At 39.8% G+C, this 72089-nt stretch overlaps 1 pseudogene; it reads right to left on the reverse strand.

The window, feature by feature from the left end:
• Nucleotides 1-27727: 27727 nt before the first annotated feature.
• Nucleotides 27728-28033, reverse strand: LOC124510737 (60S ribosomal protein L37a-like; annotated as a pseudogene).
• Nucleotides 28034-72089: the final 44056 nt, after the last annotated feature.

Consider the following 72089-nt stretch of genomic DNA (forward strand, 5'->3'; position numbering starts at 1 on the left):
TATTGTTGATGGCTGGTATAAACATTGGGGTTCATGTGCCCCTTCAAAACAGCATACCTGTATCCCTTGGATAAATACCTAGTAGTGCAATTGCTGGGTCATAAGATAGTTCTATTTTTAATTTTTTGAGGAACCTCCGTAGTGTTTTCCAGAGTGGCTGCACAAATTTGCATTCCCACCAGCAGTGCAAAAGAAATCCTCTTTCTCCACATCCTCACCAACATCTGTTGTTACCTGCGTTGTTAATGTTAGCCATTCTGACAGGTGTGAGGGGGTATCTCATTGTGGTTTTGATTTGTATTTCCCTGATGATGAGTGATGTTGAACATTTTTTCATGTGTCGATTGGCCATCTGGATGTTTTCTTTGGAGAAGTGTCTATTCATGTCTTTTGCCCATTTCTTCACTGGATTATTTATTTTTTGGGTGTTGAGTTTGATAAGTTCTTTATAGATTTTGGATGCTAACCCTTTATCTGATACGTCGTTTGCAAATATCTTCTCCCATTCCACTGGAGATGGAATGCCTTTTAGTTTTGCTGATTGTTTCCTTCACTGTGCAGAAGCTTTATATTTTGATGAGGTCCAATAGTTCATTTTTACTTTTGTTTCGCTTGCCTCTGAAGATGTGTTGAGTAAGAAGTTGCTGCGGCCGAGGCCAAAGAAGTTTTTGCCTGCTTTCTCCTCTAGGATTTTGATGGCTTCCTGTCTTATGTTTAGGTCTCTCATCCATTTTGAGTTTATTTTTGTGTATGGTGTGAGAAAGTGGTCCAGGTTCATTTTTCTGCATGTCGCTGTCCAGTTTTCCCAGCACCATTTGCTGAAGAGACGGTCTTTATTCCATTGGATATTTTTTCCTGCTTTGTCAGAGTTGAGTTGGCCATATGTTTGTGGGTCCATTTCTGGGTTCTCTATTCTGTTCCATTGATCTGAGTGTTCTTGTGCCAGTACCATACTGTCTTGATGATTACAGCTTTGTACTACAGCTTGAAGGCCAGGATTGTGATGCCTCCTGCTTTGGTTTTCTTTTTCAAGATTGCTTTGGCTATTTGGGGTTTTTTCTGGTTCCATACAAATTTTAGGATTGTTTATTCTAGCTCTGTGAAGAATGCTAGTGTTATTTTGATAGGGATTGCAAAAAAATTTTTTTTAATGTTTATTTATTTTTGAGGGGGAGAGAGAGAGAGAGAGAGAGAGAGAGAGAGAGAGAGAGAGAAGGCACAAGTGGGGGAGGGGCAGAGAGTGAGGGAGACACAGAATCTGAAGCAGGCTCCAGGCTCCAAGCTGTCAGCACAGAGCCCGATGCGGAGCTCGAACCCACTTGCCATGAGATTATGACTTGAGCAGAAGTTGGATGCTTAACCCACTAAGCCATGCAGGTGCCCCATCCCTCAATTTTTTTAATGTTTATTTATTTTTGAGACAGAGAAAGAGCATGGAAGAGGGGCAGAGAGAGAGGGAGCATAGCTCTGTCAGCACAGAGCCCAACATGGGGCTCCAATTCATGAGCTATGAGATCATGACCTGAGCTGAAATCAAGAGTCAAACACTTAAGTGACTGAGCCATCCAGGTGCCTCATTTCTCTCAATTTTTCAGAGATCTTTATATAATAGGGATACTGCTCTTTTATCTGTAGTATATTGCAAATGTTTTCCCCCAGTTTATTCTGTTGACTTTGTTTATGGTAAAACCATGCATGAATTAATATATGATATGTATATTATATAATATATAATATATTAGTATATATTATATGTTATAATTAATATATTAATTATATATAACATATATGATTAATATATAATATACATATAATATATACAAATTTATTAATTTTTTTCTGTTATAGAATTGGGATTTGGGCTGTAGTGAGAAAGCTTTTTTCCAAACTCAAGTTCAAGCAAGGGTCACCATGTACTTGTATGGTTTCATTTTTATATTTAGATGCCTGATACTTTTAGAATTTTTATATATTGTGTGGGGCATGGATCTAATTTAATTTTTTTCTAGGTGGTTAATCAGTTGTCCTAGTACCATTCATTAAAAACTCCATCTTGCCCACGGAGTGGTTTGAAATGCCACCTTCATTATATCTAAAGTTTTGTGTGTATTTGTGTCTATTTCCAGCTTTCTGTGCTACACCACTGGTCTATCTATTCATATGTACCATACTACCTTAAGTACAGAATCTTTATAGTATATTTTAATATCTGGTAGCACTAGTCCTTCTGGTAGCATTTGTCTGTCTGTTCCTTTCCTTTTCTTTTTGTTTCTTTCTTTTCCTTTTTCTTTCTCCCTTTCTTTCTCCCTTTCTTCCTCCCTTTCTTTCTCCCTCTTTCTTTCTTTCTTTCTTTCTTTCTTTCTTTCTTTCTTTCTTTCTTCTCTTCTCTTCTCTTCTCTTCTCTTCTCTTCTACTTATTTTCAAAGACTTTAGTGTTTTAGAGCAGTTTTAGATTCACAGCAAAATTGAGAGGAAGGTTCAGAGATTTCCCATATATCCCCTGACTCTGCACATGCACAGCATCCTCCATTACCCAACATTCCCCACAAGAATGGTACAATTTTTACATTGATGAAGCTACATTGACACATTATAATCAACCTAAATTCATAGTTTACATTAGGGTTCATTTTTGGTGTTGTACATTCTCTGGGTTTGGACAAATGTGTAATGACATGTATCCGTTATTATTGAATCATACAGAGTATTTTCACTGCCCTGAAAATTTTCTGTGCTTTACTTATAGCATTGAGTTTTTAGTATATTCCTAATTTTTTTTTTACTTTTTAAGTTTTTTTTGTATCAAGGTTAGTGTCATCTTGTCTACTTCCATAAGAAACAGCTCACTGGGGTTTTTGTTTTTGTTTTTTAATTTATTTTTTCCTGGGACTGCATTAAAGTTCTAAAATAATTTAGGTAGAAATGACATCTTTATGATATTTTCCCATCCTTTCTAACCACAAAGGATGTTCTTAGAAAGGGTGTCTTCCTATCTGTTCAAGGCTACTTTTATGTCTTTCAGGAGTGTTTTATAAATTTCCTTACATAGGCTTTACAAATTTCTTGTTAAACCTATTCCTAAGTATTTTATCTTTGTTGTTGCTGTAAGTAGAATTTTCTCTACTGTTCATCTGTATTCTTGAAGACTATTTTTTTTTCCTGGATGTAAACAGAGGCAACATATGAAGATGTAATGGCTTTATACCATTATGGTGGGTTGCTGGTTATTTCTTTCAGCACATTGATATCACTGTGCTGTCTCCTAGCATCCATATTTTCTCTTGAGATATTAGCAGTCAGGTTAGCTGTTGCTCCTTTGAAGATTATGTCTTCTTTTCTCTGGCTCCTTTTAAGATTTTTTTCTCTTTGATTTTTTTTTGTAGTTTCACTATGATGTACCTAGATGTGGATTTAAAAAATATGTATTCTGCTTGGGCTTTGTTAAACTTTGTGAGGTTATGGATTGGTCAATTTCATAAGTTCTAGGAAATTCTCAATCATTATATCTTCATATATTGCCTCTGTTTATTCTGTCTATACTCTTATCTGGAATTTTGATTAAATGCATATTAGACTTTCTCACTGTATTCTCTGGGTCTTGTTCCTTTTCATCTATATTTATATATGGGTGAAATTTATATATGTTATATGCTTTGTTTTGGAGAGTTTCTTTGGGACTTATCTTTTGGTTTGTCAACGATCTCTTCAGCTGTGTGTAATTTGCTGTTAAATCTGTCCATTGAACTTTTGATTTTGCTTATTGTTTTTCAGTTGTACAACTGCCATTCACTTTCTTTTCACTTCCGTGGTGCCACTTTTTAAAGGATGCAACTCCCTAATGACATTTTCAAGTTTTTCTATTATTTCTTTGATCATAGTAAAAATAGTGATTTTATGGTCTGGGTATGAAAACCCTAATATCTAAGACTCTAGTGTTGAAGTCTTTCTACTCTCTCCCTCTCTCTTTTCTGCTGGTTCTTTCTTATAAGGCCCCTTTCCTCCCTTGTATGCTTAGTTCTCTTTGTATTCTGGTCATTATATTTGAAAACGTAAGTGTAGGAAAGTTTTAAGATACAGGATAATTGAATCTTCTTCCAGAGAGAATTTTTGTTTGCTTCTATCAGTGGTCTGGGTACCTTACTAGTTTAGGACCACCTTATAGCAAGATCAAGGCCTGAGGTTCCTGGAATCATCCTGATGAAGCAAAGTCTTGAGGTCTTGTCTCAGCTTAAAGTGGAGGATTGCTTATATGACTTTCAGCTCTGCGTGGATCTTGTGATTTCATTTTCTCTCCTTTCTTTCATAACTATACTTAAGTGTTTGTATTCTTATCCTATGAATTGTTAAATGCCATCCAGATAAAAGGCGTATCGATGCTGGGTTACTTCTCTAGGTTCTAGCCTCTTAGATTTTGGTTCAATAATTCTTCATTCTCTTTTTAGCTGGCCTCTGCTTTCGAGAAGATTTTTAAAAATCATGTTTAATTCAGCTTTATTTGTTGTCCTTGAAAAATTGTTTTGAATTACCTAACCTGTTCATCTGTATTCTTGTGACTTCATGGGTCACTTTTGGGGACTATCTTTTGTTGAGAGCATCCAATTTTATGGCATTGTGGTTTAGAATACTTTATTTGACATAATTTTTTTCAGACTGTCTTTGTGATATGGTGTATTTTTTGTTGTTGTTATCTACTTCATGCTGGTAGAAAATAATGTGTTTTCTGTGATTGTCAGGTACAAGTTTCTATGTCTTTCGATTCTTTCAGACTTGTTATTTATGATGTTTGAATCTTCTGTCATTGCAAATTTTTTATCTTCTTGATCTGTTAATTTCTCAAAGTGGTGATTTAAATCTCATTATGATATTTGCTTTGTAGATTTTATATACTTCTATATGAATTGTTAGCTATAAGCAAGTTAAGACTTGTTATCCCTTCCTGGCTAATTTTTCTTTTTGTTATTATTTGATGCTTCTGTATTTTATTTTATTAAAAAAATTTTTTTTTTAAATTTTTTTTTCAATGTTTATTTATTTTTGGGACAGAGAGAGACAGAGCATGAACGGGGGAGGGGCAGAGAGAGAGGGAGACACAGAATTGGAAACAGGCTCCAGGCTCCGAGCCATCAGCCCAGAGCCTGACGCGGGGCTCAAACTCCCAGACCGCGAGATCGTGACCTGGCTGAAGTCGGACGCTTAACCGACTGCGCCACCCAGGCGCCCCTATTAAAAAATTTTTTAAATGTTTATTTATTTTTGAGAGACAGAGAGGCAGTATGAGTGGAGGGAGGGCAGTGGGAGAGGGAGACTCAGAATCAGAAGCAGGCTCCAGGCTCTGAGCTGTCAGCACAGAGCCCGACATGGGGCTCAGACCCGTGAACATGGAGATCATGACCTAAGCCGAAGTCAGATGCTTAACCAACTGAGCCCCAATTTGATGCTTCTTTCTAATGCTTCTCTTAATATCTGTTTTGTCTATTTATAATACTGTTGTTCTAGGTTTCCTTAAGTTTTCCTTTTTTTTCTGCTCTTTTCTTCCTTCCTTCCTTCCTTCCTTCCTTCCTTCCTTCCTTTCTTTCTTTCTTTCTTCCTTCCTTTCTTTTTTCTTTTCTTCTTTCTTTCTTTCTTCCTTCCTTTCTTTCTTTCTTTTCTTAGATATATCTCTGGGAAACACCATATAGCCGGATTTTAATTTTTATTATTGTGATAAGCCATACATAGGATAAAATTTATCATTCTAGCTATTTTACATGTGCAGATGAGTGGCATTAGGTACATTCACATTGGTGTCTAACCATCATCACCAAAATTTTTCCCTCTTTCCAGCTGAAACTCTGTGCCCATTAAACAAGAACTCCCAATTGGCTCCTTCCCCCGGCCCCTGGCCACCACTTTTCTAGTTTCCATCTCTGTGAATTTGAGTGCTCTGCATGTAAGTAGAATCCTACAATATTTGTCCTTGTGTATTTAGCTTATTTCACTTAACATATGTCTTTAAGGTTCATCCATGTTGTAGCATGTATTAGCATTTTGGATTAAAAAAAATATATATATTTTTCTGGCATTCCAATGAAACAGAAAATCTTACAGTCCTTTAAGAGACTGGGCTCCAGCATGGAGCAAATGCTGTAGGAGTGGTGCCTCTTCTGTGGGAGAGAGGAACAGGATGACTGGTCTCTCATTCTGGAAACAGTCTTCTGATCAGCCAGCATGACAGGGGCCTCAGTTCATGTCACGTCTGACCTGGGAACCACACGAAAGCTCCCACATTTCCCACTTCATCCTCTTGCTGGAATGCCAGGCCATGCACTGCTCTGCATTGGCGGGCTTTTTAAATTAATTAATCAATCATTTAATCAATAAATTAGATTTTAAAAAAAAGAAAACATTTTGGAGGATATAAAGTAAACCCTGTTTACTTTATATCCTCCAAAATGTTTTCTTTTTTTTAATATATGAAATTTATTGTCAAATTGGTTTCCTCCAAAATGTTTTCAAATTTTCAAAATTTTCAAATGCTTTAATGTTTCATTCAATTCATTTTTTGTGTGCTTTTTCTTCTGTTATATTCAGAAGAGTGTAACATTTCTAGGTAGAAGAATATATATTTCTTCTGGGATATTTATACGGAGTCTAATTCATTATCATGAACCAGAAGTTCTTGGGGGTATTTATATTACTTTTATTTCTCTTAAAAATAATGTGAGCTCAGACATTAATTTCTGTGACAAGATTTTAATATATTTTTGCAACTTACATAATGTGTCCTGAAATAGAATGTTTACTAGTATTATGAATATTATGTAAACATCGTTGATAGAAAATATCAATATTTCTGCTGTTTTTCATGAGTTTTTAAAACTTGTGGTAAAATATACGTAACATAAAATTGATGATTTTAACCATGTAGAAGTGTACATTTCTGTGGCATTAAGTACATCCTCATTGTTCTGCCATCATCACCACCAGCCTCCTTTTATATCTTTCCGAATTGAAACAGTGTACCTATTCTATACCAACTTCCCATCTTCATGGAGTTTTGGGTATACACTTTGAGTGCCTTCTTGAAAATAACTACAATTTTATATCCTGCCAAACTAAGCCTTGTAACAGTGGCTTTCAATTTTGTAATTCAAACCAAAGCTAGACAGTCATGGACATACACAACCGACAAATATAAATACATACAGAAAGACTTGAAACAGAATAATGATATTTATCTTTACCAAATATAATAAAATCTGATATGATCAATCTTAATCTGTTTTGTTTTGCTCAAAAATGCTATTTGAGACCCATTGCATTCATTTTATGATCTAGTCATAGGGTCACTTCTTGTAGTTTAAAAAACAGTGTGTCTCATGATGAAATGGGACACCAGCAGTGTAAATAAAGGTGAATTCTAAATGCTAGTTTTAGTGGTATGTTCTCAAAAAAGGAAGCCTTGAGCTGTAGTGTGTGCTTGTTTCTGCAGGGGTAAATACTCTCACCATGGCCAATTTTAAGCTACCAGTGGTTTAACTCACAAGAGTCCTGATATTTAACAATTTGTTGTTGTGAGTTGGTACAGACTGCTTCAGCTTGCCAATGGGCTAAAAGCTTTAGTTCTTTTTTTTTATTATTATTTTTTTTCAATATATGAAATTTATTGTCAAATTGGTTTCCATACAACACCCAGTGCTCATCCCAAAAGGTGCCCTCCTCAATACCCATCACCCACCCTCCCCTCCCTCCCACCCCCCATCAACCCTCAGTTTGTTCTCAGTTTTTAACAGTCTCCTATGCTTTGGCTCTCTCCCACTCTAACCTCTTTTTTTTTTTTTTTTCCTTCCCCTCCCTCATGGGTTTCTGTTAAGTTTCTCAGGATCCACATAAGAGTGAAACCATATGGTATCTGTCTTTCTCTGTATGGCTTATTTCACTTAGCATCACACTCTCCAGTTCCATCCACGTTGCTACAAAAGGCCATATTTCATTCTTTCTCATTGCCACGTAGTATTCCATTGTGTATATAAACCACAATTTCTTTATCCATTCATCAGTTGATGGACATTTAGGCTCTAAAAGCTTTAGTTCTAATGTTAGAAAGTTTTCTCTGAGAATGTGAGGAATGTCCATAGGATATATAATATCTGTACAATAAGAAATACAGTTTAAAAGCCCAATAAGACAGTGGGTATGAGATAGATTAGCATAAGTAAAACTCAGTTGTCAGGTTATCCTGAATCCTTCAGAATTCAGCATTCACTATGGTCACATCCAGCTGGCCATTAATGTGGCAGCTTCCTAAGAGAATCCTTTTTTTGTTTTATCTTGGAAACTGAGGCATGCTAATTTGTTAGCAATAACAAAGTAATCTTTGAGCAAAAGTAATTCTTAGATGCTTTTGTTTTCACCAAGAAAAACTGCATTAAGTCAAACATTTGTCATGGGCTGTTTTTGTTTTATTAAAATTAATTTCCCTTGTTTAAATTATTTTTTTAAATTTGGCTACTAGAACATTTAAAATTACACATGGGCCCACATTACATTTCAACTGAACAGCACTGGATATATTTTCTTTTTTTCTTTTTTTTTTTTTTAATTTTTTTTTTTCAACGTTTATTTATTTTTGGGACAGAGAGAGGCAGAGCATGAACGGCGGAGGGGCAGAGAGAGAGGGAGACACAGAATCGGAAACAGGCTCCAGGCTCTGAGCCATCAGCCCAGAGCCCGACGGGGGGCTCGAACTCACGGACCGCGAGATCGTGACCTGGCTGAAGTCGGACGCTTAACCGACTGCACCACCCAGGCGCCCCTTCACTGGATATATTTTCGACAAGAGTAAAGAGATCCTAGATAAAAGTCTGAGATACAATAAGAAATGAAGAACACAGACAGTAAATATGTGGTTAAATTTGGACAAAGATAATTGTGTAAATAATAATAATAAGGATTTGGGGACCAAAAAACAAGAGAGAATTAAAATATGTGGCAACAATAGCCTGTAAGCCTGGGCGAGGGACAATTAGGGTTAAAGTGATCTGTGGTCATGGATTATTCTAGAGGAGGGTAAAGATATGGACCAAATTAGCACTGGGTAAGTTAATTATACATCTTAAAATATCTAGGGATACTTATAAAAGAATGTAGAGTATATAATTATCTAACTAGTAGAGGAAAAGAATGGAAATCAGAAGATAGAAAAGTGTTCCTTAAAAAAAGAAAAAAGACAAGAAAAGAGAGTAAAAGCATAGGGCAGATAGCATAAACCAAGATTTTAGAAATAAATCTATCTGTATATAAAATTACAACAAATATAAATTGAGTAAATGTTACAGCTGAAAGACCAAGATTATTTGACTGGATTTTAAAATTATTTCAGATATTAGCCATTTGTAAGAGACACATTTAAAGCCTAATTATGTAGAAAGATTGAAAACAGAAGGATGATAAAAGATATATAAGGCAAATATAAAAAAAGATAAATAGTAGATAAAATAGACTTTAAAACAAATAAAAAAATCACTAGGACAGATCATTACACAAATTGTATTATGCAGTAGCCATCTGGCCACGTGTTTTCTCTCCCCGTTAACATTATGGTTTTGAGGCTTAGCTGGTTGATATGAGTTTTATATGCATACCAGCATTCCCTGTTGGATCCACCATTCCCCAGGAATTTATGAATATTGGGATTCCTATATTGACGTGTAGGTTCCAATGGGTATAGAATACAGTTTATTACATTATTACACCCCCCCCCCCACTGGAAAAGAAGGAAAGTAGGAAAGCCTGAGAAAGAAGGAAACCCTGCCATTTGTGACAACTTGGGTGAAACTTGAAGGCATTATGCTAGTGAACTAAGTCAGACAGAGAGAGGCAAATATTGTATGTATTCACTTATATGTGGAATCTAAAAAAGTCAAACTCAGAGAAACAGGTTGTTAACCAGGGGCTGGGAGGAGAGTTGGGGAAAATGGAAAGATATTGGTGAAAGGATACAAACTTCCAGTCATAAGTTAGGAAGCTCAGTTATCTAAGGTACTTTTGGTGATTATAATGAATAATACTGTATTATATACCTGATAGCTGTTAAGCAAGGAGATCTTAAATAGTCTCATCACAAAAAAGAAATGGTAGTTATGTGATGGGATGGAGGTGTTAGCTTATGTTATGGTGGCAATCATTTTGCAATATATAAATGTATCAAATAATCCCATTTTACACCTTAAACTTAACACAATGTTATTTGTCAGTTATATCTCAATAAAGCTGGAAAAAATAAAGAAAAGATTGAAATGATAAAAAAGGGATATTTCCAGAAGGAGAAGACCTTGGATTTGGTCTAGAGTGAGAAAGAATGACTGGGTGGGGGTGGCTCTGGTTTTTGTTGTGGATAGGAGGTGAGGTTGAGGGAAGATTCCAGAAGGAGGTGCTTATTTGAACTTCCTTGCCAGCACCAAGGGAGGGATTGCCCTGGCTTTCTTATAGCTTGGCCTAGATGTGGGGCAAAAGGGAAAGGAAGTATGTTGGGGCTGGAATACTGTCAGATTCTGGGGCACCTTCGTGGCTTAGTCGGTGCAATGTCCAACTCTTGATTTTGGCTCAGGTAATGATCCCAGGATTGTGGGATTGAGTCCTGTGTTGGGCTCCACGCTGAGCGTGGAGCTTGCTGAAGAATCTCCCTCCCTCCCCCTCTCTCTCTCCCTCTGTACTCTCCCTCACTCTCTATCTCTCCCTGAAATAAAAAATAAAAAAATTAGATTTTGTCACTGTACTTGTAGATCTAATTTATTTATTTTAACTGGTACATAGCATTCTATCATCTGATTGAAAAAAACAACTTATTTTTCAATTATTCTACTGATAGACAATTATGTATTTTATACTTTTTTACTATTAGAAACAGTTCTGCAGTGAACATCTCTGTACAGAATCTTTGCAAGATTTTTTTTGTGGGGGGAAATGCCAGGATTTGGAATTGCTGGCTCAGAAGGTGTCCTGATTTTCAGGTGTACTAGACATTGCCAGATTGTTCTTCAATGTAACTTACACTTCTTTGTCTGGAAGGAGGGAGTTTGCACTTTGTTCCAAAGGTGGGGGGAGGCCATTGGGCTGGGGGAATACTCTCATCTGAATAATGAAAAGGTAACCTGGGGGGTGGGTGGGTGTTGAGTAGGAGTGAAAAGGGGGACAGGTACAAGGCTATTATGATCATCAGGGTGAGAGTCCAGACTGCCTTGGATTGGGGGTGTCACCATCTCCTTGGGGAGATGGTGACAAATGGTGGAATTCAGGATATACTCAAGACAGACGTCACAAAACTTGCTGATAGATTGGATGTAGGCTGTGATAGAACGACTCCCTAGTTTGTCGTCTCATTGCTAAATTGGGGAAGATGGGACAGTAAGGGGACTAGGGGCATCTCGAGTTGTTTTGGCCATGTTAACTTTGAAATACCTGTTATCTACGCTGGCAGAAGTGTGGAATGGGCAGTGTGCTATGCATCCTGGGAGCTTGGGGGAGGAGTGGGGGCTGCAGAACTATGTTTAGGGTCCTATTTAAAGCCCCAGGCACAGAAGAGTCTCCCTAGGTGTATATATAGAGAGAAGAGGTTTTCAGACTGAGCTCTGTAGAAATGTAACAGAAGCTGGGAAGGGGAAGAAACTCTAGCAGGGAAAACAGGGGTGGAGGCCAGCAAAAACCAAAATAAAACCAGGAGAGTCTGGTGAGCCAGGACCCACATGAAGACAGTACTTTAAGCAGAAGGGAAACTCACTTGTGTCACATGCTGCTGATAGATAAAGATGAGCTTTGAGAACAGACCACAATCGTCTGGTTACTTTTTAATCTTTGATTTTACTATATTTTGGTACCTTAATTGTAGTACTCAGTCTTTGTTAATATTCAAAGGGAATATTTGGGGAGAGAGAATCCAACCCACCCTGCAACCCCCATTCCATTCTAGGGATAACATTAGACCAAGAATGGAAAAAAATTAAAGAATGAAAAAATGCTGGAGGGCTTGTATCTGTTGGTAGCCATTTAACCTACACCATAGTGGCATCCTGGTGTCAAGCAGCTGTGTATATTTTTAAAAAGCCTATCCGAATGCTCTAGAGGGCCTTTTATATCATGAGTTAGAACTGCCTGGGAGATCTGATTGGCTCAATTCCACAAAGAGGGTTCCAATAGGTTTTAAAGCCTTCTGTCTCATTTCTTTGTGCTTTTGTTATTAGCTCAATAAATAATAAATAGAGGAATTACCCAGTCACTACTTTGCTTATTTATCAAGCCAAGTTCATGTTTTAATAAATTACCATTTTTGGGGTAATATGCCTGTAATTAAAACATAGCATTATGTTTACTATAGTATTTGTTTCTTCACCCATACATATTTTCTTCAGCTATAGTTTTTGCCAGGATGTTTGTTCACTGATTGCTTCTCTGGTCCCATTCCTGTGATGTCTTCTAGTAAAATGTTTGCTTTCTCCCTGAATTATTGCATGAAGAAAATTAATATTTCTTTTTCTCTGGCCCTTAAAGTAAGAAATGATATACCTTTTACAAAGATGTCTAATTTTTCTTTTTTCTTTTCCTTTTTTTAAAGCATAATGTTCTTTGGCTACTATCGTGTTTTAGTTTTGCCTTTTTAATTTTTTTAAATGTTTATTTATTTTTGAGAGAGAGAGAGAGACAGAGCATGAGCGGGGGAAGGGCAGAGGGAGAGAGAGAGGGAGACACAGAATGTGAAGCAGGTTCCAGGTTCTGAGCTGTCAGCACAGAGCCCAATGTGGGGCTGAAACTCAGGAGCTGTGAGAACATGACCTGAGCCAAAGTCGGACGCTTAACCGACTGAGCCACCCAGGTGCCCCATAGTTTTGCCTTTTTAATGGCTACCCATATTTTTAGGGAAATGTTGGGTTGAACTGTGTGAAATTGGCTGATATTTGACCATTTTTTACTACAGAATGGGCAATTTCAGATGGTTCAACCTAACCTAATACTTTTGTTTGCTTTAGTAGTATTTCTTAACATTCACTCGACCTTTTAATTAAATGTCTGGCTTTTAGTTGTCAGAGGTGAATTTGACTAGAGCTTGGGTACTTTTTTGATCTGGGGTGCTCTCTTTTCTCAAGGGAATGCGTTCTTGGCTTCCTCACCCCACACTTTGACTTTTTAGGACCGCAGGCCGCATGTTACACTTGAGCCCTCTCGCACTATGCTCTGATATTGCTAAACCCCGCATAGACGTAGCAATGAGACTTCACTTTTTAAAAAAAATTTTTTTTTTCAATGTTTCTTTATTTTTTGGGACAGAGAGAGACAGAGCATGAACGGGGGAGGGGCAGAGAGAGAGGGAGACACAGGATCCGAAACAGGCTCCAGGCTCCGAGCCATCAGCCTGGAGCCCGACGCGGGGCTCGAACTCACGGACCGCGAGACCGTGACCTGGCTGAAGTCGGACGCTTAACCGACTGCGCCACCCAGGCGCCCCGAGACTTCACTTTTAAGTAAAGAGTTGGATCTGCATATGAGTGTGGAAGGTGTGTTTTAGTTTATAGCCTTGTGGGTATTTGCAAGTTGTTTTCCATTTTACTGCTGGTCTTGGCCTGGGTGAGGGTACCTTGCAGCTGGCCTTCCCGCCTCTCTCTCATGCACTACCTTCTCCACCCTCCGGAGACATGTCCGACACATTCCGCCCCTGCTTTCCTCCTCCTCTGCCTTCTCTGCTGGCTCCTTATTATAGGTCCCTCTTCTTCTTGGCAATGTAATAATAATGGTAATAAAATAACTTCCATTATATGGAGGATTTTGTGTCAGACACTTTTTTCTTTTCTTTTTTTCTGTGTACTGTATTATTTATTTATTTTGTTTTTTAAAATTTACATCCAAATAAGTTAGTATATAGTGCGACAATGATTTCAGGAATAGATTCCTTAGTGCCCCTTACCCATTTAGCCCATCCCCCCTCCCACAACCCCTCCAGCAACCCTCAGTTTGTTCTCCATATTTATGAGTCTCTTCTGTTTTGTCCCCCTCCCTGTTTTTATATATTATTTTTGTTTCCCTTCCCTTATGTTCATCTGTTTTGTCTCTTACAGTCCTCATATGAGTGAATTCATACGATAGTTGTCTTTCTCTGACTGACTAATTTCACTTAGCATAATACCCTCCAGTTCCATCCAGTTGCAAATGGCAAGATTTTATTCTTTTTAATTGCTGAGTAATACTCCATTGTTTATATATACCACATCTTCTTTATCCATTCATCCATCTATGGACATTTGGGCTCCTTCCATACTTTGGCTATTGTTGATAGTGCTGCTATAAACATGGGGGTACATGTGTCCCTTTGAAACAGCAGACTTGTATCCCTTGGATAAATACCTAGTAGTGCAATTGCTGGGTGTAGGGTAGTTCTATTTTTAATTCTTTGAGAAACCTCCATACCGTTTTCCAGAGTGGCTGCACCAGCTTGCATTTCCACCAGCAGTGCAAAAGAGATCCTCTTTCTCTGCATCCTCGCCAACATCTGTTGTTGCCTGAGTTGTTAATGTTAGCCATTCTGACAGGCATGAGGTGGTATCTCATTATGGTTTTGATTTGTATTTCCCTGATGATGAGTGATGTTGAGCATTTTTTCATGGGTCGGTTGGCCACCTGGATATCTTCTTTGGAGAAGTGTCTATTTATGTCTTTTGCCCATTTCTTCACTGGATTATTTGTTTTTTGGGTGTTGAGTTTGATAAGTTCTTTATAGATTTTGGATGCTAACCCTTTATCTGATACGTCATTTGCAAATATCTTCTCCCATTCTGTCAGTTGCCTTTTAGTTTTGCTGATTGTTTCCTTCACTGTGCAGAAGCTTTTTATTTTGATGAGATCCCAGTAGTTCATTTTTGCTTTTGTTTCCCTTGCCTCCAGAGACGTGTTGAGTAAGAAATTGCTGCGGGCAAGAGCAAAGAGGTTTTTGCCTGCTTTCTCCTCGAGGATTTTGATGGCTTCCTGTCTTATGTTGAGGTCTTTCATCCATTTTGAGTTTATTTTTGTGTATGGTGTAAGAAAGTGGTCCAGGTTCATTCTTCTGCATGTCGCTGTCCAGTTTTCCCAGCACCACTTGCTGAAGAGACTGTCTTTATTCCATTGGATATTCTTTCCTGCTTTGTCATAGATGAGTTGGCCATATGTTTGTGGGTCCATTTCTGGGTTCTCTATTCTGTTCCATTGATCTGAGTGTCTGTTTTTGTGCCACAGACACTCTTTTCTACTTGTATTTGCTTATTTAATCTTCCCAATAACACTCTGGTCATAATAGGTACCATTAATATACTCAGAGGTGAGCAGAACTGGCTACATACTTTGTAGGCCCCAGTGCTACATGGACAGAAACAGTGTCTTTTTTTGTGTTGTGTCTTCTGGACATGACATTAGGTATGTGTTAGATCAATGCTAATTGTGTTGACTTGAATTCAGGACTAGCCTATATAGGGATATGATGATAATTTAACTGGAACAGGAGAAGAGTTGAGCATTTAAATCGTATGAAGAGTTTCAAGAGAGGGATGGCAGAGCATCAAACCAAACACAGAGCCCTTCTAAGTGTGGGGCCTTCTGCCACAACAGGTCGCAGGCCAATGAAGCTAGTGAGGAACCTGAAACAGAAGGAGGTCAAATGAAAGTCTCGCATTATGATAAGATGACCTTGCATTAAACCCAGGTCTGCAGCATCCCAAGGCCACTTGTCTAACTGTTCTGCAGCCCTGTAGGAATCTCCTGATCAGTCTCTCTTTCTCTAGTCTTTCCCTCTTCCTTTCAACCAATGGAGTGGTCTTTCTGAAACTGAAATCTGACCACAGCACAGTCCTGTGGAAACCTCTTCTGAGCCACTGCCTTTGAGTAAAGCCTGCACTCCCTGACACAGAACCCAGGACCACAGAGTATCTGGCCTCCACCAGTCCCCTGACCAGTTCCCAATCGCATTCCCTCCCCACATGTACCACATATGCTTTGGTCACCCTGACCTGCTGGAAGATCTGGAACAGGCCTTGTTCTTTCTCACTTCTTGGTTTTTCACGTGCTCGTCTCTTTACCTGACATCTCCCTACCCTCAGGTCTCTAGCAAATTCATACTCATTCTTGACTCTCCAGTGCAAATATTTCTTTCTGTCTGAAGCATCTCTGACTCACTCTAGCAGAGCTGGTACCTTCCTCCTGTGTGCACTTTGTGCCGTTAAATCATGTGTGTCCGGGTGCCTTATTGCAGTATGTGTAGTCATTTGTTTTTCATGTCTGTCTCAGGCTACATTGAGCTCTTCATGGGCAGAAATAGTGTCTTCTTTGGTGTTGTGTTTCTTGGACATGACAGTAGGTATGTGTTAGACCAATGCTAATTAAATTCAGAACTGGCCTATATAGGGATATGATAATAGTTTAACTGGAACAGGAGAAGAGTTGAGGGCGTTGGCTATTGGCAACAGACCCAAAGTGTCATCAGGCTGAAAAGGTGAAGGTTAGATGGGTACCTATAACAGTTGTATGTTTGTGCTCAGCTGGGACCAAGGACAGGTGTGAACAGAAGCGTCTAAGCCTTTCGCTGCCATGAGGTCACACCGGATCATGGCACATGAGCCATCAGTACCTAGGATGGTCCTTTGGAGAAACTGTGGGAATCTCCTGTCCCTTGAGGTCACCATGGGGGAAGAGAACATACTAGTTGCTCAAATGTGGAGGGAAATTATTTTCTTTTCTTCTCCCCTTAGGTAATTAATTAATACTTCAAAGAGAATTTCAACTTTATGCAATGATTTATATTAAAGCCCTGAACAGAAAATATAAAAGCATCAGATTTGCTAAATAAACCTAAGTAATTAGCAGTCTAATCAGTATTTTTTAAAGTTTGTTCTTTTCTGTTTCATAGGTATGTGCTTTTCAAGTTTCTATTCTGCAGAGGCTACTGTGTATGTGAGCCTGGTGGCCTGACCATCATTATAAGCCTTAGAGTGTGTCTTCTACTGGTGAGGAAAAGGTAGGATTGTTTGTCTTGAAAAACCTTTTATAGGTGCTTTTGTGATCCTTATCCTGGGAGTATCCTTCTCCCTTCCTTCAGCATCTTTCACTGAAAAGCCTTATCTTTTTTTTTTTTTAATTTTTTTTTTCAACATTTATTTATTTTTGGGACAGAGAGAGACAGAGCATGAACGGGGGAGGGGCAGAGAGAGAGGGAGACACAGAATCGGAAACAGGCTCCAGGCTCTGAGCCATCAGCCCAGAGCCCGACGCGGGGCTTGAACTCACGGACCGCGAGATCGTGACCTGGCTGAAGTCGGACGCCCAACCGACTGCGCCACCCAGGCGCCCCTGAAAAGCCTTATCTTAAAAAGATGTTTATTCCTAAGCTAGGCCACAACTATGTAGAAAGCTTTTACCAAACTTTTTTTTTTGAGAGAGAGAGACAGAGAGAGAGAGCAGGGGAGAGGCTGGCGGGGGGGGGGCAGGTGGGGAGAGAGAGAGAAAGAGAGAGAGAGGGAGGATCTTAAGCAGGTTCCATGCTCAGTGTGGAGCCTGATGTGGGGGTCTATCCCATGAACCATGAGATCATGACCTGAGCTGAAATCAAGAGTTGGTTGCTCAACCGACTGAGCCACCCAGGTGCCCCTACCAAACTCTTTTGAAGGTGTGATTCTAAACATTTGTCTTGCTCTATTTCCTGAAAAAAAGATTTGAATTTTTGTCTTTCTCCCTTCACCATGTAGTCACATGGACCGTTTCCCAGGGTCCCTGGCTTTGCTGTGTTTCAGGCACATTTGGAGTCAGGTTCTAGAAGAATGTGAGCAGGTCGTGAGTGGTTGTCACAACCTGCTTGAGAAAGGTGTTGTCTGAATACAGTGGCCCTTATCTTTGTTTACATATGTATAGTTTCTCTGTAGTCTCCCTCTTTCTCTTTTTCTCTCTGTCTCTCTTGATATTTCCATGGATATTTAGAAAGCCTTGGATTTTTGTCCTAATGGCTACCTTCATAGTAATACCTTTGTATAATACCTTAAATACCCACCCCCTTTGTGGTCCTGTGTATTGAGTTCCCTACCAGGAGCAATGTTTTAAATAGCTTATAAATCTTTTCCATTTCTTCTCTCCACTCCCGCCTTTGATTTAAAATAAAAATTATTTTACTCATAGTTAATACCAATAAAGCAAATGGTGAGATTCTTCTTCTATATATGCTCCCCTCACTTCTCTCATTTTTCATAGTTGTATTTTTTCTGCATTGTCAATGTCACATACTCTCCTGGCACCTGTACCCCCATCACTTGGTCCTGGTTCAATAAATAGTGCCCACCATGGGTCCATTGCCAGCCCTCTCCAATCATTTCTTAGCTATCTGAAGTTTGTGCTCTAGTAGATGCCTTCAGGAAAGGCTCATGGGAACAATGTTCCCTGAATCTCCTGTATGTATGTATGTATGTATGTATGTATGTATGTATGTATGTATGTGTTTTCAAACAATTACAGACTTACAGAAAAGTCAGAGCACCAAACCAAGAATTTTTTCCCCTACAAATCATTTGAGAATAAGTCACTCACCTGATGCTTTGTCATCCCTGAATACTTTAGTGTGTATTTCCTACAAAAAAGACATTCACCTGCATATTCTTAATGTTAAGAAAATTGCATTGACACATTACTAACATCTAATACTCAGACACAACTCAAAGTTTCACCAAGTGTTCTGATAACACCTTTTAAAGCAAAAGGATCCACCGAGGATCATGTATTGCATTAAGTGGTCACTTCTCTTTACCTCCTTCTATCTGTAACAGTTCCTCAGACTTTCCTTGACTTTAATACTTTCCAATATAACAAGCCAGTTATTTCATAGAATGTCCCTCAAATTGGGTTTGTCTGATGCCATCTGATGATTAGAGTCAGGCCTTACATTTTGGGGGAGAATACTACAAAAGTGATACTGTGTTCTCAGATGTCACACAATTTTGATTTGTCCCATTACTCATGTGTTCACTGTGATCACTTGATTAAAGTGATATTTGCCAGGCTTCTCTGCTGTAAAGTTACTCTTTCCCTCTTTGTAGTTAATTAGCACTTTGTGGGAATGTACTTTGAAAATATGTAAATACTCTATTCCTCATCACATCTTCAATTTATTCATTCATTCATTTATATCAGACTTAAGGTTTCCTATTTCATTTGGTGGATTACATTCCATTACCATCATGATTTGCTTTGAAGCCCAAACTGTCCCAGATTTTGTCCCACATTTACATCTATGTCTGTCTATTATCCATCCATCATCCATCCATCCTGTCATCCATCCATCTATCCATCCATCCATCCATCATTCATCTATCAATCAACCAATTAATCAATCACATACCTATATATCTAGCTGGAATCACATCAATACCTCCAATTCCAATTCAGTGCCACAAAGTTTTCTTTATATTTCACTCCTTTTCCACATTTGCATCTCTTTTCTTCAACAGTGAGACTCTGGTTCCTATTTTGCTTCATATCATAACTTATTTTTTCAATTTTCTTGCAAGTAACAGATGCCCCAGCTTAACTACTACTTTCACCTCTTGCATGGATGCTCTTCTTACTCTGCTTGGGATCTCACTCCCATTTCAGGATGTCCCCTGTGTGGATGCCCTCTTACCCCACTCAGGCATTTACCTATGCCCTGTGCCCCATCATCCTACTTGGCCTCTGACTCTCTGTACTGGGGTGCCTCCCCACCCTCCCTCCATATACATTGATGCCTCCTTCCCCTGCTTGAGCCTTGGCACCCCAAGCCACATTGTCCTTTGCATCCCAGAGTCTAAAGACTCTGACTTTCTATGTCAGGCTTCACCCCTTGTGCTCCAACGCGTCACAGCATGCCTCCCTTTTGTCAGTGTCTTCCTCTTCCCACTCAGACTCTGCTAGGCACCCTCCTCGTGAATGCCTTCCTTAGCCCACTTGGGCTTTTGCATCCCACTTAGGCCATCGTGGCTGCTTCTTGACTTCACCCCCACCCCTTGTGCAGGTGACTACCTTGTTTTCCCCCACCTACTGGCCAAGTTAGGACTCCCCCATTAGGAAAGGAAGGAGGAAGATGAAGAGGGAAGAGCTGAGACATGGTATCTTTTGTGCTCATGAGAAATTTGTCTGTTACTTTATACTTGAAAGGTATTCAGGATATAATCTTTGGTGAACATTATCTTTCCTGGAGAATCTTAAATATGCTACTTCTGTGTGTTCTGGCTTTGAAGGTTACTGTTGAAAAGTTTGATGCCAAGATGATTTACTCTTCCTTAAAGGTCACTTTGTCTTGGGGTGCCAGGGTGGCTCAGTTGGTTAAGTGTCCAACTCTTGATTTCAGCTCCCAGGTTATGATCTCACTGTTTGTGAGTTCGAGCCCTGCATTGGGCTCTGCACTGACAGTGTGGAGCCTGCTTGGGATTCTGTCTCCCTCTTTCTCTGTCCCTTCCCTGCTTGGTCTCTATCTCTCTCAAAACAAATGAAAATAAACTTTAAAAAAAGTCACTGTCTTTTTGCCTGAATGCTGACAGTTTTTTTTTTTCTTTATAGTTCCATTGTTTTAGTAGAATATGTCTCAGTGTTGACCATTCTGGGTTGATTTTCTCAGGTACACGGTGTGTCTTATAAATATGAAGGTTTGAGTCTCCTATTTCAGGGAATTTTTTGAATTCTACTTTTTTTTTTAAATTTTTTTTCAACGTTTATTTATTTTTGGGACAGAGAGAGACAGAGCATGAACGGGGGAGGGACAGAGAGAGAGGGAGACACAGAATCAGAAACAGGCTCCAGGCTCTGAGCCATCAGCCCAGAGCCCGACGCGGGGCCCGAACCCACGGACCGTGAGATCGTGACCTGGCTGAAGTCGGACGCTTAACCGACTGCGCCACCCAGGCGCCCCAGAATTCTACTTTTTTTTAAAGTGTTTTTGCAGTTCCATTGCTTTGATTTCTTCCCATGCATATGTTGGCTCTTTTTTGCTTGTCTTCTATGTCTATCATTTTTCTCTTATGCTTTTTATTCCTTTCTTAATTTCTCTTTTAGTGTACTTTTTTTTTCCACATATTCATAAATTTATACCCTTACTGTACTTTCTGTGGTTTCTGGTCATTCCTTCAGGTTTATTCTTCACTCCTGAAATTTTTTTTCCCTTTTATTTAGAACTGTTTCTGAGCTCTGTCAACTCCTTTCATATCTGCTTCGTGTCTGGCCATCTTTTTTTTTTTTTTTTTTTTGCTATTTATTTATTTATTTATTTATTTATTTATTTATTTAAATTTATATACAAATTAGTTAGTACATAGTGCAACAATGATTTCAGGAGTAGATTCCTTAGTGCCCCTTACCCATTTAGCCCATCCCCCCTCCCACAACCCCTCCAGTAACCCTCATATGTTATATATGTGTGTATATATATATTCTCCATATTTATGAGTCTCTTATGTTTTGTCCCCCTCCCTGTTTTTATATTATTTTTGTTTCCCTTCCCTTATGTTTGTCTGTTTTGTCTCTTAAAGTCCTCATGTGAGTGAGGTCATATGATTTTTGTCTTCCTCTGACTGACTAATTTCACTTGCATAATACCCTCCTGTTCCATCCACATAGTTGCAATGTCTGGCCATCTTGTTTCTGAGCTTTCTTAGTTCTCATTTATGCTGCTCTTTCATAGCTTCTACTATTGTCTTAATTTTATTTAACTCATTTTGAAATATTAGCTCACTGTTTTCATCTGCTTTGTAGTCATATTATTCTGGTTAATATTTATTTTCTAAATTATGTATGTGAACCATTTTTCTCTCTTTTTGATATATATATTTTTTAATGTTTATTTATTTATTCTGAGAGAGAGACAGAGCATGAGTGGAGGAGAGACAGAGAGGGAGACACAGAATCTGAAGCAGGCTCCAGGGTCTGAGCTGTCAGCACTGAGCTGACATGGGGCTCAAACCCACGAGCCACAAGATCATGACCTAAGCTGAAGTCAGATGTTTAGTAGATGGAGCCACCCAGGCACTCCTCTTATTGATTTTTGAATGGGGGATTGACCATAATCTTTTTCTTTAAGTTTATTTATTTATTTTGAGAGAGAGTGAGAGCATGTATGCATGCGGGGTAAGGTCAGAGAGAGAGAGAGAGAGAGAGAGAGAGAGAGCGGCTCCCTCCTAATCCCAAGCAGGCTCTGTACTGTCAGCATGTAGCCCGATGTGGGGCTTGATCTCACAAACTGTGAGATCATGACCTGAGCCAAAATCAAGAATCAGATGCTTAACCAACTGAACCACACAGGTGGCCCAACTATAATCTTTTTCTGTTGCTGAAGTTGTATTTTTAGAAGGAAGTTCATGTGTAGGTGTTGGGGGTTGGCCACAGTGTCTTTCTCTCCTTATTCTACCACAAAGTATTTAATGGTTCTTGTGCATTACTGTCTTCAGTGCTTTGTGATATTTACTTCTTGTCCCCTTCCTGACGAGTATTTGAACTTTTTCTCTCTTTCATGCCCAGGTATCCTGCCCAGATCAACTTGGGCTCTACTCCCAGCTGTTTCTCTTCTCCCTTTCCAAAAGGAAGCTCCACTGGGTGTTCCTGAGTGTCCTAATGGCCAGGCGCTTAGCACCTTTCAATCTTCCTGTAGCTGCCTTACTCTCACCAGTGAAGCCCCTCCCAGTTTTACCTGTTGTATCTGGATTCACACCTGAGTAGGAGCCCCTCCTTCTGGAACTGAGCACTAGGTGTCGATCTCTCAGTGGCCCAGCACTTAGACCCTGGGTTTCTCCTGTTTCTGGCCTGCTTTCATTCTCTTGAGGGTCTTAATGCTGTCAGTGGTTGCCCCCACCCACCTGTATTATGTTGTTGAGGATTCTTTGTGACCTAGTTTTGTTGATGACATTGCCCATGGGTTTTGTCTCTTGCTATCCTACTTAATCTTTTAAGAGGGGATTTGGGGAAATTACAAAACCATGCTGTCAACATTTGTATCTTAACCTCTCTCCTCTTTTTGTCTGTTTTCACAGCCTGGACCCCATCCATCTCTGTGTGCTTTTGATTAGAGTTTAAAAGAACTCTCTAAGGATCCATTCTATATAGAATGACTCATCTCATTCTCTAGGGATAGATTCTTGGCTCGTACTCCTGTTAGAGGTTTGGCTGTGCAAAGTCACATGAGGGAGTGGTGAGCTCTCAGGTTTCTTATGAGGAAAGAGGAAAAGCCAATAGGATTTTTAGAATGTGATAAAAATTGCACATTAATATGTATGTGTATTTTGTTTTCTGTGGAGGTGATCATGTTGCAGTGTTTTACTACTAAAAAGCCTATTTAAAATAAAGGAAGCATCTTGCTTCTTTATGTTTTTGTCCTTTTTCTCCCTCTTATACATTAAGCCTATTTTATTTTACTTTTGCTTTATTAATTAAATGTAATATTTTTAGTAGCACCATGATCTAGAATTTTCTGATACACGTTTTATTCTGGGTCTGAGTTCAGAACTTTCCTTAGTATTAGGGTTAAAATTGGTCATAATTTTGTATTTTGGGTTTAACTGTTGTCAGAGTCTAATTTAAAACCCTCAGTTTATTGCTGCTTTCTTGGCTATAGCAGTAGTGAGTGTTGTTTTTAGATATCTGTAAGAGATTGCTAGTATCTTGTAAAGTATGATAACATAATCTTTGTATTATTTTCTATAAATATGATTTCTTCTTATAAAGTATGACTTTGATCTTCAAAAGAGTTTGTCATGTTTATTGTACATTATGTAACTCTAAATTTTGATCTCAATTATGTGGCTGGAAAAAGCAAATCAGAAGAAATGAAGCTGAATGGAGTAGAAGAACCAGAGGCAAAAAACAGAATTTAGTCAAATGCATCAGATCAAGTAGAATTTATACCAGGAGTACAAAGTTGGTTTACCATTTAAAAACTAATCATTGTACTTCATTAGATCGACAGAAAGAAGAAAAACCATTTGATCATCTCAATAGACACCAAGAGGCATTTGATGCATTTCTAAATTAATTCAAGATGGAAACTCTTGGCAAATTAGGACTAGAAAGTAACTTTAACAGTCTCATAAAGAGGAGCAGCATTATGCTTAAAATATTGAAAAGTTTTCTCCTAAGATTGAGAAAAAGATGAAATTGTCCATTCGCACTGTTACTCATCAGTGAGCTGAAGGTTCTAGGTAGAATTAAAGATTAAAAAGACAACAAAAAGAAATAAATGATATGAAGATCAAAAGAAGAAAAAGTAGGGGTGCAGAGACATGCTGTGTGAGAGATACTGAAGGAAATCCTTTAGGTTGGCACGAAAGGGCACTAGACAGTAACTTAAATCTATATTCCCATTCAAAAAGAGGGGGAAATGAGAGGCACAAAAGAGCCACTGGTTCATAGCTGTTCTGAAATCCAGCCAGGCAAATGTAGGAAGTTCCATGATTAGGTTTCAAGGTCTGGGGATAATTATCTGTGGTTGTGATATTGTAAGAAATATATATTTTGTTTCTGTTCCAGGGTTTTGACATAGAGCCCTTAAAACCTTGTAATTTCCTGAGTGATAAGGAAACATCTTTTGGTCTAATATTCAGTCTTCAACCCTGGTTCTTAACACAAGAGCTTCTAAGACCTTTAGAATCTCTGGAATGATGAGTGTCTTTTGTATACTAATGAGATGACTGGGGGCTGGGGCCCTGTATCTAGAGCTTCAGGATGGGGGCTGGTCACCAGAAAGACCAAGGCATAATTAGAAGGTTGGAATTGTTTGTCAAATTCCCTGACCTCTGGGGAGGGGAAAAGGGCTAGAGATTGAGTTTATTGCCAATGGCAATTATGCCTACAGAGTAGAGCCTCTATAAAAGCCCTAAACAGTGGGGTTCAGAAAGCTTCTGGGTTGGTGAAGAAATCCACATGCCAGGAGTTGGGGCATAGCCCAAACTCTATGGGGACTGAAGTTCCTATCCTTGGGACCCATACAGATCTCACCCTATGTACCTCTTTGGCTGGCTGTTCACTTGTATCCATTTTTAAAAATGTTTATTTATTTTGAGAGAGCGTGAGCAGGGCAGAGTAACAGAGAGGAAGAGAGCACCGACTCAGGAGGAGAATGTGAGATCATGCCTGAGCCCAAATCAAGAGTCAGATGCTTAACTGACTGAGCCACCCAGATGCCCCACTTATATCCTTTATATTATCCTTATTATAATAAACCAGTAAATGTAAGTAAAGTGTTTCTGTGGGCTGTTACAGCAAATTATCAAACCTAAGGAGGGGGTTGTGGAAACCCCTGATTTGTATCTAAGTCAGTTGGAAGAAAGAGAGGCCCGAGATTTGCAATTGGCATCTAAAGTGGGTCAGTTCTATAGGATTGAGCCCTTAACTTGTGGGATGTGATGCTAACCCCAGGCAGATAGTATCAGAGTTGAATTGAATTATAGAGCATCCAGTTAGTGTCCTGAGAGTTGGAGAATTACTTCTTAGTGCAGAAAATCCCATATGTTTGGTATCAGAAGTGTGAGTAGAGAAACCATTTTTCCTTGTGTTATGGAGCTCTGATCTTTGGAATCTTGGTTCTGTCTGTTAAGTCATCCTTCCCTTTTCATGAAAGATAGCAAGTGCTTAAACCTGAGTTTTATCAGCCTGCTTCCTGCCAATAGACTTTTGGGGTCCCACAGTTTCCTTTCATTTTGTGCCCTTTCCCCCTTTTGGTCTATTCTCTTAGTTTCTACCGAAATAATTTTCTCAAGAAACTTTTGGGCCTTCCATGGATTTCACTTAGATTCACTCCATTATAACAAAGCCACACACACACAGATATTTTTGAGATCAGCCCTTCTCTACCCAGCACTCCTGCCAAGAGGACTGGGAGACAATTTCCTATAAGGTGTATCTATGGTTTGATTGAGCGGATCTGAGACTTGCCCTTCATCTCTTGAAGGGTCGCTTTGTGTGGTCGAATATCCTGACGTTTTTGCTCTTTCTGAGATTCAAGTGACAGGTTGTACGTTCACACCCCCAGCTTTTTCTGCATGGTATGCCTTCCTGATAATGCTTGGGAATCATTTAGTAGTTATTTGCTATTTGGAAAGACTAAGAATTTAAAAAGTCATCCAGTTCTGGTTCCTTTTTACGTAAGACTTTTCCCCCTTATCTCTTTCCTCTCGCATTGTACTATAAGCAGCAAGAAGAAAGCAGGTGGCACCTTTAGTACTTTGCTTGGAAATTTCCTAGTCTATCTAGACCAACTTGGTTATCTAACCAAATTAATTATTTACAAGTTCCGTTTTTCACATAACTGCAGGAGACCATGTAACTAAGCTTTCTGCCACTATGTAACAAGGATCCACTTCCTTCATTTTCTTTTCTTTTTTAAATATAATTTATTGTCAAGTTAGCTAACATACAGTGTATACAGTGTGTTCTTGGTTTTGGGGGTAGATTCCCATGATTCATTGCTTACATACAACACCCAGTGCTCATCCCAACAAGTGCCCTCCTCAATACCCATCACCCATTTTTCCCTCTCCCCTGCACCCCCCCATCAACCCTCAGTTTGTTCTCTGTATTTACGTGTCTCTTATGGTTTGCCTCCCTCTCTGTTTTACACTATTTTTTCCCCTTCCCTTCCCCCATGGTCTTCTGTTAAGTTTCTCAAGTCCCACATATGAGTGAAAACATGATATCTGTCTTTCTCTGACTGACTTCACTTAGCCCAATACCCTCCAGTTCCATCCACGTTGTTGCAAATGGCAGGATTTCATTCTCTCTCATTGCCAAGTGGTATTCCATTGTATATATAAACCACATCTTTATCCATTCATCAGTTACTTCATTTTCTAAGAACATGTTCCTCGTTTCCTTCTGAGCTGTCACTGGGAGTATCCTCCAAGTCCAAATTTCTACCAGCAGTCTGTTTAGGGCACTTTGGGATTTCTCTATGATGCTTGTCAGAATTCTTTTAGTCTCTGCTCACTACCTGGTTCCAAAGCCACTCCTACATTTTTAGGTATTTGTTACAGTAGCACCTTATTTCCAGGTAACAAAGCCTTTACTAGTTATCTATCACTGCTGTGCAGTAAAGGATTAGCTCAGCAGGTCTGGGTTGTCTAAACCTTGTATGTTCCAAAGAAAGGTCTGGTCCTTGCCTGGCTCCAGAGAGATAACTTGTACTTTTGAACATCCTACCTGTTAAGTGTTTTACCTGAAGCCGTGGGTCATGCCAGAGAGTTTATGCTGACATTTTGATTTATGGTGGGGGCCATGGGCTACATAGTATGTATTTGCTCTCTGGTAGGGGTGGATATTGAAGGTCACACACCCAGGGAGTCAGCCATGCCTATGTAATGAACCTCCAATAAAAACCTTGGGTACCAAGCCTTGAATGAGTTTCCCAGGCAATACTCTGTGTGAGTTGTCACACATCGTTGCTGGGGAATTAAATGCTGTCCACGTGACTCCAGTGGAAGAGGGCAACTGGAAACCGGGATCTCTTCTGCACTCTGCTTCATGCATCTTTTTCCACTGCTAATTTTAATCTGTATCCTTTAACTGTAATACACTCTAGCCATGATTATAGTGGCTTTGCTGAATTACAGGAGTCCTTCTAGCAAATTATTAGGCCTGAGGGTGGTCTTGGGGACCCCTGCACACAGCTGCATGACAAATTACCACAAATTTATTTATCCTTATTATTTTTTATTACATCAATTAACCCATTTATTATAGGCTAGCAATGTTTCAAGCCGTGGAGCTTCCACTGGTCTTTCAACTCCTTCAGTCTTCTGATGGCAGACTTTACTGTGACAGCAGAAGTGGTGCTGTGGGTCCAGGCACAACTTGCTACTGTTTTCATGCAGGAACCACAATGCCACATCCCCACAGCTCACGTTTTCATCTCCCTTTTGTCCCAGAAGGAGCAAGTATACTTGGTGTGCTGGCTTACTTCAATCTTCTTCACCATTTTCCTGAGGGAGGCACCATAATGGGTCCCGTAGTTACCAATGATTCCAACCTTCTAGGGGTATTTAGCCATGTCGCTGCAAACTAGGTCTGCGCCCAGAGAGCCAAATTACCACAAACTGAGTGACTTAAAAGAAAACACACTTGTTTTCTCACGAGAATCACGGAATTAGCTGGCCTGTGTTCTTGTCTGGAAGTTCAGCCGGGGAAGAATCTACTTCCGAGTTCACGCAGGTTGTTGGCAGAACTCGTTTCCTTGTGGCTGTAGGGCTGAGGGCCACAGCTGCTGGCAGGCTGTTGACTGCCTTCAGGCCCTGGAAGCTGCCCTCAGCTTCTCGGCAAGAAATTCCTATGGGCCTCATGGCCTTTCTTAGTTCTTCACCGAGAGAGTCTCTCAGGTGAGTTTGATAGCAAGATGGAGTCTTACATGATATAATGTGATCATGGAGTGATATCCCATCACCTTTTACCATATATTGTTGATTTGAACCAAATCACCCATCTGCCCACATTCACAGGGAAGGACTGTTCAAGAGTAATATCAGATGGTGGGATTATTGGGGGGAGGGTCACCTTAGAGTGTGTCCAACACAAGTCTTATGAGGAGTTTCACTGTAAAGTAAAAGAAAAATAGGGCATCGGTCAGGGGGTAAAGTAAGGTCAAAAACTTTGAGATGTGGAAAAATGTGTGCTGATGAGAGTGATTCAATAGAGAGGAAATAATTGATGAAATGATGTTTATGGGTCAGCCATTCTATTCTTTTTACTATTGAATGCAATAAAAATTCTTATTTTGTCTTTCCCGTATCAGAAAATACCTAACTTATGGGCCTCATTCCCCTCAAGTTTTGGTAGGGAATATATATGCTAGGGACAGTTCAGGAAGCGGTGATCATTTAGGATATAGGAGAAAAGTCTTAGAGCTTATATTTTTATTCTTTTTATGCTACCCCTTGCCATTTTTTATTTTACATGTTTTATAATATACATGACATTTTAGTACAATGTTACGAATAAGTTATAAATAAAATATCCATACATTTGGAGAGCATGTTAACATATTTTTTTTACTAATAAGTTACCAAATAAAAAAGATTATAAAGTACTTTTCCATCTTACAGGTTTGTATTTGGGGAAAAGATTTCATTCTATTTAGTTTCTTCACAGAGTGATTTGAAGAAGTGATCACTTAAAATTAGTTTTCTGCTCAGGCCCTCACATTTATGAAAAGATATCACTGGATCATGACAAGCCACTGGTGACTTCGGGATTCGATGTGATTTTTAAACTTTCCCTTTTATAGCTTTTAAGGTTTAAAAATTGTTCTTGCAGAACACTTCTGCTAATACAAAATATACAGTAATGTTTATATTTCAGTTTTTACTAGTTTCCCAATTATTACTTACCAATAATTCTATTGTAGTAATAATGTGACGTTTGACTCAGGTTAGTTTGGTTGAATTTATGTTAAATACTGATGGTTGGGCCATTTTCTTAACATATTAGGGCCCTTTCCTGGCTTATAGCTAAGCCTACTAAGAAAATAATTTAGGCCCAAGAAGTTGGGAACTGAAGCAATTTTAATGAGAAAGAGTTTGGTACACTGCCTTTTATAATATTCCTGCTCACCGAAAGGATTCTGTAAAGACTTGGTATTTAAGACTTCACCACAGTGCCATTTTATTTGTCATTCTAAGACATACTCTGGGCCTCAAAACAGGTACTGCCACTGAAACACTCCTAGAGATGCCCTGTCGATTGTGTGGTAACGTATTTGTCTGGGATGGCAACATACATCTTTCAGTCTCCTGAAATACATGCCTTTCAATCTTCAGCTTTTGAGTAGTTTTGCCTACAGAAAGACCCCAGTGCAGTGCCCCCTGCTGGTGAATGGCAGCTGAGAGTTTGCATCATGTCAGTGATGGACAGAGTGGGTCCCTTTGCTGACACTGAGCCGGGGGGTGATGCTGAGCCTGCCAGGTCATTTTAGATCAGGTCATTAAAGGAACAGAAGGTCGAATCGATATAAAATGAGCAGCTCATGGTTTTCTCTACATTTTTTAGACATGTGATGATTTGCCATAGCTCCGTTTGGCTGATAGAATATGAACACTTCACAAACATGTTTGTATTTCTGCCTCTGTCTTAGTTCATTTAACAAGCCATTTTGCCCTAATTCCCAGGAGCTGTATTCTTGTTCAGTTGGGAAACCCAGCTTGAGCCTTGGCAGAGATTTTGTTTTATTTTATTTCATTATTTATTCTGGCAGAGATCTTAAACATGGAATATTTTTAGTGTTCATTTTGTTAAACAATTAGAAAAGCCCTTTAAACAAAAAGCCCTTTTCTTTTTAGTTTCATTGATAAGAATTAGTACACATGTGTCCAAGTTTCTAACTGATGATAATCATATTAAATAAAATTAATTAAAATGAAGGACCTGATTAGCGTTTAGATTATTTTAAATTTGGCATTTGGTGAGGGTGATTATTTTATAATGAATAACTATAAAATTATTAATTTTGCCCCTATAGTAGGTGGCTCTAATGTTTTTGTATACATCTGTGGCGGGCATGTCATGGCAGTGATATATTTGGGTAGCCTTTCAATCACGAATGTAGTACATACTTCAGGATTTTAGTGTCTTAGGTTCATAAACAAGTGGCTTGTCTGCTTAGGTATTTCCAGTGAGGTAGGAGGTGTGAATTTCCTTATTTTGATGTTTTCACTGTGGTTTCATATTAGAATGTCCTTATTTGTAGGAACTGTGCACTAAAGCATTCCATTGTGGTGAAACATCGTATTTGCAGGTCGTTAACAATGATTTAAGGAAAGGGGCACCTGAGTGGCTCAGTTGGTTAAGCGTCCAACTTCGGCTCAGGTTGTGATCTCATGGTTCGTGAGTTCGAGCCCCATGTCCGGCTCTGGGCTGACAGCTCAGAGCCCGGAGCCCGCTTCAGATTCTGTGTCTCCCTCTCTCTGCCCCTCCGCTGCTTGCACTCTGTCTCTCGCATTGTCTCATAAATAAGTAAACATTAAAAAACACACACACACAAAAACCCCCAATGATTTAAGGAAAATAAATTCTTCCTATTTTAAGTTGAGATTGTGTACAAATAAAGAGAACAGGAGAAGGAAACTGGAAGGCAATGAGGCAGATAACTCTTTCTAGGAGTTTTATTATAAAGAAGAGCAAGGAGATAGGACAGCAGAGTGGAGAAAAAAGTACTAGACAGGGTTTCTAGGTTATGAGTACAAGACAAGCATGGAAGTTTGCATTAATCATCTAGGGAAGGTGGTAGCTTATACTCCAGTGATTTCCAAGCAAACAATTCACACTGGTTTCCAAGACCCTGTACTTTCCCAAATCAACCCTACTTTCAGGAAGAACTTTATACCTAAGATAGGTTGGGATTGCTGTATGTTAAGCTTCTTTTCTCTTTTCTGTGAATATAGAGAATACTTGTTACCACATTTGTTGAATGTGTTTAAAGCCAATTATTATTACCAATTAAATTTTCCTTTTTAGACCCTTAGACTATTTGGGTCATTCATGCAACAAACATTTGCTGAACTGACTCTGTGAAACAAGGAGATAGTTAGTTTGGGCATAAAATAGATATGTTCCCAGACCTCTTAGATCTTTTTTTTTTTAATGTATTTATTTATTCGGAGAGAGAGAGAGAGGTCATGAGTGAGTGAGGGAGGGGCAGAGAGCGAGGGAGAGAGAGAATCCCAAACAGGCTCTACACCACCAGCAAGGAGCCCCATGTAGGGCTTGAACTCACCATGTGAGATCATGACTTACGCCAAAGTTGGACGCTTAACTGACTGAGCCATCCAGTCACCTCTGGACCTCTTAGATCTTTGAGTCTAGTGATGGCAGCTCATATTAAATAATCATGAAATTGTGTTGAAGAGTGTGAAAAGAAAACATGGAGATTTAGATAGAATATAAAAGGAAACTTGAATTTAAAGTGGAGACTTAAGAAGCACCTCATTAAGGAAGTGCCAGTTGAATTGTAACATAAAGGATGAAAAGGTCATAGCTGGGCACAAAGCTGAGAGGAGAGCTCTTGTAGCAGAACGAGCAGAGTGCCAAGACCCCGGGTGGGAAGGAGTGTGAGGAAGGAGTAAAGGAAACCAGTGAGGTGAGGGCACACACAACAAAGGTGTGGGTGGCTGGAAGGAGTCAGTGAGAGGAACAGACATCAGATCTTTGTCAGGCTGATGATCTAAAGTTTCATCCTGCAATAACATGAAGCCATCGACAGGTTTTACTAAAGGGGATGCCAAAATTAGATTTGTGAGTTGTTTTTATTTAAAAAAGTGTTTATTTATTATTGAGAGAGAGTGGGCGTGCATGCAAGTGGGGGAGGGGCAGAGAGAAAGGGAAACAGAGGGTCCAAAGTGGGCTCTATGCTGACAGCAGAAAACCTGATGTGGGCTCCAACTCACAAACCATGAGATCATGACCTGAGCCTAAGTAAGATGCTTAACAGACTGAGTCACCCAGGTACCCCATGAGGTTTTTAAAAATGTTTATTTATTTATCTTGAGAGATAGATAAGATAGATAAATAAAGATAAATAAAGAGATAAAGATAGGATCCTAAGCAGGCTCCATGCTGTCAGCGCAGAGCCAGATTTGGGGCTGTGGGTCTCGAGCTCATGAACCGTGAGATCGTGACATGACCTAAGCTGAAATCAAGATTTGGATGATTAACCGACTGAGCCACCCAGGCACCCCCGTGAGTTGTTTTTAAAGATCACTTTGACTGGTTTGTGGAGACTGGATTGTCAGAGACGGGTGTGGAGCAGAGAGATGAGAGGAGAGGCTGTTTCATTAACCCAGGTGAGAGATAAATGGTAGCTTATGCCACCGTGTTAGCAGTGGTACAGAAGAGAAGTTGACGGCCATAAATTTTTTGACAATAGAATTGATAGAATGTGTTGATAGATTACATGTTTGGCAGGGAGATAAAATCAAAGAGATGACTTTGGATGTGGTCAAAGTAGAAAGAAAAGCAGGAGAGGCTGGGGTCATGGAAGCTGAGTATAGCTGAGTATCTATTGGATTAAGCAACATGGAGCCCACTTAGCAGGGCAATTTGGGTGGGTGTAGGAACAGAATCCACATTGCCACGTGTGGAATAGTGCATGAAGACTGTGAGGTGAAGCAATGGAGACATGGTGATGAGAGTCTTTGGAGAAGCTTGTCAGTGAAGGGGAATAGAGAGAGAGCTGTAGCTGGCAGGGGAAGGAAGGTCAAGGATGGGATAAGATAGGCTGACTAAGGCAAGTCAGTACTCTGATGGGAATGATCATAGACTCACTGGCAAGGACCCCTTATGGGCAGTCTTAGCAGAAACACTGTGGGCCAATGATGAGTAAGGATGTTTTCCCCACCTTAGTCCTCCATGCAGATATCTACTGAGGCTCCACAGAAGCCCCCAGTGGAGGACACAGTCCCAAGTCAAAGGTGGACCCAGCCTCTGAATTGAAGGAGATTATTTCTGATACCTAGAGAATGAGGGATCCTAACAGATGTTAAGGTCCCCAAGAAAAGAGGAAATGGCATGTCTTGCCAGCTGGGCATATGCACTGGAATTTGAATCCATTACACTTCTGTGGTATTTCCAGTAGTATTCTGTTATTTCTGCTGCCTAGACTCCTCCGCCACTTACATCACCCCTTCTCCACTTTCCATCATTCAAGATCAGCTCAATGGCCCAGACCTCTGGGATGAGAGTACCCCTCTATGCTCTGATGGCATCGGGGTGCCCACTTCCATCTGACTTACTGTGTTGGGTCAGAATACCAGCCAGCTGTCTCCTACCGTGTGCTCTTTTTCTCTACATACCCCATGACAAACATGGTACCTGGAAGTAGAGCAGCTGAAAGGCTGTTGACCTCTAGCAGGTAGGAGGGAGCCTAAGCTTGGGAGCCATATTTGAGGGTCACCACTTATTGGCTGTGTGGCTTTAGGGACACTATTTAGTTTCTCTGTGCTTCATTCTTCATCTGTAAAATGGGGATATTAAAAGTCCTTACTTCATAACACTGAAATAATACCTGTAAATCAGTAACAGTGCTGGGCAGATAGTAAGTGCTCAGTAAATGTTGCTATCCTTCTTAAGACATGGTGAATATCAATAAATTTTGGGGGGAAAGAATAAATGAGTAAACAAAAGAATAAAGTATGATCTAGAAAGAACCATAACAGGTGTCAGCCTGTTTTTCCAGGCCTCTTCTGCCAAGCCAACTTGAATATATCTCTGGTGAATTGCTCAAGTTCATTCAGCCAGCTTTCAGCCCATGTACAAGGAACAGAATGAGGACAGACAAGCAGCCGTTTCCTGGGGGTACTTAGTGCCTGGCAGAGCCATCTGAGCCATTTGATCAGATGTCCATGCCCGGACCCTGTCCTTGGTGAGTCTGTCCCTGAGGTCTGTGCATGGGCCCCAGCAAGAACATTTCTATAAGGCACCCTGGGTGGTATATTTTTCTGCAATATACAACTAGATTATAGCTGTCTTTGTCCGTTTGGGCTGCTGTAACAAAAACACCAGAGACTGGGTGGCTTAAGCAAGAAGCATTTATTTCTCAGTTTTGGAGGCTAGGAAGTCCCAGATCGAGACACTGACAGTGTCTTGTGAAGACCTGCTTCCCAGTTCATAGATGGCCACCCTCTTGCTGGGTCTTCACATGGTGCAAAAGACAGAGGGAATTCTCTAAGGTCTCTTTGAGCTAATCACTCCCAAAGGCCCCACTTCCTAATACCATCACCTTGGGATTAGGATTTCAACACATGGAGTTTTGAATCCATAGTAGTAGCTATGGTTCCTTCTACATCTGGAGTCCCTGAATTCTGTGACTATCTCTTATTACACTTCCGGTTTCTGAATGGCATGGTCAAATATCTGAAACTACTCTTTGCATATGTGTCTCATGGCAATCAAAGCTTTAGGAAGGATTAACAAAATGGTATTTTATTTAATCACAAAGGAATTATATTTTCTTATGACACCATTTTCTTAAATCATTTATTTGGGTCCATATCTGTGCATCACAGTGAAAGGGTGTTTTAGAATGTTTTATTTAAATGAGTGAGGATTCTACCTGCCATGATGTTCATAGAACAGTCTGGTGATTTTCATCTGAGTGGGGTGATAACTTTCTTTGAGAGCACAGCCTTTGGGAGGGGGTCTAGCCAGGAGGATGTGCTTGGTTCTGGACAAATTGCCTGCATGGCTGGACACCCCCCAGGCCAACTCCGTCAGACTCCCCTGTTCATACTCCCTGTTCCCACACCATGGACAGCACATGTATTTGTGTGGGGGAATAAATATATTATTAGTATTTTTTTATAATTATAAAGATTAAGTCTTGGGCAAGGATAGTGGATTCAACATGTGCATTTACTTTTGGTCCCTCCTGAAATCCTACCAAAACAAGAGTAAAATGATTTTTTTCAAGAGAAAAATACTCTAGGACCAAAACAAACAAACAAACAACAACAAGAAAGCTGTGTCCTAAGCTGACAGGGGAGAAACCGAGCAGCGTCCCATTTTATATGACAAAATCCCACAAAGCCTAAAAACAGGGGGGGTTATATGAAAAGCTGTCCGAGAGCCTGTTAAAGCCCCAGATCTTCACTCTGCCTCTGTAGTCCTGGGGGACCATCTCCCTTGGATGCCAGCAGAGGGCAGCAATGTTATCATCAGGGAGGTGGAGGCAGAGGGTACTGTTCACCAAAAACTTGACCATGGGGTTCACAGCTGCTCTCTCCACTCTGAGCCTTGTAGTCAGTTCGGAGTTATTTAGTCCAGCACCTTGACCCCATGGTTCCACAGACCTTCTCCCTTCCTCACATCAGCCATGGCACCTTGGCCTCATCATGGTTGACTTACTTAGACCTTGCATTCTGGGTGTGTTGCATGTCTGTCCTGTTAAGCTGCCTCAACACAATTGGTCCTTGACTGGGACCTCAGGGCCACCCACGGTTCTGCTCTCTCTTAGTCTTCCAGTTTCCCCCCTGACATCCCATCCTCCTACCCTAAAATTTCTTGGAAATATGGGGTGCCTGGGTGGGTCACTCAGTTAAGTGTCTGACTTCAGCTCAGGTCATGATATCATGGTTCGAGAGTTCAAGCCCTGCATCGGGTTTTCTGCTGTCAGTGCAGAGCCCACTTTGGATCATTTGTCCCCCTCATGCTCCGCCCTGCGTGTGCTCACTCTCAAAAATAAATAAGCATTTAAGGAAAGGAAACAAAAATAATATAAAAACAGGGAGGGAGACAAAACATAAGAGAGCAAACAGAGGGTTACTGGAGGGGTTGTGGGAGGGGGGATGGGCTAAATGGGTAAGAGGCATTAAGGAATCTACTCCTGAAATCATTATTGCATTATATGCTAACTAATTTGGATGTAAATTAAAAAAATAAAATTAGGGGCGCCTGGGTGGCGCAGTCGGTTAAGCGTCCAACTTCAGCCAGGTCACGATCTCGCGGTCCGTGAGTTCGAGCCCCGCGTCGGGCTCTGGGCTGATGGCTCGGAGCCTGGAGCCTGTTTCCGATTCTGTGTCTCCCTCTCTCTCTGCCCCTCCCCTGTTCATGCTCTGTCTCTCTCTGTCCCAAAAAAAATAAATAAACGTTGAAAAAAAAATTTAAAAAAAAATAAATAAAATAAAATTAATTAAAAAAATAAATAAGCATTTATAAATAAATAAATAAATAAATAAATAAATAAATAAAGGCACCTGGGTGGCTCAATCAGTTAAGCATTTGACTTCGGCTCAGGTCATGATCTCATGGTTTGTGAGTTCAAGCCCTGAATTGGGCTCTCTGCTGTCAGCACGGAGCCCGCTTCGGATCCCCTGTCTCCCTCTCTCTCTGCCCCTTCCCCACTGGGTCTTTCTCTCTCTCTCCCTCTCTCTCTCTCTTTCTTAAAATAAATAAATAAACTTAAAAAAAATAACATTTCTTGGAAATAGACAGCTGACATTTGACTTTCCACTCTATATAATATTTCCCTCCTCACTTCTGGCCTCACGGCCAAGCCTTAATGGTGGAGGGGATCTAGGAGGGAGGGCATGAGGGAATAAGCGAGCAGAATAGGGAGACTGAGTCAGGAGGAACCCCAAATCTCTGATTTGTTACTTACAAGAATACTCCATCCTCCCCTCCTTTGTTCCTGGCACAAACAGAGGTCTGCTGCTATCTCCGTGACACTCTGTCACCTGGATGCCATACGTCTCCACCTGGATGCCATACGTCTGGCCCCTTCATCTCTCTAGCCTTGTCCTTTACATCAGTGGCTTTCGCACTTTTTGACTGAGACATAGGGTTGACATTGATTTCCAACGTCCACGCGTGTACACACACACAGGCATACACACACACAGATACACACACACAGACACACACACAGATACACACACACAGACACACACACAGACACACACACACACCTTACAGGTTTCAGGAAGCAATCCTTCTTAGGATGTTCTCTGATATTTTCTATTTTGTTCTGTTTGATTCTGTCCATTCCATTTAATTTTCAAAATACTGGTCGATAGGGGCGCCTGGGTGGCGCAGTCGGTTAAGCGTCCGACTTCAGCCAGGTCACGATCTCGCGGTCTGTGAGTTCCAGCCCCGCGTCGGGCTCTGGGCTGATGGCTCGGAGCCTGGAGCCTGTTTCGGATCCTGTGTCTCCCTCTCTCTCTGCCCCTCCCCCGTTCATGCTCTGTCTCTCTCTGTCCCAAAAATAAATAAAAACGTTGAAAAAAAAAATAAAAAAAAAAAAACAAAAAAAAAAACAAAATACCGGTCGATAAATTCAAGTTTCAACCCACTGGTGGATCTTCACCATTGGAAAAACACTGCTGCAAATCATCCTTTCTTTTTCTACTTTTTCCTTTACGCTGGGTCCTTTCTTTATTGTTTAACCAGCAGGGGTCTGTCTGGATTTTTAAAGAACTCTACCCACCTCTTTTTCACCAGCACAGTCTGGAAAGAGTTTGTCCGTGTACATTGTTCCATGGCCTCTTTGTTGCCTCTCCTCCACCCACCCGGGCCTGTCTGCCTTCAGCATCAGCCTGGCACTGGAAAAGCTCTTGCCCTGGCCACACATGATCCTTGTCATTAATTCTGGCCTCCCCTTGCTGGTTCTCCAGCAGCGTTGAGCTCTGTCGTGTGTCCCTCCCACAGCTTCCTAGCACGTCCCTGCCCTGGTGCCTGGACCCGTCCGGTGACATCGCTCACCTGCTTAGATGCAGACCACTTGCTGAGTAGCACCCCTACCCAGATCTTTGAGCTCTAGGTCGTCCTATCTGACAACCCCTGGATCTGATGCTTGGGCCTGCTTTGCAACCACTTACACACTTACTCCCCAGCTTTCTATTTCTGAATGCCCCCGGGGCCGTTACTTTCCTCACCCCACACCACTGGCCCCTGGTCTGTTGGTTTATAATAATCGCCTTTGGAATCTGTGCACCCTGAATGTTTTCCTCGTTTAGGAGCCAGTTATGGAAGAAACAGTCCTTTCTCTCTCATCCTCATTTTATTATCTTTGCTCCTTTGGTAACATCGAGCTTTTCTGTAACATGTTTCCTATTCTTTTATTATGTGCTTGGTGCCATTTCCCAAACCTCATTCTGATTTTCCCTGGAGGGCAGCCTTCATTACTGCTGTTGATGAGCACTGAGGAGGGAATGTAGGCGTGCAGATTCCTTGCTTCTGTGCCATACTCTTAAAAGCGAGCTCCGTTAGTGGATGAGCATACAGCTGCTTGAGGCCACAGGCTGTTTCTTAACCATGTTACTCTTCTCCGGGGACTTCTGTGTTTATTCCTTGCTCTTTCCCTACAGTTTTCTTTCTGATCTGGGAGGGCCCTACCACATTAAGGTTCTTGGACATCTAGATAATATTAGGTCATACATGAAGTCATTTTCTTCTTTCAAGTATAGAAAGTCTATTTAAATACTGTGACCAGAAAATATCGGAAGGCTGTTGAAGGTTTGCCTTTGTCTTTGTTCGTTCAACTAATTGACCTTCCCTTGCTCTAAAATATATTCTAAAATGGTTCATTTTTGTGAATCTCAAAATGGAGAAGCTCTAGAGGTCACCTTCCTCCACAGGAGAAGCTGAGCGCCCAGGGGAGTTCAGTGCCCTGCACTCGGACACACAGCTCATTCCTGGCAGAGTGCTGGCTAAGGCTGTGCTTTCTAGGGCACGGCTTTTTGCACTATGTCTTTCATACCCATGTCCGCCACACTGTCTCCCTATTCTTATAAACCCCTATGCGTACACAGACACCCACATTCTCTTTGATCATCATTTTGGGAGATGGGGAATTATCTTGTTCCGTGACATATTTTTGGTGAAATGAGCTTGGCCTTAATGCATTTTAATTCTAGCTGTATCCCTATAAAATGTATTTTTAAACTGAATTTTTATTTATAGTTACTTCACATCTATGGATCATGCATGTTTCCATTTATTTGTTTATTTAATTTTAAGTGGGCTCCACACCCCTCGTGGGGCTCAAACTCACGACCCTGAGATCAAGAGTCGCATGCTCTACCAGTGAGCCAGCCAGGTGCCCCTGTTTTCTTTCTTTCTTTCTTTCTTTCTTTCTTTCTTTCTTTCTTTCTTTCTTTCTTTCTTTCTTTTTTAATATATGCTTAAGTGAATACCATGCAGGTGACCTCTGAATTTTTAAATTTATTGGGATGAGTGAATGAGAGAATTTGGTTATTAAAGTCCCAGGTCCTTTGGGTGCCTTGGTCCCATAACCATAGATTTGTTCGGATTAGGGTGTGCTCTAGGATCTTTTGAAACATATGGGAAGTGGTTATATTTTTGGATTATCTTCTTTGATAACCATTTAAAATTTTTAAAAATATTTATTTATTTTTGAGACAGAGTGTGAGTGGGGGAGGGGCAGAGAGAGAGAGAGAGAGAGCGCCACAGAATCTAAAGCAGGCTCCAGGCTCTGAGCTGTTAGCACAGAGCCCAATGCAGGGCTCAAACTCATGAACCGTGAGATCATGACCTGAGCCAAAGTCGGCTGCTTAACCAACTGAGCCACCCAGGCACCCTGATAACTGTTTTTGAGAATGCAATGAACTTGGGTGTCTTGGATTTCTTTAGAGTTTTAGATAAATGTTTTTGAGGGCAGTGCACCTATAGTGCCAGTAGGTTGGCTTTGCTAGCTTTTCTGGTGGAGGGTGGACCAGGGGTTGGCAAACTTGTTCTTTAAAGGCCAGATGGTAAATAGTTTAAGCTCTGTGGGCCGTCTGGTCTCACACACTGTATTCAGCTCAGCACTTGGGGGGCAAAGCAGCCACGGGCTACTGTAAATGATGGTGCATGGCTGTCCAACAAAACTACATGCACAAAAACAGCCTGAGTTTGCCAACCCCGACCTAAACTACTGTCGAGTTTGTCCCCAAGTGCTAGTGGCAGTCTTGGCCAGCAGTTCCTCCCCCCAATCCTCCAAGGAGTCACCGAACTCAGAAACAGAATGACAACAGTTGTGTTCCCACTTGTGCACCTTTTGTGAAGTTGGACTTCCTGCCTGAGATGCTGTCTCCTCTCTTTTCCATCTGTCTAAATGTTATCTAGAAAGCAGCACTCACAGTGCTGCTCCCTTCTCTGAACGCTGCTGGCATGCTGTTGGCATGTCTCATTTGCAGGGCCTGCGGTGTTTGTGTTTTCGTGGGTTTAGGGCTTCCTTCCAGGCTCCTGGAGCACAGAGTGTCTTGCACATGCTCAGTGCCCAGGAGCAGCCGTTAGCACCCAGGAAATGCTTAGCTCCTGCACCCACCGGGGAGGAACCATCCTTTCAGGGGGCGGTAGGATTGACACATGATGCAGGTAGCAAGAACCCATAGTTACTGTTTTGTGGGCCGGATTTCTCAGGAAGGAGACAGGGCCTGTTGTGGAAACGGAAGTGCTAGAAGTCATGGAAAGTTTAGGGAAGAACCAAGACGGTATCGAAGAGAAGCACAGGGTGCTTTGGCGGGTAGGTCATTCAGCCCTCAGCAGAAATGGCCAAAGATCCTTTACATGCTGGAAACAAAGCCACCGCCTCCTAGCTGTGGGACCTTGAGGAAGTTGTTTTAACTTACTCAAATTTCTCACCTGTGCAGTGGGGACAATAACAGTACCTACCTACGAGGTTGATAGGGGCCTTAATGAGTTAGAACACGTGAAGGACATAGAGTGGTTTCTAACAACCACTAAGCACCCGGTAGATGCTCTTGTTGGTTGACACGCAGAGCCTGGCATGAGCCTGCCAGACCTGAACCCTGTATTGCTTTAGTGCAAAGATGAAGCAAGCCGAGGACCCCACCATCTAGGGCTGGAATGCATCCCTTAAATATGCAGTTACCAAAAGATAACCGTACTCCAGATATTTCTAAGACCAGAGGAGTTAAACTGAAGCACCTTTCAGTTTAACGAAGATGTTTGAGAGATCCCATGTGCCATGTCCTGGGGCTGCAGAGATGGCTAGGGCGCGGTCGCTGACCTTCAGGACTTAGAGTCAGGGAGACACGTCTTTTCATATATTCGGCTAAGTGGCAAGATAGATAAACAGTATTGTAAGAACATTATCCTGGTTGAAGTGGGTATTAAAGGATAAAAGTATATTAAAAACTTCCATTTAGCTACAGAGATTCAGTTATAACATTGTTGATTCTGGGATACTGAAAAAAGTGGCTCCTGAACAGGTCTTGGGACTGGGTGGTGGTGGGGCGGCTCTCTGTCAGAGGAGGGCAGTCTGCTGGTGTTTTTTTTTTTTTTTTTAAGTGTTTATTTATTTATTTTGAGAGACAGAGACGGAGCACAAGCAGGGGAGGAGCAGAGAGAGAGGGAGACACAGAATGTGAAATAAGCTCCAGGCTCCGAGTTGTCCGCACAGAGCCTGACGCGGGGCTCAAACTCACAAACCGTGAGATCATGATCTGAGCCGAAACCGGACGCTCAACCGACTGGGCCACCCAGGCACCCCAGTCTGCTGGTGTTTTATGTGTGATGTGGGAACCTTGGGAGCTGCTCCTGGGCCTCCCTGGTTCTTGATGAGGCGGATGCCATCTCATGGGAAGTGTCACTGTTCATCTGCTTGGCAAGGTCAAGGAGCAGCTGCTCCTGGTCTGTATCAGTCTGCAGCAAAGCTTACTAGGTGCTCTGAAGCTTGAGAGAACTCTGGAGCAAATGTGCAGATCACATAGGATTTGGGAGAAGTGAACCTCCCGTCAGGGAAGGGGCAGGCTTGCTCTCTGTAAAGGTGCCTATTAAAGTATCCCTTTACATCTAGATAGCACTTCACATGTCCACTCTTGCACGTGAAGTGAATTCGGAATCTGCCGTCAACAAACTCTGAAAGTGATCAGTCGCGTGGTAATGAAAGGTGGAACCTGTGATTACCTTTTATACTTCCGCTGTGGTGAGGGTTTCATTGGCTCCTGTACTGGACACCATCTTTGCCTTCATCACTCGTAGACATTGCCACAGCAGCCACCACCTCTGCCCAAGTAAAACCTGTCTTCGTCTCCCTGTAGCTCTTGATTCCCGCCCCGGGGCCTCTGATGCTGGGGTGTGGGATGTCCATGGGTACCCGCTCAGCACACACATGAGCAACCTGGGAGTGTGGGGGAGGTAGTATCCCCAGGGAAACCCTTAACCCATGGGGGGCAGGGGTTGACTGTAAACACTGCTCCTTTCTTTCCAGAGGTGGGGTGGTGGCTCCCAGCATATTTCATCAAGCCCTCTGGTGGTCTGTGGGATTGAGCCACCCATATCTGAGATGGCAGCCAACTTCCAAATACTCTGTGAACTGACCGTCCATTTCATTCCTCCTGTATCTCTGCACATCTGCCGCCCATGGTCACGAATGAACTTAACCATGGCACAGGATCTGTTTCTGCAGGACCCCAGTCCCTCTGATTCTCTCTCCCACGCTTGGTGTCAATTTATCACAGGAGGCCCATCCTTTCCTGTCCAGGGGGGGCCTCCCTTGTGCCACAGCTTGAGTTTTCTCTGCATCAGGAAGGTAAGGCCTCCCAGCTTGGAATATGAATATTTACAGAGGAACTTTGGAGGTGGAGATGAGAGGGGCTGTTCTTTTCCAAGAAAACTCAGCCTCATGGCGTTGGTCCTTCTGTGGCTTCCAAAATGCCAGTTTTAAGATGGAAAGCAGAGTAGGGGCCCATGTGTTTTTGGCTGATTCCTAGCCTGATACACTGAATCTTGGCTTTGCTTATTTGGTGGAATATGACCACAAGGAAATAAAAATTATAGCTTTTTAATATTTTAGCAATATTCCCCTTTTATACAGGCAATAGAATTAAGGCATAGACGAAAACTAAATGTGAGCCTCTTTTAGGGGTACTGAAACAAATATAGAAGCCAGGTGCATGAAAAAACACACTGGTTCTTTTTTCTTTTATAAGTATTTTTCTCAAGTTCATTTATTGAGAGAGAGAGAAAGAGAGAGAGAGAATAAGTGGGGGAGGGGCAGAGAGAGGGAGAGAGAGAATCCCAGGCAGGCTCCACACTGTCAGTGCAGAGCCCGATGCAGGGCTCGAACTCACAAACCATGAGATCATGACCTGACCTGAAGTCAGACACTTAACCAACTGAGCCACCCAGGGGACCCCCACACTGGCTTTTTAATAAAACCCGTTTTTTTGTTTGTTGCAATTTTTTATTCAAACTCTAGTGAGCCAATACAAGTGCAACATGAGTTCCAAGAGCAGAATTCAGTGATTCATCACTTACATATAACACCCAGTGCTCATCCCAACTAGTGCCTTCCTTCGTACCATACCCATCATCCATTTAACCCATCCCCCCACCCTAAGACCAGGTTTGATGAAACTCTTTATGCAAGTTTTTTTTTTTAACTGTTCTCAGTAATTAGGTTGTTGTTGGTAGTATTATTATTGTTAATCTGAGACTGTTATGTGTATCACATGGGATAATAAATGAATAATTTAGAGATAATTTAATTATATCACCTCTTGTGTTTTAGAGAACCAGTGTTCCCAATATAGAAGAAAGGAGACATAGATGTAAACAGAAAAACTTATGTTAAAAAATAGTAGTCTTGAGTTTAAATGACGAGTTACAGTATGAACTCATAAGCTATTTTGTTTTTTGAAAATATTATGTACGTGTGTGTGTGTACGTGTATGTGTGGGTCTACTTCTGGTTCTGACTAATGAAAAGGTCTAGCAGTGGGTGTCCCCAGTGCCCAGATTGTAGCCTTACAACGTCACTTCCCACTAAAAGAAACCAGGGCTCTTGGAGAAATGGCTGACTCTAGATCTGGGGAAGGAGGTGTACAAGATGAATTGGAACATCTCATCAGACCAAGCAGTGAGGAAGCTAGCAGAGACTATCAGGTGATGTCAAAAGGACTCAGGACCTAATTTGCAAAGACTTCCATTGGCCAAATTGGGAACCATTTCAGCTATAATAAGGGAAATATTTGTAATTGATCAAAATATATCAAAATATGTTTGAATCCATGAGTGTATAATGATTTTTAAAATAAAAATCCAACTGGTCACCTTCAGAAGATGATGGGGATCCAATTTATAATCTTGAAATTGATAAATAATAAAAGGAAAGATTCTAGTATTTATCCTGCCTTTTCTAGGTGACCTGGGCCAGTGGTAACTGAAGTATAGAAAAGGGGATGCATTTTTAGAGATATGCCAACTAATAAATAAAAAAGAAATAATAGGATTGGAATATCACCATTTTAATGGATTTAAGTATTGAGCATTGACAGCTACTCACATCACAAAAAGAAAGATCATCATATCTCATGTCTCCTAGTGCAAGACCTCAATGCCACTTTGGTATTACCAAAGGGATTGAACCTGAGTCTAGATACAGCTGCCAGTTTGCAAGAAATACAGAGAACGTGTTGAATTATACCAAGTGTATCAGCAAAACTTGACTATGTGGACTCCTCAGGTCCAATGCCCCTGTATTTTCAACGGATACATTGTCATGAAAAGAAAGAGATGGAGAAGGAACCTGTAAAGTTAAGAGATGCCCCTCTCCCCTGCTAACGTGTGCGCTCGCCCTCTAAAAAAAATTTAAAAAGAGAATTTAAGAGAGACCTTGATGATGTATTACATTTTTTACAAGGGTAAGACAAGGCACACACTTGGTGATAAAAATCACCAAAAAAAAAAAAAAAGTAAAGATGGCAATAGGTGATTACTACAAAAAACCAGGATGTTGGATTCTCTAGGGGACCAGAAAGGGATTGCCACCGGGACAAGGCACATGGAAGGATTTCTGGGGTCACTGGTAAATTTCTATGTTTTGACCTTGGCGGTGGTTACAGGTTTTTTGTTTTTGTTTTTTAAATAATAATTATTATCTTATAATAAAAAGGTTAAAAGGAGAAAAAGTAAGGAGAAGGTGACTAAAGTATACCCATACTTTATTTTTTTTAATTTTTACTTTTAAAGTTTTAATTTTAATTTTTAAAAAGTTTTTGTTTTAAAGCTTACTTATTTTGAGAGAGAGTAAGCGAGCACATGCATGTGAGACAGGGAGGGGCAGAGAGAGAGGGAGAGAGAGAATCCCAAGCAGGCTTCATCCTGTTAGCACAGAGCCTGACCCTGGGGCTCGATCCCATGAACTATGAGATCATGACCTGAGCTGAAATCAAGAGTTGGATGCTTAACCGACTGAGCCACTGAGGGGCCCCGAGAGTTTTTATCTTAACTCCAGTTAGCCAACATGCAATGTTGTCTTAGTTCCAGGCGTGCAATACGGTGATTCAGCAGTTCCGTACATCACCCCGCTGCTCATCCTTGCCAGTGTGATCCTGCATCCCCATCGACAGATTTCATGCTCACCCCAACTCCCTCCCCTCTGGTAACCATCAGTTTATTCTCTATAATTAAGAGTCTGTATTTTTCTCTCTTTCTTTTTTTAAACATACCATGTAATATTAGTTTCAGGTGCATAATTTAGTGGTTCAGCAATTCCATACAACACCTGGTGCTCATCACAAGTGCTCTCCTTCATCCCCATCACCTATTTCACCCATCCTCCCCTCCACTTCCCCTCAGATAACCATCAGTTTCTTCTCTGTGGAAGCGTCTGTTTCTTGGTTTGCCTCTCTCTCTCCTTTCCCCCCTTTGCTTGCTTGTTTCTTAAATTCCACATACATGTGAAATCATATGAAATACACCCACACTGTAAAAAACATATGGTGATTTTGTTCTATTAAGCCCCTATCTTGGGGATTTTCTTAGGTCTAGACATTTAGACCCACTATTTACTCATTCCGGGGACCTCTTCTCTTTGCCTCCCTTCCCCCAGCCGGCGACAGCCTGGGGATAAGCTGATGTTCCATCTTGATCTGGTTTCCAGGGGGACAGAACTAGAATGTTAACCCAAGGTCAAATTTGTCCATAAAGAAGATAAAGATTTTTTGTTTCTTTATTTGATTTTACACCCATCACTTACACCTATATGAATTAGAGAACTGTCCCTATTGTATTTATTTTCACAAAAGAGACCTCGTATATAAACTAAGGCAGGTAAATTAAGATGTGTATCAAGGCCTCCTTCGGCTCTGATATTTGGTATTTGAGATAGAAGTATATTAACTTTCTTGTTCTTCATATGGAGATACTGTGAAATGGAATGGTTTAATGGGATTCTCCAGGTCACACGGGGAGCTCTGCCAGGCCACCTGATGAAATTTATTGCCGGTGTAATTGTTTGGTTTTCAATGCCGTCTTAGAAATAGGTTTTATTTACAATTTTTCCTTCTGCTGTCTTCCTCCCTTGCCTTTTTGGCAAGCACCCGAGAAGGAGAACATCGTTTCTGAATTATAGTAATTAAAGGGATATTCAGAATGGTGTGCTCTCTGATTTAAACCCCTAAAAAAAACCAGAAGAGGTTTTGACAGAACTAGGACATGGGAAGCAAAAAGTCAATTAAAACTGATTTTTTTCAAGAGCCACATAAATGTTATAAAAGTGCCACATACTTGAGCCATTTTAGCAGTTTTCCATCTGCTTTTGTTGTCTCAAAAAGAAGGAAGTTTTTCTGGCATTTCTCTGAATTGTCTTAAGTGACTTTTAGATCATCATAGTGAGTGGGGTGGCCCTAATTCTCAATGTTCCAATGTGACTCTGAAGTTTAGAGCGAGATGCACTAATTCATTGGGTTAGCTTTGCCCCCTTTTGGCTTGAAAAAGAAAAGAACGTGAATTCTTTCACTTGGCAGAGCAAGTAGCATTGTGGGTTGTCCTTCAAATACATTTTCCACAGGCACCGAGCTCTTCTCGGGCATAAACAGGCTGTTGTGGAACAGACAGACATTCAGGAGATTCTATAAATTGAATCTTCCGTCTTCTGCTAATATGGCTTTTGGCAATAAAGCCATTATAATGAAGTGCCATAAAAGGCATCTTTTTTTTTTTTTCATCTGTTGCCTACTCAGCATGGGGTTTATTGCTATTTAGAAGTCTGATTGCTAAATGCTAAACCAGGCAGGTCACCCTGCAGTAAATGGATAGATGGGTCTCTGATATGCCACCTGCTGTCCTACAGGACAACTGGCAGATTTTGGGGGTGGCAAGACTGAAAATGGCAGCAGAGGCATGCTCCTTTTATTTTTGATGGCCTCCTGGACATTGGCTAATTGGCACTAATGAACACTGGTAGGTGTGTAGTCTATGAATTGATCCAGCTTATGTACTTATCGATTACCTATTTGGAGTCTGTGCTGTGAAAAATCTAAATGCTGGATGAAATAGAAATTCGCCTCTAAAGAAATTTACATCCCAATTGGGGAAATAATACTGAACAATAAGAAACAATTTGAGAACCACCAAATGCCAAAGTCTATCCATTTTGTAAAGATTTGGTATTACACTGGGGCACTTTGTAAGTGCTCCATAGGTAGTGGGTTGTTGCTCTGTATCATTATCATTATTATATTATATTATGTTAATTTTCTGGACCACGGAGGCAGGATTTTAGAGTGAACAGAGGATCAGCTGGAATGTTGATGATGTCCAAAGGGAGGAGGCCCTTGGAGAGTGGATGGGGTTTGCCTCGATGGAAGAATTTTGAAGGCAGTGTGACATGCATGAGGTCAGTTCTCAGTTTAGGGTTTGGCATTCTTGTGTCTGATGAATTCACTCCTCCACTGCTTTCCAGCTCCCCAAAGTGGGTTGTTATTGTCGGTTCTCATCTTCTTTCCCGTCTTGCAGGGTTGTGTCTTTTTTTTTTTTTTTTGAGAAAATAACTTTACTGTAATTTTAGTAAGGCTTTCAGAGTAAAAGTAGATGCATATGTTCAAATTATCATTTTAACTGGAGACTGAGTTTTTGTTTTTTGTTTTTTGTTACTTTTTTGCAGGTATAATTGACATATAACACTAAATTAGTGTCAGGTGTGCAACATAATGATTCAATATTTGTAAATACCGTGAAATGGTCACCACAATCAGTCTGGCTAGCATCTGTCTGTGGACATAGTTACAAAATGTTTTCTCTTGTGATGAGGACTTTTAAGATCTATTGGCAACTTTCAAATGTGCAGTATAGTGTTATTAACTATGGTCACCATGCTGCACATTACTTCTCCATGATTTATTTGTGTTGTAACTAGAAGTTTGTTCCTTTTGACCCCTTTCACCCACCCTTCACCTCTACCTCTGCCAACCACCAACCTGTTTTCTGTTTTGTTTTTTTTTTAATTCCACATATAAATGAGATTATCTGGTATCTGCCTTTCTCTGTCTGACTTACTTTACTTAGCATAATGCCTTCAAGGTCTATCCATGTAATTACAAATGGCAATATTTCATTCCTTCTTATGGCTATGTAGTAGTATTCCATAGCACGTGTGTGTGTGTGTGTGTGCGCACACACAATATCTTCTTTTTCTTTAAAGTATTTATTTATTTTGAGATAGATGTGGGGAGGGGCAGAGAGAAAGGGAAGAGAGACGTGGGGCTCAATTTCATGAACTGTGAGGTCATGACCTGAGCCGAAATCAAGAGTTGGACGCTTAACCAACTGAGTCACCCAGGTGCCCCCACAATATCTTCTTTATCCATTCATCCACTGTTGGACATTTATGTTGTTTCCATATCTTGGCTATTGTAAATAGTGCTGCAGTGAACATGGGGAAGGGGTACAAATATCTTTTTGGATTAGTGTTTTAGTTTTCTTTGGGTAAATACCCAGTAGTGGAATTATTACATCATATGGTACTTCTATTTTTAATTTTTTGAGGAACCTCTATACTGTTTTCCCTAGTGGTTGCACCATTTTACATTCCCACCAATAGTGTATGAGGATTTCCTTTTCTCCACATCTTTGCCAACACTTGTTATTCCGTGGCTTTTCGATAATAGCCATTCTATTAGGTGTGAACTGATACCTCGTTGTGGTTTTGATTTGCATTTCTCTGATGATTAGTGACATAGAGCATCTTTTTGTGCACTTGTTGGCCATCTGTATGTCAGGAGACTTTTAAAAAAGATAAATAACTTCATTTGTTTTTAAATAAAGATACATAGTCATTATTAAGAGAAGTCAGGTGCTCAGTCAGTTAAGCGTCTGACTCTTGATTTCAGCTCAGGTCACGGTCTCGCAGTTGTGAGATGGAACCCTGCGTTGGGCTCTGTGCTGAGTGTGGAGCCTGCTTAAGATTTTCTCTCTCCTCCTCTCTCTGCCCCTACCCCACTTGCATTCTGTTTCAAAAAAGTTAAAATAAAAAAAGAAATTAAGCAATACACAAAAAGTACCAAAAAAGTGAAAGCTCAATTCCCAATCATCCAGAAATTACTTTTAATAACATTCAGTGAAGATCATTCAATTCTACCATGTATGCATATGCATAAATATGAGCAGAAGGATAGAGACATGTTTATTAACTTGGATCGTATTGTACATGCTATTAAAAATTAAAGGCCATACATTTAATTTTGCTGAATATAATGTTAAAAATACAACAAAATGAAGTGGTAGGAATTATTGAACTTCAGATAAGTGTTTCTCGGTTATAAGAAACAGTAGTTTAATTAGATAAAGATCGGGGCTCAAATCACCTTTCCCAACCCACATGTCAAATTGTACTTTCCTGTGTAAGATTGTACTTTCCTGTGTAAGATGATTTTTGTCCTACTCAGACTCACTCAGCGGTCCTGCACTTGAAAGCTAGAGAAAGTGAAAAGAAGGTCTGGTTACTATCATTTCCAGCAATAGGATAGACTAGATGTCCTGGAATCCTTTCACTACAAATTGGCTATTTGGGGTTGTTTGATCATTTCTAGTCCCCCAGAGACTTTATCTGTTACAAACATGCAAGGACCTTGGCCTGTGGAAGATGAAGCGTTTGAATGGAGACTCCACGTAAAACAGTAAACCCCATGGGGCTGTGCTTCTCTGTGGTCATGGTGGGAGTGATCCAGAAAAATATCTGTGCTGTTAAAGAGATGATCTGACAAGGAAATGTATTTTTCTCAGCCTGGGCTCTGGATGGAGCCAGAAAATGAAACTTCCCTTGATAATTTATCATCTCAGGCCAGCCTTCATAAGGTTTAATCTACAGCATTTACATACTCCAGAACCCCCAAGCCACGAAATTAATGTAAAGTGGTCCTTGGGTTGGGAGTGTCTCCAGGTGCCTGAAAGGAGAAAATGGAGGTCTTCTCTATAGGAATACACCCCCAACACAGGCTTCATGGAATTCCCACAGAAAAGTCCTGATGAACACAAGCTGATATTGAAAAATCAAGAAAAACACAAGCAAACATGTCATTGTGAATAAGGATGAACAGAAACAACAAAGAGTAGAAATTAGGTCCCCAGAGATTTCTTTATTTCATATAGAATATGAAATGAATATGCTTTCATGTTTAAATTTTTTTTAAGGTTTATTCATTTTTCAGAGACAGAGAGACAGAGCATGAGCGGGGGAGGGGCAGAGAGGGAGACACAGAATCTGAAACAGGCTCCAGGCTCCGAGCTGTTAGCACAAGCCAGACGCAGGGTCCGAACTCACAAACTGCAAGATCATGACCTGAGCTGAAGTCCAATGCTCAACCGACTGAGCCACCCAGGTGCCCCTCATGTTTAAAGAACTAAAAGAAGGAAACAAAATCGTAAGCATGGGAAAAGATCATGCAGATTTGAATAAAATTCAAAAAGGACTTTTAAAAATGAAAAAATATAATCACTAAAAGTAAAAAAAAACCTATGATGGGGCGCCTGGGTGGCGCAGTCGGTTAAGCGTCCGACTTCAGCCAGGTCACGATCTCGCGGCCCGTGAGTTCGAGCCCCACGTCAGGCTCTGGGCTGATGGCTCGGAGCCTGGAGCCTGTTTCCGATTCTGTGTCTCCCTCTCTCTCTGCCCCTCCGCCGTTCATGCTCTGTCTCTCTCTGTCCCAAAAAAAAAAAATAAATGTTGAAAAAAAAATTAAAAAAAAAAAAAGCCTATGAGTTAAACAGCAGATTAGAAAAATCTGAATAGAGAACTAATGAACAGAGAAACAGCACAGACAAATAAGGTAGAAAAGATGAAGAGGGGCGCTTGAGTGGCTCCGTCAGTTAAGCGGCCAACTTTGGCTCGGGTCATGATCTCGCAGCTCATGAATTTGAGCTCCATGTTGGGCTCTGTGCTGACAGCTCAGACCCTGGAGCCTGCGTCAAATTCAGTGTCTCTGTCTCCTTCTGCCCCTCCCCCGCTCATGCTCTGTGTCTCTCTCTCTCTCTTTTCAAAAATAAGTAAACAAGAAAGAAAGAAAGAAAGAAAGAAAGAAAGAAAGAAAGAAAGAAAGAAAAGATGAAGGCAAAAAGACAAAGTAACATGTACTTCAATGGAATAATATGTAGATAAATAGAGAACAGATAGTATAAAGGAGGAACAGTATCCAAAAATGACTGAGCTATTTTCTAGGATTTTCTAGAAGCACATCTTAGACATTCTTACTCTATCTTTTGTCATTTTGACTTCCTTCATCATTACATAAAACAGCAGTATTTAGACTGATAGACTTCTCAATAGCAATAATGGACACCAGTGGTGCTAATAAGAAGTCCGATGCCATTCAGCTTCACTTTCTGTGAATGTGACGCATGTTTCTTAGAATTTTCATTTAGTCCCTGGATTTCTGACATTTCAGGAGTGCTATGTTTTGGAGTAAATGTCAGGGGACCATTTTAATTTGCCAACTTATTATCTTTAGTTTTGGAAATTTTTCTTGCATTGTCTGTGATAGTTTCTAAATGTAGATCTATTTTTTAAAAATTTCTCTCCTAATTTCCTTCCTCTTTCTTTTATTTCTCATATTATGGAAACTTTTGATTTAAACTGCCAGTGTGTAGATTGAATTTTTTACTTTAATCATTATATTTGAATTATCCAGGAGCTCTTTTTTATTCTGTAATTGTTCCTTAAAAATTCCCCTGAAATATGAGACACATAAAACATACATATGAAAAGGAATAGAGGGTTTAGAATATCAATCCCTTCATAAAAGACTTTCACCCCACTTTTAGCCCCTCTCTTGGCTGGTGCCTTCTACCACATCCTGAGTGTCTCTGGGTCTCTATGTGATTAGCTCACTTTTACTGTGTGTCCCACTGTAAGAACTTTGTATTTCTCTTCTATTAGGTCAGTTTTAGCTCCTATAGCTACTTAAATATTTTTAAATGAGCATACATTAAAATAGACTTTTTGGGGAGTATAAAGTTCTATAAATTTTAACATATATATAGATTCTTATGCTATTGTGTGTAGTCAGACCTTCTTTCCATCCTTTTTCTCTTTCTGACAATGTCATATAAATCAAATTGTACAGGGTGCCTGGGTAAGTGTCAGTCAGTTTAAGTGTCCGACTCTTGATTTCAGCTCAGGTCATGATCTCAGGGCTGTGAGAATGAGCCCTGTGTCAGGTATGGAGCCTGCTGTTCCTATGCCCCTCCTCTGTGCACCTGTGCATGTCCACTCTCCATCTTTCTCTCACCCCCCCCACCCAAAACAAAAAGCAAAACAAAAATATTGAATTGTACAGGTTTAACCTTTTGAGACTGTCTTTTTTCACTCTACATAATTCCTTTGAGATTCATCAAGTTGTTGCCTGTAACAAGTTTGTCTCTTTTTATGCTAAATACCATTCCATTGTATGGATGTACCACAGTTTATCTGTTTCTCTATTGAAAGACATTTGGGCTGTTTCCTGGTTTTGACAATTATGAATAGAGAACTGCTACAAACATTTATATGCAAGTTTTGTCTGCATGCAAGTTTTTATTTCTCTAGAGTAAATGCATGGGAGTGGGACAGCTGGGCCACCTTGTTAAGGATATGTTTAACTTTATAAGAAAGTGAAAAACTATTTTCCAGAGTGCCTAAATCATTTAGATCCTTTTCCAAATTGGGTTATTTGTTGTTTGTTGTCGTTGAGTTGTAAGAGTTCTTTGTATACCTACATACAAGTCCCTTATGAGATACATGATTTGCAAATATTTCCTCCCATTCTTGGGTTGTCTTTTTCCTTGCTTAATGGTGTCCTTTGCAGCACATGAGTTTTGAGTTTTGATGAAGACCAGTTTACTTTTTCTTTGGTTGCTTATACTTTTGTGTCAAAATTAAGAAAACATTGCCTAAGCAAGGTCATGAAAATTCACACCGATGTTTTTTCTAAGATTTACACCTATGTTTTTATAGTTTTAATTCTTCAAGTTACATCTTTAAATTCATTTTAAATTAATGTTTGTGTATGCTGTGAGGTAGGGGTCCAACTTCATTCTTTTCATGTGGCTATCCATTTGCCTCAGTACAATTGTTGAAAGGTCTATTCTTGCCATATTAAATTGTCTCAGCACCACTGTTGAAAATAAGTTGACTGTAAATGTGAGGGTTTACTTGTGGATTCCCAATTTTATTTTATTGATAACCTTGTCTGTCCTTGTGTTAGTACCACATTGTCTTGATTACCATTATTTGATAGTTGAGTGTTGAGGTCAGAAAGTGTGAATCCTCCAATTTTGTTGTTTTTCAAGATTGTTTTGGCTATTCTGGGCCCGTTGAATTTTCATATGAATTTTAGGATTAGCTTATCAATATCTGCAAAGAATTCAGCTGGAATTTTGTTGGGGGTTGCACTAAATTTGGGAAGTATTGCCATCTTAACATATTAATGTTAAATTAATATTAAATGTCAAACTTTTAAACATATTAATAGGTGTGACTTGAATATTATCTTTCAGTGCATGAACCTGGGATGTATTTTCATTTATTTAGCTTTGAAAAATTTCTTTCAACTGTGTTTTGTAGTTTTCAGAGTATAAGTTTCATACTTCATGTATTGAATTTCTTCCTAAGTATTTTATTCTTTTTTTGATGGTATTGTGAATAGAATTATTTTCTGTGTTTTTAAGTTTATTTTGAGAGAAAGAGAAAGAGAGAGAGAGAGAGAATGAGTGGGGGAGGGGCTGAGAGAGAGGGAGAGAGAGAGAATCCCAAGCAGACTTTATGCTCTACGTGGAGCCTGACTCCGGGCTGTATCTCATGACCCTGAGGTCATGACCTGAGCCAAAATCAAGAGTTGGACGCTTAGCCAATTGAGCCACCCAGGCAACCCTAGAATTATTTTCTTAATTTCATTTTGGGAATTTCATTTGGGATTGTCCATTGCTAGAGTATGAGAATACATTTGAATTTGTATATTGATCTTGTATCTTGCAACCTTGCTGAACCTGTTTATTAGTACCAGTAGTTTTCTGGTGGATCACTTAGGATTTTCCCTATATAAAATCATGTCGTTTACAAATAGAGATAGTTTTACTTCTTTTCCAAACTGAATGCCTCTTATTTAATTTTCTGTCTAATGGCCCTGGCTAGAAACCCCTGTATAATATTGATTAGAAGTGGTTGGAGTGGACATAATTGCCTCTTTTCCATTGGTTGGGGAAAACATTCATTCTTTCACAATTAAGTATGATGGTTGCTTAAAAAAATTTTTTTTTGGTAGATGCCTTTTGTCAAGCTTAAGACATTCTCTTCTATTCCTAATCTGCTTAGAGTTTTTAAAGTAAATAATGTTGAATTTTGTCAAATGCTTTTTCTATGCCAATTGATGTGATTGTGTGGTTTTTCTTTGTTAGGTGGTTGAAATAGTGGATTACATTGATTTTCAAATATTGAACCAGCCATGATGCTCAGGATAAACCCACTTGATTGTGGTTTTATTAATATTTTTATATTTAATATATTTATATATTTTGTATTTCATTGGCTAATATTTTATTGAGGATCTTTATGTCTATGTTCATGAGGGCTTCGGACTGTTGTTTTCTTATATTGCTTTTGTCAGATTTTGGTATAAGGTAATGCTGGTCTCATAAAATGAGAAGTATTCCTTCTTCCATATTCTAGAAAAGATGAGTAGAATTGGTATCATTTCCTGTTTGAATATGTGTTAGGATTCACCAGTGCAGTGATACCTGGGTGGCTCAGTCAGGTAAGCATCCAACTCTTGATTTTGGCTCAGGTCATATTCCTAGGGTTGTGGGAACAAGCCCTGCAACTGGGCTCTGCACCAAGCATGGAGCCTACTTAAGAGTCTCTCTCTCCCTCTCCCTCTGCCCCTCCTTTGCTCTCTCTCTCTGTCCTTCTCAAAAAAAATTCGCCACTGAAACCATCTGATCCTGGAGATTTTCTTTTCCTGGAAGATTTTTTAAACTATGTATTCCATTTCTTTAATGGTTAAATGACTATTTAGAATATCTGTTTCATCTTAAGCAAGTTTAGATAATTTGTGATTTTAAAGAATTGGCCCATTTTATCTAAGTTATTGAGTTTCTGTGTGTAGAGTTGTTCATAGTATTCCCATATTATCATTAAAATTTTTTTTTAATGTTTATTTATTATTGAGAGACAGAGAGACACAGAGCGTGAGCAGGGGAGGGTTAGAGAGAGGGGGGAGACACAGAATCTGAAGCAGGCTCCAGGCTCTGAGCTGTCAGCACAGAGCCCGATGCAGGACTCGAACTCACAAACTGCAAGATCATGACCTGAGCTGAAGTCGGTCGCCCGACTGACTGAGCCACCCAGGCGCCCCACCCATATTATCATTTTAAAGTCTGTGGGGTCTGTAGTGATATCTTCTGTTTCATTCTTGACATTGGCGATTTGTATCTTCTTTCTTATTTCTTGGCATGTCTTACTAGAAGTTTCTTAGTTTTATTAATTGCTTCAAAGAGCAATTTTGATTATGTTGATTTTCTCTATTCTTTTTCCTTTTCAATTTTATTGATTTCTTCTCTAATTTTATTTTTTCCTTCCTGCTGTTTGATTTGCACTTATTTTGCTCTTCTTTTTCTGATTTCTAAAAGAGAAGATTAGATTATTGGTTTAAGACCTCCTTTTCTTATATGAGCATTTAATGCCATAAACTTTCCTCTAAACACTGCTTTAGCTACACTTCACAAATTTTGAAATACTTATTTTCATTTTCTTCTAGTTCAAAATATTTTCCGTTTCCTTTATAATTTTCTCTTTGACCCAGAGATCACTTATAAGCATGTTGTTTAATTTCTAAGTTTTTTGGGGGGAGGTTTTCCTGTTATCTTTCCATAATTGATTTCTATTTTTAATTCAGTTATAGAGAATATAGTTTATCTATCTATCTATCATCTATCTATCATCTATCTATCTCCAGAATATGATTTAAATTCTTCTTAAATTTGTATTATATGATCTTTATAGATTATGGCCTTGCTTGGTGAATATATTCTGTGCACTTGGAAAGAATGTGTATTCTGCTGTTTTGGGGTGAAGAAATCTACAATTGTAGATTTAGATCCATGCAGTTGATGGTGCTGATCAGTTCTTTTATATCCTTGCTGATTTTTTATTTATAAGTTCTATCAATTACTGAGATAGAAACGTTGAAGTCTCTAGCTGTAATTATAGTTTTGTCTATTTTTCCTTTCATTTTATCAATTTTTGCTTTGTATACTTTGAAGCTCTGTTGTTATGTGCATACACATTTGGGATTGTTATGTTTTCTTGGTTAGTTGATCCTTTAATCATTATGCAATGTCTCTTTTTATCTAAGACAATTTTTTGGTCTAAAATCTACTTTGTCTAATGTTAATATAGCTATTCCAGCCTTTTTGTTAGTGTTATTATGTTATATCTTTTTCTATCCCTTTACTTTTTTTTTTTGAGGGGTGAGAGAGAGAAAGAGAGAGAGAGAGAGAGAACAAGTGGGGGAGGGTCAGAGGGATGGGGAGAGAGAATCTCAAGCAGGCTCTATCCCCAGCATGGAGCCTGACATGATATGGGCTGAAATCAAGATGACCATGACCTGAGCTGAAATCAAGAGTCAGATGCTTAATCGACTGAACCACCCAGGTGCCCAAATCCTTTTACTTCTACCCTACCAATAGTATTATATTTGAGTTTCTTATAAACACCATCTTGTTTGATCACTTTTTTCCATTCTGCAATATCTTTTAATTGGTATATTTAGACTGTTTACCTTTAATGTAATTATTGACATATTTTGATAGGCCTGTCATTCTATTGTTTTCTGTTTGTTCCTTGTGTTTTAATTTGCTCTGCTTACACTTTCCTGCCTTCTTTGGGTTACCTAAACGTTTAAAAGTTTTTAAGTGAAAATTTTGTCAAATTAATTATATCCCTACATGCAGTTGTAAGAAATTATACAAATAGTATCCTTTGTACAGTTTGCTGAGTTTCCTCTGATGATAATATTATTGGCAAAACTAGTATAATATAATCAGGATATTGACATTTATACAGCCCATTAGCTTATTCAGATTTCCCCAGTTTTACTTGTGCTCGTTTGTGTATATGTGTGTATTAAGTTACATACAATTTAATCACCTGCATATATTTGTGTGTCAACCACCCAGTCAAGATACTGCACAGTTCCAACACCACAAGGAGTCAAGGATCCCTTGTGTTTCCCTTTTGTAACCATATTTACAGCTTCCTCCAGCTCCCCCTGCCCTGACCCTTAGCAACCACTAATCTCTCCTCCTTTTCTCCTTTCTAAAGTTTTGTTATTTCAAAAATGTTGCATAAATGGAGTCATAGAGTATATAGCTTTTGGGATTGTTTTTTTTCCACTCAGCATAATTTTCTGGAATTTTCTGAATTTTCTGAAATTTTCGTAAATTTAATCCAAGTTGTTGCCTGCATTAATAGTTTGTTCCTTGTTATTGGTGAGTAATATTTCATGGTATGTAGGTACCCCAGTTTCTTTAACCATTCAATTGTTGAAGAACATCTAGGATGATTCAAATTTTGACTATTACAAATAAAGTTGCTATGAATATTCGTGTAATATACACATTTTTTAGTATTTCATTTTAATTGATCTCTTCTGTTTTTGGCAATATCTGTGTGTTTCACTGCTCTTGGGATCACAATAAAAATTACTTAATTTTTCAGTCTATTTAGAATCAATACTTTACTACTTTAGGAAGAGTATAGAAACTTACCATGATATAGGTCTTATTATCCATCCCCCTTCGTGTTATAGTTACCTTTTGTATTAAACTTTCATCTACCCAGGTGGGATTTAACCTGCAAGTTCCAATCAGATCTATGGGTTATGGTTCCAATGTCAATTCCATTCACAAAGCCTTTGCAGTACTATTGGATCTGTCTGAGGTCTGCCACCAAAAGTCTGGGACCCTGACTGTGGTTTATCCTGCTTTTCCCTTTGCAAAGTCTGCTGTGGACAGTTTAGGGTCAGATGTATGTATGTACCGCTCAGTGATTTGTCCAGGAGTCCATGAATAGCTTTATGAGGTTGTTTTTTCCAGCTTCTGCCTTTTCACAATCTCTCAGATACTTTCATGTTTCCTGGGTATTTCTTTTTCAGTCTTCTGGGGTCAGAAAACTGAAGCTTTATGTATCTAGCTCTGCCGCACACTGGGCTGAGGCAGAAGGGAAGAGAGAACAAGAAAAGAGGCACTATTTCTTGCACTTACTCTGAATGTCAGTAGACCCCTTTCCTTTTCCTCAAGCCTGAGCAAGGGGGCGTGTCCTGGCATTCTCTGCACCGGTGACCATTCCAGTGTCCAGCTGTGCTGCAGCTAGGTTAAGGGCTACTGGAAGGAAAAAAAAAACCTGTTTGACAGTACTTCAGACCGTGTTCTTTTTTCCCCAATCTATCATTTCTTTCTCAGAGTCCTCAAATAGCTGATTCAGGCATTCTGTCTACATTTTGTAGCTGCATTCAGTGGGAGAGACAGGGTGGTCTATACTTTTCTATCTCACTGGAACCAGAATTCCTTCATCCCCTTTGTCTTTTAAACATTTGCTGACACTTGGCAATTTATCTACAGGTGTTTCTTGTCAGTTCCCTTTGTCTCCACGAACTTACACTTTTATTTAAAAATTTTTTTTTATTTTTTTTTTTTACAATTTTAGTATGATCTTAAGAGAGAAAGGAGGTGGTCAGTTCTCTATCTTCATGATATCTAATAAAGTTCTGCCGTGTGCAAACTTTGACTACCTTTTCTTGCTTTTCTTGGTTAGTATGACTAGATTTATTAGTCCATTTTAAGCTTTTAGGGTTTTTGTTTGCTTTTTGGTAATGGGATACTATTAGAAGAATGAATTTTATTTTTTTTTTTAAATTTTTTTTTTCAACGTTTATTTATTTTTGGGACAGAGAGAGACAGAGCATGAACGGGGGAGGGGCAGAGAGAGAGGGAGACACAGAATCGGAAACAGGCTCCAGGCTCTGAGCCATCAGCCCAGAGCCTGACGCGGGGCTCGAACTCACGGACCGCGAGATCGTGACCTGGCTGAAGTCGGACGCTTAACCGACAGCGCCACCCAGGCGCCCCTTGAATTTTAAAAGAATTGATTGGAAATCTGATTTTGTTTTGTCAGCTTGTTTGAAATAGAGCTTTTCTTCCATTTTAGAAGATACACATACATATATCTGATAACTGATAAAGAAGACACCCAGATTTTCCCCTTTGTGTTAACCTAATAAAATTATTTTTTACAAGTTTATTGATTTATTTTGAGAAAGAGAGAAAGCGCAAGTTGGGGAGGGGCAGAGAGAGTGAGAATCCCAGGTAGGGATTCTGATAGCAAGAAGCCCTACTTGGGGCTCAGTCTCACAAACTGTGAGATCATGACCTGAGCCAAAATCAGGAGTCGGATGCCTAACTGACTGAGCCACCCAGGTGCCCCCAAAGTATTTTCATTTGTTCATGCTGTGATGAAAAACACTTTACAGCTTTATATTGCTTTCATACCTTAATATTAGTTCTTTAGTTACATTTGATAATTGCAGGGTTTTCTTCTTACACATCAACATAGATTCTACCATGGGTTGTTTTGTTTTTTTTTGGGGGGGGGGAATAATTCTTTTTATTTCATTTTCTTTGGAATTTTTGCTGCCCATTTTGCTAATTATTTAACCATTTTGAGGCATATCTGTGGAACTGTGACATTTTTGCTGAATAGAAAGATCTGTTCCAGTTTATAGACTAGTCATTAGTCAAAACAGTTTAAAAATATTTTCATCTTCCCTGCTTCTTTTATTTTCACTTGCCGACTTCATGAGATAAAGGAGAAACTGGAGGTTGGAACTAGATTTTATCCACAGGTACTTTTAACTTGCACTTTTTATTAACAAAGCTAATGTGGAAGCGAAGTGTTTTCTGTTGCCAATTTAACTTCTTTAATTAAAAATGAAAGTTATAAGGTAATAGTGCCATGGGTGAAGTTCTAATGTCATCAGAATGGGGGAAATGGGTTTAAAATTGAAACTGTTGGCCTGATGGTGACTCTATAGCACAGCATCGGGAGTTTTGCCACTTTATTTAATGAAAAATGGATACTAATGCCTTAAACTCCTCCAGTATTACCTTCAAAAAAATTATAAAACTATAAAGAGGCATAACTATGAGAAAAGCACTGATGAAAGCCGAGGGTGCCCTGGGAAGGTGGGTGTTTGAAAGATGAAAGCGTGAACACGCAGGGTTTCAAACTCTAAAGGAATGTGTATTCTTGTTCTTAAATGAGGTCAGGCAAAGCAGACTCCCTCCTCACTTTTAGCAACCCCATTCAGTTGCCAAGCGTCTGAAACAAACGCCATTCTGGAATGCGCTGAACCTGATTGTTACAAAATCCCAGCGAGAAACCCTGGTTTACAGTCTTCACGCCAGCTGGGGTGGCTTTTGAAGTTAATTTTTTTTTTTTCCTGAGTAAAAAGCAAAGTACCCAGAAACATGTTTTTTTTTTTTTTAATTTTTTTTTTCACTTTTATTTACTTTTGAGACAGAGAGAGAGACAGAGCATGAATGGGGGAGGGTCAGAGAGAGGGAGACACAGAATCTGAAACAGGCTCCAGGCTCTGAGCTGTCAGCACAGAGCCCGACGCGGGGCTCGAACTCACGGACTGGACCGCGAGATCATGACCTGAGCCGAAGTCGGCCGCTCAACCGACTGAGCCACCCAGGCGCCCCCAGAAACATGTTTTTTTAATGGAGAGTCCTAAGACCCTCCTCTCCAATTGTCAGTTATATCGGAAATGATCTTTTCAAACGATAGCTTCACATTCACGAGCACCTCGACCCATTGGGATTAGCCTGTCATGCCTGTGCAGTCCACTCAGAGTTTCTACTGTTTTGTAGAATTATGTTCCTTTCCTCCAGAAAAAAAGTCAAATGCTATACCAGACATGTCATTTTACAAAATATTAATAAATTTTCCCAATATACACAGATGTATTTCAGGCATACAAAATGTTACATCTACAAAGACTTTAACATAAAAATGTCCTTGGCCCAGGCCTCACAGTAAAAGTGTAATAGTCAAACCAAATTAATTTCATGGTAATTTATCATCCCTAAAATTTAAAGTGGGAGGAGGCGAAGGGTCTTGCAGTCAACTATCTTTCCTGTGTCTTCCAACAAGAACCGAAAGTGGAGATTTCGTGGGGACAAACTCAAGTGTGGCATATCTGTGTATGCTTGTCAGGCGTTTCCTTCTAGCAAAGCCCAAAGGGCGGTCCTTCTTGACACACTTGATCAAGTCTGTAGACGTTGATCCTCAACAACACAGATGCTTTATAGGAAGATTTGATTTCTAGATGAATCAACTGCAGCAGACAGAGAGGGCCTTTTGAGGGCACCAGCCACCAGCTGGAGTGGCTGCCCCGAAGCAAGCAGGACTCTCACCCTCCGCTGGCCTGCAGGGCCCAGAAAGACAGAGGCAGCACATTCCCTCTCAGATCAGACCCCTGTGCTCAGCCTGCTGTGTGGCAGGGAAGGGGCTCTGGGGTCACTCTGTCCGAGCCTTCATAGAGCTGAGTAGGCCGCACACACAACAGGAAACAGACGGTATCCTCGCGTCACCACCCTTTCCTAAGCTTGCCCTCCTTGTTCCCTGTATTACTTCATAGACTGACCCGGCAGGGAACTCTCCCTCTTGACACCACCTTCCAGGGACGGCTGGAAAATGATCTCTAACCATTTCACCTGGAAATCTCCAAAGAGGACACACAGGCCCTGTTGACATTTTGTTGTGTTTTCAGTAGCTTTGCAGATGTGTTTTTCTAGTACTGTGCCTTTCTTCATTTTCCCCAAGTGATTCATTAGTATTTTTCCTGTGTACAGGGTTATCATTAAATATCCAAATTAATAGTCAAGGAAGCATCCAAATTTAGGGCAGTGTTGTTTTGTTTTGTTTTTTTTTCCTACAGGAAACTGGGTTAGTTGCTTTCTTTCCTAACAAAACCTCATTTTGCTGGATTTTAGATTTTTTTATTTGTTTTTGAGATAGCTTTATTGTTTTTGTCTGTTTATAAAAGGAAATATATACTCTTTGCAAAATATTGAGAAAATCCTGAGAAATATAAAGAGGTTAGCAAAGGCTACCCATAATTCCACTTCCTGGAGACAGTCTCTCTTCTCATTTAATTTAAATCCCTTTTTAGGTAACTAGAAATAGAGCTGTGTGTGTGGTCCATAACTATACTGTCCTTAGAATCCTCCCAATTCATTGTCCTTCCTCCTCCCCCAACCCCACACTAACTTGGCCCTACTTTAATTATATGACCACAACGTCAAGGCAGCCCTTAGCACAGCTCAGCAGCTGAATCCACTTCCCCAGCTGGGTCACGCTGCCACTTTCCAAGACCTCTATTTTATGCCTTCTTTTCCCTCCCCCAATCTTTAACATTCTTTCCCTTCCTCAAGTTCAGATGGTGACCTCATTTCTTATTTCTCCTCCTTACTCCTCTCTTTTCAGTTTATTCGTCTTCCCACCTGGTTCATGAGGCAAAGCAAGGAGGCTTGGGGGGATGGCAAGAAGAAGGGGGAAGACAAGATGCAGATCTCTTTGGGCAGATCTTGCCATAACGGAGAGAATCTGGTGCAGATGGTCTAATGAAGGAAAAGCTAGTGAGTGTGGGCCATTGCTACATCAGAAGCTGTGTTTGGTGGGGGAGGGTCCAGCCACTGCAGACAGGACTGGGGGCAGGTGCTCGTGGCAGTCATGGGGAAGGTCAGGGCTCCTCTCTGGAGAGAAGGAGAGCCCCTGTTAGTTGGGTGCCAGTGGCTCCTTCTTCTGCAAATGGTGAGGTTTCTTCCCTCCCATCAGAACTTCACATTGATGTCAGGGTCCACATTCAGGTTCCTCTGATGGTGGTCCCTGTCATTGTTCTCTGTTTAAGTGAGTGTGTTTGGGCTTTAGCATAGTTATTCTTCATTCTGTCTGTCTAAAATGTGTTGCTAATAAATACAGATTAGAACAGGCAAGTTTTTTCTTTTGAAATATCAAGTCAAATATTTCTTTGGTGATTAAAAAAAATTTTTATTAGGGTATAATTGATGTCAACATTATATTAGTTTCAGGTGTACAACATAATGATTTGATATTTGTATATATTGTGAAATGGTCACCACAATAAATCTGATTAATGTTTGTCACCTTATATAGCTATAGAATTGTTTTCCTTGTGATGAGAACTTTTAAGAAGAACTTTCAACAAGTTCAAATATGCAATACAGTATTAACTATAACTATAGTCACTGTACGGTACATTACATCCCCATGACTTATTTATTTTATGACTAGAGATTTGTTCTTTTGACCCCCTTCATCCAGTTTCCTCCCCCCACACTTCCTGTCTCTGGCAACCACCAATCTGTTCTCTATATCTATGAGGTTTTTTTTGTTTTGTTTTGTTTGTTTGTTTTACATTCCACATATAAGTGAGATCAGAGATCATATATTTGCTTTTCTGTCTGACTTATTTCACTTAGCATACTGCCTTCAAGGTCCATTCATGTGTCCCAAATGGCAAGATTCCATTATTTTTAATGGCTGAATAACATTCCATTGTATATAGATATACCACATCTTTTATCCATTCATCCACTGATGGACATTTAGGTTGTTTCCACATCTTGGCTATTATAAATAGTGCTGCGTTGAACACGGGGTGCAGATGTCTTTTCGAGTTAGTGTTTTCATTTTCTTGGGATAAATACCCAGAAGTGGAATTACTGGATTATATAGTAGTTCTATTTTTGAGTTTTTGAGGAACCTCCCTACTATTTTCCATCATGGCTGCACCAATTTACATTCTCACCACCAGTGCACCAGGGTTCCCTTTTCTCCACATCCTTGCCAGTATTTGTTATTTCTTGTATTTTCAAGTCAAATATTTTTAATTTTTTTCTTCTTCACGGCGCTCTTTAGGTCCTAAGTACATCGACCTATGCAAAACAACACAGTGGGAGGGAATCCTACCACGTGTTGCTGGCGTATTTCTGTCATAGTTGTGTAAAGATCTGTTAGCGATTAAGGATTGATTTCATTGTCCAAGAGATTTGGGGACTGAAAGCTTGGCACTGCAGGATATTTGGGGATCCAGGAAGTGGGAAATGTGCATGATGCACATTTCTTTCTCTGCTTTATAGTGGCTGCTTCTCTGGGAGATGACTTGGCCTCCTGGAAAGAAAAGATTTGGGGGCATGGAATCACACAGAGGGCCTGAGGAGTGTGGGGGCACTCAGTGTATGGCATCCTGAATACTTAAAAAAAAAATAGAAACTTATTTTTAAACTTAAGAGTTAGCAATATTATAAGTAAAGTAGGTGGATTTTTTTAAACCTACAGTAGATTTTGTTTAAAACTGAATATTTAACAGCTTATTGGGTAAGCCTAAAGGCTTGAAATTACACGTCTATGAATTTAGGCCTTGCGTTTTTGACACCTTGGCTCCTTTTCTCCTTCCTCTGCTATTTTTTAACTTGCTGCAACAGATGAGGGACTCTTAAACCATCTGTTAACCTTTTCTTTCTCCTTTTTTAACCATGTAGAGTCGCTCCAGGCAAGAAGACCCAGAGCCATCAACACTGAAACAAAAGGCAAAGGAGGTGAGCATGGCTAGAGATCATTGGGTTTGACATTTCAAGGCTTGAGCCTATTAATTTTTTATGTCCTGCTACTTGTATATCGTTAATAAAAATCTGACGAAAAACTTTTTAGGATGTATTTGTTGCTTTGGCTTTGATCTTAATGTTTGCAAACTAATACATTAATACATGTGAAGCCTTAAGGAGTTTTCTAAGAGAATATTTCCATACATTATATTTTCATTTCCATTTTAGGTAGCTGAGCCTCTGTGGGGCTGTTGATGGCAGTGGCATTCCATTTTGGTGGGAAACGTAGCCTTCGCCTGCCATTAAATGTTATTTCTTAGACATAGGAAACCTTGTCATCAATATTTTACCTACATTCACAACTGTAAGAGCCCATGCTTCTAAGATGTGTTGCCATTTCAGATTCTTCATTTTGAAAAGATACATGAAACCCCATTTGGTTATTTGCAATAGTAAAACTGGTCCCACATCATCTCAGCACAGGGCTTGCTGTCTAGTTATTAAAATTTCACTTGGGTTAGGCTATAGAGATCAGCTCAACTGAATGTCGTTATCTTTGCTCTCTTTAAGGAACCCGTTCCTGGCAGTGGCATCTGCAACTAATTGAGTTGCAGAACTCAGATGTCTAGAAACAGAAGTCATGCCAACTAAAACATGTCATTTTGTTCCCTATATGTTATGTGGGTGTCCCCAGATGCAAAATGTAGGCATGGCATGACAAAATGCTCACAAAAAACTAAGCTGCATTTGAGATTTGTGGGTCTAATGACTGATTAAATTAAATTTGAAATTTTGCCTTATAGAAATAAGTAGATATGAAACTTGAGTTATTTCTTAGGACAAAATGATGACTAACCCAATTTTGAGCACTTTGCAGTGACACACGGGCAAATGGGCTGTTGAAATGGCTCTTGGAGTTTGCGCTTTACTCGAAGGTGACTGTAAAATTCTCTGAATATTTATGATTTATGTTGAGTATAATACAACCTTCAGTAGTTTTCACATTTTTATCCTTGTGAGTAATATTTGAAGTGCCCATCGTTTTCTGATTTATGAGTGGTTAATTATTCAGATAAATGTTAAGTACCTTTTCCTTAGAGGACAGGGAATGGAAAAAAGTATACTATGGAAGAAAGCAAAATTAATTCACTGTAGTGACCATTCAGAGAACCACTGATCAGATTGATTGTTATGGAAATTTCTTTTACTATTGTTCCAGAAAAGATGAAATCGCTATAAATATGGGGTTTTTTTTTTAGATCCACTAGAGGGAGTGATGCTGTACAGATGTGTATTTTTTAATGAAAAAGATTTGTTTGTCATTGAGTGAACAAATACATTTGTGCTAATAGTATTATCAAAATTCAACAGCTGTGATATTTAAAGTCTTGCTCTTTATTTATGAACATTGCTGGGTGGTTGATTTAAACTTGAAACCAGCTTTTCGGTGACAGAGGGGAGCAGCTCGGTACTCCTACACATTTGTCCTACTTCTTTCTGTCCCTTCTAATGTAATTCCTTAATTTTCTAATTCTGCTTACTTTCCCGAGGCAATTTTGATATGCAAATAAGCTTTAGCATTTTAAAAAAGGGAAGCTTTTGAGATTTTGACTTTCATTTTTTAGAGATTGCGTGTTTGGTACAGTAGCCTCTCAATAGAGAGTGAATGATTACAACTTCGTTTCTGTAGTGGCTTTCAAGAGCAAGTCTTTTGACTTGAGACCCTGCCCCCAGACCTCCTGGGGGTCTTCCTGACCGGTGTTCTGGCTGGGGTGTGGGTGTGAGAGTGTGGAGGTGGGTGTGGGGGTTGGGAGAGTGTAAATTATACCCTCCCAAACAGGAGATTTCTTCTCATCTTCTGTCTTCTATGAAGTAACGATAGTAAGAAACTTCAAATTTGAATGCGTTTTCTTTCCCCAAACTTAACGGTAGAGTAATCCATACACCTGCTTTTACAAATTTTAAGCAGTATTGAACGGTTTAAAATGAAAAGCACACCACCAGGCTCATCCTTTCTACTCAGGTCATGCATCCAAGTGATCACCTTATAAAACAATATTTTGGGGACACCTGGGTGGCTTAATTGGGTAAGCGGCCTACACTTGATTTCAGCTCACATCATAATCTCCTCGAGGAGGCGGAGTCCTATGCTGGGCTCTGCGTTGGGTGTGGAGCCTACTTAAGATTCTTTCTCTTCCTCTGCCCCTCCCCCACTCACGCTGTCTCTCTCAAAAAATAAATGAATAAAATAAAATTTTTATTGAGGCAAAATTTACATACAGTGAAATGCACAAAGTCATCAAATAAATTGGTGTTGATTAATTGATATAGTTGTGTAACTACCACCATACTCAAGATACAGATCATTTTTATCAACCCTAGACAATCCCCTCATGCCTCTTCCTGTCAACATTGGTTCACCATAGTGACTCAACATGACCACTGGTCAGTGATTGCTATACAAATTTCTTTTACTGTTGTTTCAAAAAAAAAAAAAGATGAAATAGTTATGAGTAAGGCTATATTTTAGATCCACTAGAGGGAGTAATGAAGTCCAGTTTATCCGTGTTTTTCTTTGATCTCTTTGCTTTTAATATTGTATCTAAGAAATCATTGCCCAACCAAGGTTACTATGATTTACTCATATGGTTTCTTCTGAGAGTTTTATGATTTTAGTTCATACATTTAGGCCTTGAAGCATTCTAAGTTAAGTTTTGTGTATGGTGTGACGTAAGTGTCCAAATATATCCTTGTGCATGTGGCATTTGTTGTAAAGATTGTTCTCTTCCCCATTGACTCGTCTTGGTACCCTTCTGGGAAATCAGTTGGCCATGAATGTAAAGGTTTATTTTTGGACTTTCAATTCTCTTTCAGCATCTATCCTTACAGCAGTACCACATTGTCTTGGTTACAGTAGCTTTGTAGAATGTTTTGAAAATGGGATGTGTAACTTCTCCAGCTTTGTTCTTCTTTTCTCACATTGTTTTAGCTCTTCTATGCCCTTTGCATTTCCAAATGAATTTTAGGCCAGCTTGTCAATTTCGAAAAGAAAAGAAAAAGGGAAAAAAAGAAATGAAAAGAAATGAAAAGAAAAGGAAAAAGAAAAGAATTTTCAACCCTTTTGAAGAAGAGAGGAAAAGAAACGAAAAGAAAAAAGAAAAGAAAAGAAATGAAAAGAAAAGAGGCACCTGGGTGGCTCAGTCGGTTAAACGTCCGACTTCAGCTCAGGTCATGATCTCGCAGTCTGTGAGTTCAAGCCCCATGTTGGGCCCTGTGCTGACAGCTCAGAGCCTGCAGCCTGCTTCAGATTCTGTGTCTCCCTCTCTCTCTGCCCCTCCCCTGCTCATGCTCTGTCTCTCTCACTCTCAAAAACGAATAAATGTTAAAGAAAAATTTTTAAAAAATGAAAAGAGAAGAAAATAAAAGAAAAGAAAGAAAAGAAAAGAAAAGAAAAGAAAAGAAAAGAAAAGAAAAGAAAAGAGAAGCCAGCTGGGGTTTTAATAGGGATTGCAAGGAGTCTTAGATCAATTGGTAGAAATGAGTCCTTCTAATCCATGCAGATGTGATTGTCTCTCCACCTGTTGAGATCTATTTTAATTTCTTCCAGGAAAGTTTTGTAGTTTTCAGAGTATGAGTTTTACACTTCTTTTGCTAAAGTTATTTAGCAAAAGTATTTAAAAATATTTAAAAGTATTTAAAAAAAGTATTTAAAGTATTGAGTGCTTTTTGATACTGTTATGAATGGAACTGCTTGCTTAATTTCATTTCAGATGTTCATTGCTAATGTATGGAAATACAGTTGATTTTTGTATGCTGATCTTGCATGCTGCCAATTTGCTGCCCTCACTTATTGGTTGTAGTCCCTCCCTCTTTTTTTTTTTTAATTTTTTTTTTCCCAACGTTTTTATTTATTTTTGGGACAGAGAGAGACAGAGCATGAACGGGGGAGGGGCAGAGAGAGAGGGAGACACAGAATCGGAAACAGGCTCCAGGCTCCGAGCCATCAGCCCAGAGCCTGACGCGGGGCTCGAACCCACGGACCGCGAGATCGTGACCTGGCTGAAGTCGGACGCTTAACCGACTGCGCCACCCAGGCGCCCCCCTCTTTTTTTTTTTTTTTAATATGGAACCCTTAGGATTTTTTATATACAGGATTATGTTGTCTGAGAATAAAGATAGTTGTATTTCTGCCTTTGCAGCCTGGATGCCTTCTATTTCTGTTTCTTGCCAAATTTCCCTGGCCAGAACCACCAGTGCAATGTTGAACAGAGGTGGTAAGAGTAGACATCCTTGTGTTGTTGGCAATCTTAGCAGGAAAGCATTCAGCCTTTTGGTTAGCAGAGATTTTCAATTTTTGTAAAGTGCATACTATCAAGTTTTTTTCCTTTACGCTTTTTGTGTTCTAAGAAGATTTGCCTATATTTCTTCTGCACCCTAATCCCAACTGGGAGACAGTTTCTCACACCAACAAGCAATGCTTTGGCACCAGCTGGGTGTCCTATAGTTCAACTCAATTTCAACACTCTCTCCCCAGAAATAGCATCAGATTCCAAAGGCTAAGGCTCTGCCCCATAAGACTGCCCTCCACTTGAGATGCCAGTCTTAAGCCCAAGTTACCTATGTGTCTGACCGATCCCAGGAGCTACAGATTAGAGGTTCCCATAACCCCTCCTTGGGTGATTAATTTGCTAGAGCCGTTCACAGAATTCAGAAAACACATTTACTTACTACATTACCAGTTTATTACAAATGGTATTAAAGGATATGAATCAACAGCCAGATGAAGAGATACGTAGGGTGAAGTCTTGAACAAAAGAGTTTCTGTCCTCCTGGAATTTGGGCCTGGCATGGTAGCATGTGGAAGCATTCTTGTTTTCCAACCTTGAAGCTCTATGGACCCCTTCCTTTTGGGTTTTTATAGAGGCTTCATTATGCAGGCACAAATGATTAAATCATTGGCCATTGGTGATTGATTTAACTTCTAGCCTCTCTCCTTCCCCTGAAGCCAGGGGGTGGGACTGAAAGTTCCAACCCTCTAATCATGTGGTTAGTTCTCCTGGTAACCAGTGCCGATCCTTAGGTGCTTTCCCCAAATCACCTCAATAACAAAAGAGACCTCTTTATCACTGTCATCACAGGAAATTCTGAGGGTTTTAGGAGCTCTGTGTCAGAGATGGGGATGAAAACCAAATATAATTTACTTTATTATTAAATATAATTTATTATATTACATATTGTCATTTAATTTATATATTATATTATTAAGTTTATTATAATATAATTTATTATTATACTATCACAGTCTACTCCAAGGTTATGGAGATTTTCTCCTTTGTTTTCTATAGCAGTTTTGTAATTTATCTTACAAGTTTAGGTCCATGATCCATTTCAAATTAATTTTTGTGTAGTTGTCAACTTCTCCCTCTGTGTCTGTCAGTTTTGCTTCATGCGTTTTGAAGCTCTGTTATTAGGTGCATGCATATTTAGGATAGCTATATCTTCCTGATGAGTTGCTGCTTTATCATTATGAAATATTTCATCCTATCTCTAGTAATATTCTTTGTCTTGAAGTCTACTTTTCTGATATTAAAATAGCCATGGCAGCCTTCTTATGCTTAGTGTTAGCATGGTATATATTTTCCCACACTTTTATTTTTGGTTGCACTTTATTTTATATTTAAAGTGCATCTTTTATAGGTAGCATATAGATGAGGGTTGCTTTTATCTAATGTCTTACATTCTTTGCCATTTAATTGAAGTATATATTTTATTTACATTTAATGCAATTATTAGTGTGGTTGAGAGTAGGCCTATTGTCTTGTTATTTATCTTTTTTCTTTTGGCCATCATTCCTTTAATCCTTTTATCTTGCCTTCTTTTGGATTAATTGAATGTTTTCCAGATTTCATTTAATTTTCTACTATTGGCTTTTTAGTTACTCCAATTTTTATTATATATTAGAGGGTTTAAAAGGTTAGCATTATATATCCTTACCTTATAAAATCCTATTTAAAATTATGTTGGGGGCATCTGGGTGGCACAGTCTGTTAAGTGTCTGACTCTTGATTTCAGCTCAGGTCATGATCTCACAGTTTGTGAGTTCAAGCCCTGTGCTGAGGGTGTGGAGCCTGCATGGGATTCTGTCTCCCTCTCTCTCTGCTCTTCCCCTGCTCATTCTCTATCTCTTTCTCTCAAAATAAATAAAAATAAACTTTAAAAAATTATATTGTACCTCTGTTCCCTTAATGCTTCACATCTAGCACATCTCATTTCACACTTTATACTTTCCATGTGAGTTCATAATTCACACTTCATAAAAGTAACCTCAAAATAAAATCATTTCATTTATAAACTCTTCCACCCCATCCTATATGCCATTGTTGTTATATCCTTTATTTCTACGTACTTTATAAGGCCCATCTTACAGTGTTATTATTTGTTTTAAAGAGTTTTTATTTTTATCATTTTTAATGTTCATTTATTTTGAGAGAGAGAGAGAGAGAGAGAGAAAGAGGTCATGTGCATGTGAAAGGGGAGGTGCAGAAAGAGAGAGAGAGAGAATCCCAGGCAGGTTCTGCTCCATCAGATTGAGCCCTGATCCATGACCCCTGGGATCATGACCTGAGCCGAAATCAAGAGTTGGACACTTAACTGACTTAGCCA

Source organism: Lynx rufus, unplaced genomic scaffold (genome assembly GCF_022079265.1).
Source record: "Lynx rufus isolate CCGP_SWC_20201006 ecotype Redwood Valley unplaced genomic scaffold, mLynRuf1.p SCAF_16, whole genome shotgun sequence".
NCBI lineage: Eukaryota > Metazoa > Chordata > Mammalia > Carnivora > Felidae > Lynx > Lynx rufus.